Below are 72,089 nucleotides of genomic sequence, written 5' to 3' on the forward strand. Positions count from 1 at the left end.
TTGTTGAGCCGACCCTCACAAGACGTAACAAGCGCCTTTATATCCAGCATGTCCTGCCGGAACTTCTGGATCTCGTCCCTGGTTTCACGCATCTCCTGCCGAAACTGTCGCAACTCCCGAGCCAAGTCCAGGTCTTGGTCCTCGACTATGGTGACGTCTAGCAGGGTAGCATTCTGGGTTCCCTCTGCCAGTGGCGTCTTAGGTGGCGTTCGCTGGATTCTTGCCGGCGTGTTTTGGTTGCTTTTAGGCATGCGGGCAATACAGTCCGGACATAACCACGAGTCATCAATCTCCGTGGCGGGAGTAAGTCCAACACAGTTTTTGTGAAATATGCCCCTACACTTTACGCACGTCGCGCCACCTTGCGCCGACAAGTAGGACCGACACGCACTGCATTTCACCACCATCTTGACTGTACGATCTTCTAATGTACGTTCGATTGTAAGTTAAATAGTTCCTATTTACGCCGGTAGATGACGCTAATTTTAAAATTTATTTTTTATCTTAAAATATATTTTTTTGAATGTAATTTTATTTATAGTGAGATTTGTATTGTATGATGTATTTATTATAATAAAAATGTTCAGAAATAATGTTCTTATTAAATTCAGTACCCAAAAAAGTCAAGAGTGCAGAGACTCGAACGCACTACCTCAGCGACCGCACCAAAAATAAAGCCACCAAGCCAAATGACACTTTACGAACTTTTTGAAATATGTGTTGTATACAATGAATTGGAGGGACTTATGGAGGTATCCGCTGATGTGAGGTCTTTGTTTTAAATAAAGACACAATTACACCCACAAATCACTTTTAAAGAAAAAAGATGAAATTTAAAAAGCCACTTTGCACTTAGTATAACAAACGTCAAGTTTTTATGAATGGATCACTAGATGGAGATACACTTCCGGTTTGTATAGATTATACTTTCAAGCTTCAATTCTAGACGTATGATACTTTTTGTGAATAAAGACTGCGGACAAACTTCCGATACGTCATTACAGTTTGGCGTCCGTGACTCACCCATTCCATATTATTACCATAATTACCATTTACTTTATTTTAACCTTTATTTTCTTCATCCAATGGCATTAATATGTAAAAACCGCCAATTTTCGACTTGAGCGGTGTTGTAAGCTAAGGGACGATATGTAATTTGCTGAAGGTATGGAGATATTTATATGATATAAATAGTAATGAAAATTTTACTTCACGCGTAAAAAGTACAAAATTGATTACGTCTAACATTAGAAATAAGGTACTGGTAAGTAACTGGTAGTTGTAGAACCAAAGAAAGACAAAACGTGGGTAGTTACTTTCCAGGGATTGAATTTGTGCGCAATATTACTTAAGTTCTAAAGCTAGTACTACATAAATGCTTACACAGACTCATTTACAGGGACGTAGCAAGTGGCAACTGCCTCATTTTATATAGAACCGTTGGTTTACTCGACATCGTGCAGTTCATCTTCCATGATGAGCCACAGAATGTCAAAGTGACGGCTGTAGGTAAGGCAGTTAAAGACTGTGACAACGTGGCAATAACCGTTATAATGAAGTACCCTGGAGGTCGCAGCGCCGTGCTCCACATGCATGATCGATATAATCTGAGTCAAGAAACCACCATCTACGGCACTAAAAAATACGTTACGGTATGTTATTTTTTCGGTTTACTATTGTTTAACAAAAAACGTATGACAAAACAACATTTTACAAACAACGTTTGGTAAACTAATCATTTTACAAACTTTCATTTCGCAGACATATTACTTTAAAAACAATCATTTGACATAATACAGGTTTCTCAAATGTTTTACTTTTACCTTCTTCTGTTTGTAAAAATGATCTTTTGTCATACTTTTTTGTTAAACTATAGCAAACCAAGAAATATTGTTGTTGATTAACATAGATTTTGGTGAATAAAATATTTACCAAGCAATGCATTTTGTCAAATGTTATTTTTGATTTAAGTACGTTGTTTTGCCAGCTAACATGTTTAACAAAATAAAGAATTTGGAAATTAATGTTTTAGCATAATATTTTTCTTTTCGTAAATATATGGTCTAATGAGTAGTTTATTAAACAATAGTTTGTAATAAAAACATTTATCAAATATAATTGTGTCAAATGTTATTTTTCAAATGAAAATTTACTGTTCGTCTTTTGTCAAATGATCGGACACCTTTCTAACATTTTCGCAGTTGAATTCGACTGGTTACGTCCCCACAAAGCTAATTACTAATGATGCTGACGGTGATGAACATGAAAATTCGTTCCCGCTGCCGCCGGGCGGAAAAACCGACTTAATATATGCTATAAAGGAAGTGGGCAGATGCATCGCAAATGGTGATTATATTGTGCACATTATAATAACATTAATTTTACAAATTACGAAGCGAATGACTTTGAGCGATTGCGCTGCTGCGCGTGCGCCATCTATCGCACGCACATCATGTGCAATTACTCTCGCACTGGCGATTGGCGAAGTTTTGTCAAGTGGACAGTCATGAGCAATATAATGTACCCACTTTAGGACTCTGTCGCACTATAATATTTTACATTTAGTGAGACTTACAGTTCAATTTGTCAAAAAAGTTAATGTGACATGGTACCAAAGTGTATACATTTTAATGCTCGTGACCGTACAGAGTGATGAAATGACGAATGAATATTAGTTTTTTTTTTTATGTCAGATGGTAATTTATTATAATATAATCTTATACACATACACAAACAATTACGGTTATATTTTTCTGTCAATGGTACATAAAAAGCAGTCTATCGTGATTTCGTAGGCTTCTTGTGCTTACATCAGCAGCTGTAATAAATAAATGCAAGTTTTTTGACAAAAATTCAGGCATCATAAATATATAGACATGGTAAGGGTAGTAGACCAAGATCCTTAAATATAGGCTTACACGAGTCCAGAATTGACTTGCCAGTCATCGCGCGTATATATTTTTGTGCAAGGAAGACTTTCGGTACGTTAGTACCACTCCCCCAGATAAGTAGTCCATATCGCATGACAGATACAACGTGAGCGTGGTATGCAATGCGTTTGCCTGTTACAGCGATTACAAGGCATTTCTTCTTCCACAGAGATCTACGAGTCACCTCTAATGACATACAAAGAGATGGAAAACCGCGCACAGTTAATAGACGAGATGCGGAGACAACTTGGTGTCAAGTTTGATGTAGATGACGATTAGCATAAAAATGAAATATAATAACATAATTATGAAGAACTTATTTTTGATTTCATTTTCACTCATAATAAATAAAATTATATCTAAAAAGCATTATGATTTTTAATACCAACTGAGAGTGTTCCTAATCCTATGCCATTGGGAAGCATAGACACATGTTTTCCTTGCCGATGCATCCTAATAGTTGTGATGTCAGGAACGAACATGTTTGTAGTCTCACATAATTCAGAAAAACTGATAGGTACAGCTGTATCTACTCAATACACCCACACGAAGATAAAATGTATTTTTTTTTATTATTGAACATACATCGTCGCTGACATCGCTAACTGAATTATCTGAATTTATTGGTGAATCTGGTTTGTACGTTTTGCTATTGTCAATTTAGCGAAAAAATGCATATTCGTCAGTTTTCAAAAACAGCTGCAATATATACATACAAGGTGTCAGTGACACCGCTCCAAATACAGAGGGGGATGATTCAATTAATGATAGTGAAAATTGATACCTTTTATCAAGTGGATTTTTTACATCGATGGATTTAATCCTAATAAGACACGACGTATTTATTAAAAACATCATAGAAGGAAAGCTAGAATAATAATAATAATAATAAACTTTATTTACTTAAAACAGGGTTCAGACATAATTTCTTAGTATAAGTAACGCATTATAAACTTAGTCTAGTGTTCACTAGTATCTGAACTAGGCCGAGCCTGTATCTCAGATACTAGTACCTTCCTTGTGTACAATATAAATACAATGCGTAACAAACAGAGTGAGTATAAAGCGCAGTATATGGACCAGGAAAACAATAAGTAAGCATCACAAACATAGAGCATAGAGCAACAGGGACCTCCTTGGATCATCACAAACAATCATCAGACCATTCTTATTTTACTGTCACAAACAAATTTTCAACCTTGTCATAGTTCTGTTGTTTTAACCAAACTGTCAGTATTTGCTTACACGTGTAATAATTTTGCGGGTAAAATAATAATATTCTATTTAAGTAATTTATTGTAGAGCATGGGGGCAAGAAAGCAATTGAATGTATTAATATAGAATGTTTTGAATGTTATCGTGGGACATACTTTATCCTTTCGACGTAACTGGTTCCGCTCGACATTAAATGGAAGATTTTTGTGTTGTCGCAGCACAGTATCTCTGATGTACAACTGTCTCACGGATAGAACATCGCATTCCTTATAAAGTTCTTCAGTGGGGTACCTGTAAGACTTGAAATGCATAACCTTTAGTAAGGCTCGCTGTGCTCTTTCAACTTTAAGCATGTGCGTCTTACATGCACCACCCCAAGAAGTTATGCAGTATGACAGCAGAGACTGTGCCATGGCGAAATAAACAGTTTTAATGAGAGCAGGGTCAGCCACATGCCGGAGAGTTTTAAATACATAAATTAGCCTTCTGACTCTCTCTGACAGGGCATTGATATGTGGCTCCCATTTGAGATGTTGGTCTAAAAGAACGCCCAGGTATTTTACAGTCTCAGTTCTTTGTAAGTAGGGACAGAAACAGGACTTATCTTGAAGATGGAAGTTGCTACATGTGTGTGCTCGGATTCCAAATAGATGTTCCGAAGGGATTTGTTTTTAGAAGGAAATAGAGGAAGGGGAAGACCAAGAAGAGCTTACGTGGAACAGATTAAAGAAAAGGTTAACGTCGTGCCTTATAGGGAAGTCAAGGAATTGGCCTTTGATAGACTGGAATGATGATGAGTTTTAATCATTTGCCTTTTTTTTATTTTCAAGTTTGGTTGTAAGATGAATTACCAACCTCATCAAACCTGGTGTCAGGCTCATGTAACGACTTCTTACATCAGTAAGTAAAGTAGTAACCGGGACCAAAGGCTTAACGTGCCTTCCGAAGCACGGATCATCTTACTTTTCGACAATCAGGTGATCAGCCTGTAATGTCCTAACCAAACTAGGGATCACAAATTAATTATTGTGATATTTATTGGATAATTATCGTTAAATGATAAACTACCATATTATGTGTGTGTGTGTGTTGTCCTTCTCTTAGACATCACATAGCCTTATATTATAGTTTTCTCGATCGAGAAAATAGGTTATTGTCCATCGTTTTATTGCCGCTGAGGGCAGTAAATGCCTACAAGGGCGATACGGAGTGGTATCAATTACTAGAAGCACAAGACGGCACGCAAAAGAGAAAAAATCTACCAAGTCTCAGTTAGAAAAAAGTACGTACACCAGGGCATTGTGATCGGCACATACTAGGGAATGCAATCCCGACTCGAGATCGCAAATTCGAAATTTTCGGGATACGTGTAATATCTTTAGAGCATATAAACTGAGGTCGAAAACAAAATTCTTTGGTATTTTGTTGGGTATCAAATAAAAGGGCATAATTTGCTCATTTGAACCATGTACAAATTACTAGCTATTACTTGCGAGTTTGCTTGTCAGTATTACAGTTATCACAGAATAACACACGTAATCTTATCCCAAGGCATACTCATTTATTGCTTGAACGATATAAATGCCACAATCCAACGAATGCAGGATAAAGAGCGAATTAAAGGGAAATTCGCGTCAGAGAGGGAAATTGCGTTCTCTCGAGGTGATTTGTCACGTGACAGTTCTGCGCGACAATAACATAATATACAAGATGTTAGTGACATCGTAACGAATACTGAGGGGGATGATTCAGACCATGATTCTGAGGTAATATCAAGTGGAATTTTCCTTCGCAAAATTCATGATTTTTTTGAATTATTTTCAATTCTAATACTTTTGCGATGGAAAATTCCACTTGATATTAACTGAGAATAATCAGCTGTATAATAGTGTTAGAATTGCACAGAATTCACATAATTTTATTATTATCAGTCTATGTGGGCTTCTAAGCCGCACATGTACCAAATGTCACAGGTACATGTACGTATAAATATACGTGTAATATAATGTACTTACTCGCATTTTTTAGAAACTACAAATTGTATTGCAATAAATCCAGAATTTCAATTGTAACATTTATTCAAGCAAAATATTATTTTTTACTTTTTATTAGACAGACTTTGAAATCGGTTCATTTCGTTTTTAATTACATTTTTTATATTACTCTGCATTTATAATATTGACTACAATTTTTTTCTTATTTAATATACAAATATAACTGATTATACGTACTTTTCAATATACCTGGCGTAACTGACACCTTGGTGGAAAGTCACAGGGATGATTCAGACCGTAATTGCCGATAACTATTTTTTTATATGTTTTCAAAAAATATGTTGTGATGTCAAAGTTAAATTACTAATTTATTTAAGTTTATTTCTAAGTGACGTCTTGGGTCCCAATTTGTGAATCAATTGGCTTGCAAAACAAAAGTGCTGTTGACGTCTGCAGCATGACCCTACAGTAAGATACCGTATGACATCAGGCTGTGGAAGTAGGCAAAATATACTATTCGTGCGGTTTCAACATCGGTTAATAAAATACTTTTTATGACCGCAAGTGCTGCTGAGCTGAGCCTTTTGGACAACTCATCAATATGATGATGAGGACTACATTGTACCTTAACGTTCAAAGTTATTAAAACAAAAAACATCAGTATCCCAGAGATCTAGTTTCTTTTTTTATTAATAGAGTCCAGTGGCCTACTAACATAAGACAGTGTAAAATAAACATATTTTGTTTTAATTTTATTCAGAATCAGATTTTTTACCGTAAAAGAATCTTGTCGTCTCTCTACTTATAAAAGTAAGTTGGAATTATCTGCAAATAGCACCACTTCATGTTTTACAAGACTAGATAGGTCATTTATGTAAAGCAGAAATAGGAATGGACCTAGAATTGAGCCCTGCGGGATGCTTTTACTGACGTCAGATCTTGACGATCTACAGCCGTGCACATCAACCCTCTGAACGCGGCCACTAAGGTACGAATCCAAGAGAGCCATGGCATTACCGAGCATTCCATAGTGACGAAGTTTCGCGAACAAGATATTATGAGGAATGCAATCGAAGGCTTTGGAAAGGTCGCAAAAGACACCAATAGCAATTTTAGTTTAATCATTTTTCATACTTATGTTCAGAATATAGCCGAGGTCGTATGCCAATCTGCTTGTTCTTAAAGATCGCATACTACGGCATACGACCACTGCACACTCTGCGCACCCCGCAACTGCCATCATCTGAAACCATTTTATTTAAGGTCATGACCTCCATAATGCTCCACTATTGTCATGGCCATGTAGTTTTATAAACTTAATCAAATCTCAGTGGTTTGAGATTGACATTTGACATAGGCATTTCGTCATTAAATATATTTGTAAAGCTATTTATCATTCAGTAAAAGGTGAGAAAAACGCTAAAAATTAGAAAAAATAGCTCCGTGCATTAACATAATTTATATTACTAGCTTATTACAAAACTAGTGTCGCAGCTTCTGCGTATAATTATTATGTGCGTGTTACACATTCTTTCAGATGATTCGTTGGGGTCTCGTGGTTTCATACAGAGATAACTACGATTATATTAAGAACCCCCTCGACGCGCTCCCTCGTGTAAGAGACCATATTATAACCGCTTCTTTTACATTCATAACGCTATAATATTTTTCTTAGTCATTTTATTTCTATACATACATATACATAAACAGCCTATATACGTCCCACTGCAAGATACAGGCCTCCCTTCAATCAGCCCGCTTATTGTATGTTTGTCGCTGGTGGCATAATTTTTTTACTTCCTAACATTAACATAAAAGTTTTATTGTGCCTACTAACGCCTATGAATCCCTACCGACATCCGTATCTGCTTACGGCGAAAAACGCAGCCACCCGTGCATATGATTCCAATCGCACCGAGGAATTTAGCCGTCACTTGCGTCTCTTGCAGCATACTGTAAGAAAACATATTAATAACATGCGACAGAATCAGTGGGATAATTTTTTGAGCGGCATTGAACCCCAACACCAGGCCGCTATCTAGGTCTCTTCAAAGGGACATGATTGTCCCTAGTCCTTCTCTCAAAAAGCTTAACCAACCCCCCCGCTTTTGACGATGACGAAAAAGTTGAATGCCTTGCCAAGAATCTCGAAGCCCAGTGCTCGCCCAGCCCTCTCCCTATCAATCGTAGGCACCTGTCGACGGTGAACTCTGAAGTTCAATTCGCGAATGATACAGCCATCTATTCTGCGTGCCGTGGTCGAGTTATGATGGACGTGATTCTCCAACACGCGGCCAAGAAAAGTGCAGCGGTGTATTTTTCAAAGAAATATTATAACACGCCACGATCACGCCTCCAACTTAAAGCCATCAAGATGTTAGGCAAGCCGATCCGTTGGAAGGAGCAAGTCAAATATCTCGGCGTAGTCTTCGATAGACGCTTAACTTTCAAGGCCCATATCAAACATATGCGTGATCACGCTGCGTTTGTAATGGGCCGTTTTCATTGTCTCCTTAACAAGCATAGTAAATTTTACCTTAGGAATAAGATGAAAATCACTACTTGCATCCGTCCGATCAAGACCTATGCAGGGGTAGTTTTCGCTCACGCGAGTCCCTCTCAAATCCATCGTCTACAGGTAATACAAAATCGTTTCATGCAGAAAGCCACGGGAGCTCCGTGGTCCCTTCGCAATGAAAATCTGCACATTGGCATAGGTCTGCCAACCATTGCCTAATGGCTCAAATTAGCTTCAAAACGATTTTTCGATCCTGTTCCGCAACACCCAAGAATACATCCCGCTCAGGGACGGTACTGAAAAGTATCAACGTCTGAATGACGTAACATACGATCCCGACGACCCGATTACTCTAGCCATAGAGGCGGCCAATCAGCTCGCGATACCAAACACTTCAGAACCTCGATGCCGACCCCACCGACGTGGTCGACGATTTCCCTCAGTCAGCGCTTATCGCTATCGACCCCCTAGGGTCGATTAATTCTTTCAAATATTCTTCGTCTCAGACAAAGTGCTGAGCCGAGATTCGCGTCCAACTGGTCACCCTCCTGGTCAACGGGTCGGTCTGGCCTGTTGTCTTAAATTTTGTACCGGTTGAGTGCCCTCAGCGCTCCTCATTTGTCCGGCCAAGTAGTTAATGCCATCTGCGGCAAATGTACAATAAGTCACAAAAAAAACGCCTATCGATCCAAATCCAAAATAAACATTTATGCATTCATTCATAACCGCTCTGAGGGCTCTCTAGGAAATAAGTGGAATTCCGTGGTGAATGCCTATCCCAACGGGAAATAGGTGTGATCTGAAGTATGTGGATTACGAAATTAAGTATGTAGATTGTTTTATTGTCATGAAGAACTTTTAGTATATATTTCACTTACCTGTGGATCTTCATTCAGCCGTATTATTCAGCTAATGCTCATAAATTATCTAAATGTTACTCTACAGTCGGTTTTTATTTCCTACTTATCTAATACAGAAGAACATTAATCATTTATGTTCATTTTATGTTGTCATTAACAACTGCTTCCTATCTTCTTCAGAAAGGTCTAAAGCACAAAATCACCGCCGTGTCCGACATGTATGCCTCCCGTAAAATCGAAAAAGTCGCAAAAAAATACGATTTAGACATTACTCAAGTCACCACGAGTTACAAAGTGTTGGCTGAGAGAGACGACGTTGGTAAAATATTTGTTTTATTTGTTTAAATTAACTAACAGGATCGGTCGATTTAATGAAAGGCCCGGTCAAAAGTAATCTAAACCAGCGAGCGTGCGTGAAGACTTTAACCCATTAAAGTCACTAGTAGAAGAATCGAAAGTGGTGTGTCAGGATCGTCTTCTTCTTCTATCGTGTGGGTTGTGAGGTGGGGTACAAACCTCATCAACCCTGGTGTCAGGGTTACTATTCAGCCGCCAAAGGCCCCTGACATGGCTCATATAACGGCTCAACGTGCCTTCCGAAGCACGGATCATCTTACTTTCGGACAATCAGGTGATTAGCCTGTAGTGTTGGTTAGGACCAAACTAGGGACCACAAAGTAATTTTTGTGATATGTATCCACCGGGAATCGAACCGAGGACTTCAGGATCTATCAGGATCGTAATAAGTGGAATTCCGTGGTGTATGCCTATCCCAACGGGAAAGAGGCGTGATCTGGAGTATGTGGATTACTCAATTAAGTTTGTAGATTGTTTTATTGTCATGAATTTTTTTTCATTCAGCCGTATTATCCAACTAATTGCAAATTGCAAACTTCCCGTATTGTAATACAGTGGATTGTACAATCCAGCTGCGATACATAGTACTGACGACCCGATTTGATTCTAATCTAGCGATAGTGGCGGCCAATCAGGCGACGACGTCCTGACTAAAGTTTCGTTGCTTTAGCTTTTAATTTGCGTAGTAATTATTCATTTATAGAGGTGGTGTATTGCGGTGGAGATAATAGTCCAAAGTATGATATTATCAAATACTGCCTGGAGAAAGGAAAGCACGTGATGGTTCACCCGCCTTTGACCATGAACCTCAAGCAGGCACAGAGCCTAATTTCATTGGCAAGGACGAAGGAAGTCCTCCTGATAGAGGGACATTTCGGGCGGTTTAGTCCTGCGTATGATAGTCTGAGACAACAGATCGAATCAGGTAAACTGGGAGAAGTGCTACACATCGAAGCCAGCTGGGGGTTCAAACACGCTAAAAGGTGAGGTAACCTATTTACAAAACTCGCAACATTCATAATTATCTCATATACAGGCTGATTATACAGGGTGTTAGTGACATCGTAACGAAAACTTTGAGAGATGATTCAGATCATGATTCTGAGTTGATATCAAGTGGATTTTTCCGTCACAAAAGTGTGAAACAGAAAAAATATTAAAAATCACAATAAGTTCAAGAATTTTCCGACAGAAAATTCCACTTGATATCAACTCAGCATCATGGTCTGAACCATCTCAGCTCAGTATTCGTTACGGTGTCACTAACACCCATATCTATTTGTATGGCTACCTGTATATACTTGTTAGAGGTGTAAGTGACATCGTAACAAACACTGAGAGGGATGATTCAGCTCATTATTTTGAGTTAATATCAAGTGGAATTCTCTATCTTGAAAGTATAGAATTTAAAATAATTTAAAAAAAAAATCAAAATCAAATTAATCATGAATTTTGCGACGGAAAATTCTACTTGACATAAACTCAGAATCATGCATCATCCCCCTCAGTATTCCTTACGATGTCACTAACACCCTGTATAGATGTTAACCAGCTCTTTACAACTTCGATTTTTTTTCACTTGCGCTACCATATTATAAAAATTGCATCTGAAAGCAGTTAACTGTCAATGAGTATTCGGGATCTGCACCAACGTCTAATATCATTTCTATATCTTTACGTATCTCTGTCTGTCTGTTACCTTTTTTCTATCAGTTTACCTATGTAATTTGCTGAAGGTATGGAGATATTTATATGATATAAATAGTAATGAAAATTTTACTTCACGCGTAAAAAGTACAAAATTGATTACATCTAACATTAGAAATAAGGTACTGGTAAGTAACTGGTAGTTGTAGAACCAAAGAAAGACAAAACGTGGGTAGGTTTTTTCCAGGGATGGACTTTGTGCGCTACTTAAATGCTCACACAGACTCATTTACAGAGACACAGCAAGTGGCAACTGCCTCATTTTATATAGAACCGTTGGTTTACTCGACATCGTGCAGTTCATCTTCCATGATGAGCCACAGAATGTCAAAGTGACGGCTATAGGTAAGGCAGTTAAAGACTGTGACAACGTGGCAATAACCGTTATAATGAAGTACCCTGGAGGTCGCAGCGCCGTGCTCCACATGCATGATCGATATAATCTGAGTCAAGAAACCACCATCTACGGCACTGAAAGTTACGTTACGGTATGTTATTTTTCCACATATCACGTTAGTCTAACATAAAGTTGGGCGAGGTGTGGGTACTTAGTTCTCTCTTAGTTCATCGTGTCTTGCAATAGACCACTGACTACCCCAATTGGGATATAGTCGTGAGCTAATATTAGTGTTTTTATGCCGTGTTTTTTCTTTGCAATTTGAATACCTAGTGCAAGTTTCAGTAAAATCAGTATAGTCATTTTCAAGTTTTTTTCCAGGTATTAAGTTGAATTTTTCACAATTTTATTATATAATAATACAATTTGTCACATAATCAGAAACATACGTAACTTCGTCACGTCCAACTAGGCGTTTAAGTGTTCTGAATCTGACCTGGTCCAAACGAACCTATTACACTAGCGGCATTGCCCCGTTGCACAGCCACTGACAGGCGTTGGACCAGGTAAGACGCAGACCCTAGGGTCACCCCCTTTGACTTTGAGTCTCCGGCCGATCTCCCTGATCAATTCCCTCGCCTCTCTACCCCAAGGACCTGCAGTCTCAAAAGCCACGGGCACAAACATGTATGCAGTTTTCAATTCCGCGTACTTGGCATGCTTGAGCTTAGCCGCTAACTCAGCCGCCGAACCCGCCACTCGCGAGGTCCCGCGCAGGTGAGACACCGCAAACGTGCTTACGCAGGTGGCATCCCAAATAAGGCACCGCCCCTTGCACCACGGGATCATAGTAAGCCCATCCGGTCTCTTACCATCCGACATGCTGAGGCCGGGAGGCTCCAAGACGCTGGGGACATTGGCGGCACCGAGTGCCCTGCGAATTACGTCGTTGAGAGCGTGGTGCCATGGAAATCTCCCAGAACAGCGCAGACAGCTTAATGCGTGATGGCCGCTAGCTTCGACGGTTGAGCCACAAATGCATACGTGAGGTTCACAGACATTGCAACCCAACAGAAGAGCCACGGCAATACGCAAGGAGTCGTCATCCAAAAGCGTGCCCAGGTTAGGAGACGGTAGCGCCTGCAACCACGCCCCAGACTCCGGGATAGAGGCCGCTTTCAATCTGGCCGCATCAGACCCCGTCGGCGCCTTCTCTATCAGATATTTCAGGCTTGCCTTACACGAAATATCATCCCAGAAACGCTGTCGTGTTGGGTCACTCGGAAAGCACTCACCAGGGTTAGCGCTGGACCAGGCAGTTCGCGCCTTTTCCTCATCACAGGAAAGTATATTAGCAACGAGACCCGCCACTCCACACGCAGAAGCAAGAAAAGCCGGTAGACCTATATCACGCATGCGACGGATCCCCAACCCTCCGTGCCGGATAGGCAACCCCGCCTGCACCCAGTTATCTCCGTTAAGACTCACATTTAAAATGCCTTCCAATGGCTCCCTAATGACGTCGTCGACCGAATCTGACTGCTCTGGGAATAACCATGTGGGACAAGTGCGAACCAGGTACGTCAGCTTAGGCACTGAAAAGCATAGGCGCATAAGAGTGAGCGCAACGTGCGCCGGCCTTAGCCTTAGCCGCTCAAATGAGGATTTAAGGGATTGCCTCTTGGCCTCCAACTCTTGGGGAACCGCGTCTATAAAGATGGGAGAACCCAAAATATTAAAACTCTCCCTAGCGATCTCCTTAATACCGTGCAACAAAACCTGGAAGCGAGCCAAAGAAGCGCGCGCCTCATCGCTTCAGGGAAAAATCTCACATTTCTGAGCGTTCACCTCCAGCCCCATCTCGTGCAGCCGAGGAAGCAAAACAGCCAAGTCCCTCTCGACAGTATCAGCCACCCCTCCAATAGTTCCGTCGTCTAAAAACCAAAGGTTAAGGGGGGATTGCAGTTGCTCAATGGCAGTTTGGATTGCTAAACTAAAGACAAGTGGACCCAAAGGGTAAAAACAATTAAAGAATATTACAATTATTAGTAAACATTACATTATAACTGTAATTAACGATAACGTTTATTATAAACATCCTTCTTTGTAAAATAAAATAAGGCGTGCGTCTCAGAATGCCACTAGTTGATAGTTATGATTTACTATGGACATCTAAAGAAACCATCTAAAGAAAAGAAATACGATTGTCGCCGCCCCTCCTCCCGTGGGTCTCGTAAGAGTCGACTAAGGGTAACTCCAAACATAACACCTCTTTCAGCTGGTGGTAGGCCCCGCATGAGGCCGCTTGGTTAGTTACCTTCCCGTCGGAGCCAGGCACCAAGCAGCTTGCTGCGTTCCGCCTGAGCGCGGGAGTACAAGTGCCTTTGGGAGATGAAAGGGTATCATTTGTGTTGTTTAGTTCCGGTTTTGGTTCCTTAAGCGACGTCAGGTCGAGAAGCTCACGCTGAAAGGTAGCCTGATCCAAGGCACGGTCTTGCCAGCTGGCGAGTGGATGAGAGGACCGGTGGCTATTTACAGGGGGGCTCGGGCGTCCTCGCAGTCTCCAAGTGAGCTCCACATTGTCTGGATTAGCTCAAGGAAACCTATTGGTAAAAGCAACACTTCGACATCGACACCAAATCATCACCCATCCCACTCAAAATAATACTTAACTCAAAATATGGGAAAAGCTAAAATGACAAGGATAAGTACGAGAACACCTCATCGCCTTGAAAGTGCACCTCACCAACATCAGCCTCTGTGGTTATCGGCCTGTCCTCAACGGCCTCTGTGGTCCAGTGGTTGAGCGTTGAACTCACGATCCGAAGATCTCGGGTTCGAATCCCGGTGGGGATATATCACAAATATCATCTTTGTGATCCTCAGTTTGGTTGGGACATAACAGGCTGATCAGCTGATTGTCTGAAAGTAAAATGATCCATGCTTCGGTAGGCACGCTAAGTCGGTGGTCCCGGTTACTAATTACTGATGTAAGTGAGTAATCGTTACATGAGCCATGTCAGGGGCCTTTGGCGGCTCAATAATAACCCTGACACCAGGGTTGATGAGGTTGGGAATTCACCTCACAACTCACACGATAGAAGAAGAACACCAAAATCAGGGGGGGTGCACTCAAATCTCGACCCGGTCCACCACCACCTTGAGACCGAGAAGCAGCACCTGTTCTTTTTGACGAAGACGAAAATTAACACCACAGCGGACGCGGCGTACCTCAACTACCTAGGCTATTCACTGGAACATCAGTTTAAAGAGCAGGTAGGGGTCTTTTTGTACGTCTGCGACGTCATTTACTGCAAGCGGCTTTGAGGTTCCCAGATTCTCTACTTTGTGGATTATCGTAAACACAGGCTCAGAGAAAACTCTGTATGACTTTGTGTTTATAGATTGCACAACGGAGATCAGGAGAGAACCAAACTCTTTGACCACCTTACAGAGATGGCAGATAAAGCTCAGCAAAGGTAACTTGCGGCGGAACTCGTATTTCTCGGATATTTCAACGCTCACCACGAAGAGTGGCTGTTTCCGCACGAGAAAAATTGCCATGCTGGGAGGGAAGCACGTAAATTTGCACTGACGCTAAACCGTACGCAGCTGGTAGAAGTTGCGACGCGGGTACCGAATGTTGCTGATCATACAACCAATTGTTTAGACCTTCTGCTGACAACTGATCCAGACCGATACTCGGTTTCGGTCTCAGCTCCGCTGGGCTCATCCGACGACTGTCTAGTGAAATCCGTTTCGATATACTCTCCTCCTGATCTTTGCCCTAGGGGCGCGAGAAGAGTATGAACATATGAGTCAGCAGACTGGGATGAGACACGGCACCAAAGGTACGTAGCAGTTTTGATCCCTGTCGTAAGCGGTTGAATCCAACTTCTGCCATCCCACACTGCCACCCCTGCAGAAACCTGATGGTACGCTGGCCCACTCCGCAATGGAGAAAGCAAATCTATTTTTCTCTCTGTTTACGAGTAACTCGCGTCTCGACGCAGGCTCTAAATTACCACCTTCTGTACCTCAATACAATTCCTACATGGAGGAAATTGCTACCTCAAAAAGGGGTACGCCGCGCTCTGCAGAATCTTGATGTGAATAAGGCCAGCGATTCGGATGCTCCGGTGCCTGAGTTGTCTCCTGTACTGACACACCTGTATCGACTCTTTCTCCAAATCAGAAAACAGTGCTAAATTCATTCACAGCTAAATTCTGGAAGCTTGCGAACGTGTAGCTAGTACCCAAGAAGGGTAGTCGAGCCGATCCCTGCAGTTACCGTCCAATCGCAATCGCAATCATGCTTTGAAAAGTCATAGAAAGATACTTAACAGCAAGTTGTAACATACCTAGAAAAAAACTATCTGCTTAGTGACCGTCAAGATCGGCTTTCGCCGCGGTCGTTCTACTGGGGATCTACTAGCATAAATGTCACGCACTTTTTCTATCGTGTGGGTTGTTAGGTGAATTACTAACCTCATCAACCCGGGTGTCAGGGTTATTATTGACCGTCCAAAGGCTCCTGAAATGGTTCATGTAACGACTACTTTCGCACTGCTGTGGCGAAGCCATTGAAAAAAACGGTGAAGCGCTCGCTGTTTCACTTGATATCTCAAAGTCTTTTGACAGGGTTTGGCACGCAAATATCCTCAGCAAGCTTCCAGCTTATGGCATCCCCGCGGACTTTTTTTAGCTAGGTGTCAGATATCCTGCGCTGGTGTTCCACAGGGGTCTCTATGCAACATTTTTCCTGCTCTACATCAACGACATGCTACAACCTAGCGTTGTCGGTTATGCAGATGGCAGTACAGTCGTAGAGATATATTTGGCTAGCTCAAAAGCCAGCAGAATCTTTATTTCGGCACCTCGGTTGAGTCGAAAGCACAAAGTGCGGCCAAAAAGCTGGGCGTCCTCAACAAGGTTAAGCGTTACTTCACACCTGGACAGCTTCTAACACTGTATAAATCTTAAGTTCGATCATGTTTAGAGTATTGCAGCCATTTATGGGACGGCTCAGCTGACTTGCTGCTTTGGACTCAGTGGAGCGCAGAGCCAAGAGGATGATTGGCTACACTGCTTAGCACATCGGTAAAAAGTCGACAGAATGTCGGTATTCTATAGACTGCACTAAGGGGAGTATGCCCGCGATCTATACGAGCTCATTCCACCATCCCCTTCTATCTTGGGACATCCAGACGTACGGCCCATTTCGAAGATTTCGAAATCGGGATGGAACCCAACTATTCGCACAAAGCGCTTCGCATCGTTCTTCTTTATGCGCACTGCTAGAGAATGGAATTCTCTACCGTCTTCTGTATTTTCAAATGCATATAACCCGGATGCTTTTAAGGCCAGAGTGAACAGGCACCTTCTGGGCGAGCGAGCTCCATCTTAGGCCTTGTCAATGCCTTTGGGCAAGTCTGGGGCCAAGAGCAAACCCAACAAAAGTTAATAAAAACTCTAAAGGTCACCCAAAGGGCGATATAAAATATAACTGACTAAGTATAACTATGATGTATATTTAATAGGTAAATAATAATAATAAAAAAGTTTATTCAGGTAAAATCTACGACACACATATACATTTACAACATGAAGATATACACACATTACATTAATATTAAATCTGTAGACAATGGGATGTTTCCTGATTTATTGAAGCACAGTAAAGTAATTTCATTGTTTAAAGCTGGTAGTACATTAGATCCTATTAATTATAGACCAATATCTCTACTGCAACTCAAAAAATAATCGAATCCGTTATTGTAGGTTTACTATTGTTTAACAAAAAACGTATGACAAAAAAACATTTTACAAACAACGTTTGGTAAACTAATCATTGTACAAACTTTCATTTCGCAGACATATTACTTTAAAAACAATCATTCGACATAATACAGGTTTCTCAAATGTTTTACTTTTACCTTCTTCTGTTTGTAAAATGATCTTTTGTCGTACTTTTTTGTTAAACTATAGTAAAACAAGAAATATTCTTGTTGATTAACATAGATTTTGGTGAATAAAATATTTACCAAGCAATGCCTTTTGTCAAATGTTATTTTTGCTTTACGTTGTTTTGCCAACTAACATGTTGAACAAAATAAATAATTTGGAAATTAATGTTTTAGCATAATATTTTTTTCGTAAATATATTGTCTAATGAGTAGTTTTTTAAAACTATAGTTTGTAAAAGAACAAAAATTACCAAATATAATTTTGTTAAATGTTATTTTTAATATGAAAATTTATTATTTGTTTTTTGTCAAAGGATCGGACACATTTATAATATTTTCGCAGTTGAATTCGACTGGTAAGGTCCCCACAAAGCTAATTACTAATGATGCTGACAATGATGAATGTGAAAAGTCGTACCCGCTGCCGCTGGGCAAAAACACCGGCTTATTATACGCTATAAAGGAAGTGGGCAAATGCATCGCAAATGGTGATTATATTGTGCACATTATAATAATTATTTATTTTACCAATTACGAAGCGAATGACTTTGAGCGCTTGCGCTGTTGGGCGTGCGCCATCTATCGCACATCATGTGCAATTACTCTCGCACTGGCGATTGGTGAAGTTTTGACGAGTGTGCAGAGTGATGAAATGACGAATATTAGAACCATCAAATTATCTAAAGTGTAAACATAAAATTAAATGGAAAGAGTGACACGGACGGGACTTGAGAAGAGTCCCAGACACATTTGCTTATTTTTTTTCGTTTTGAATGTGCCTTAGCACGAGTGAGTGCTATAAAAATAAAAAAATGTAATCACCTTATTCTTAGTGATATTCAATGAAATAAGAATTTATGACAATTCAATACAGCTACCTACCTATAAGATTTAGAATGCGGGACTTTCACTCGACGTTCCCCAATTACACGATAGATGGCGTTGTTCACTTTTAACATGATAATTACCTATTTTCTTATTGCTGGGGTACTTACATAATTATTCAAAAATGTAATGTAATGACAGAAGCTGAAGAGTTGCTTGATATTTGGATCACATTATTTATAGAATGATATTGCTTCTCTTTATTTTGATCAGAATAATAATGGGTGGAAATTGTAATTGTACGCTAGTGTAATAAAAAGGGTCATCGTTTATACCCAAAAACAAAGATAAAAGTGGCATATGTTATCCATGAAATTAGAAGTTTAAACGAAGATAAAACTTAACAACGCCATGTATCGTGTTTTTGGGGAACGCCGATTGGAAAGTCCTTCATTGGATCACGAAGTCCTAAGAGAACATACCGCGATCAGATCCAGGATGTTATAAAGAAAGGCCAGGTCACGAGTATTCTGAACCGGCGAGCATGCATGAAGACTTAGTTGAGAGAAGCGAAAGTGGAGTGACAGGATCGTAGGAAGTAAAATTCCGTGGTCTCTGCTTACCTCAACGAGAAATACATCTATCTTTATTATCCATGTCTTCGTTGCCTGTTATAAAGCAATTACAAGGCATTTCTTCTTCCACAGAGATCTACGAGTCACCTCTAATGACATACAAAGAGATGGAAAATCGCGCACAGTTAATAGACGAGATGCGGAGACAACTTGGTGTCAAGTTTGATGTAGATGAAGATTAGCATAAAAATGAAAGCATTAAAATTAAATATAATAACATAAGATTCACGCTTATTGTTATTATACTTTATTTTAATTATGAAGAACTCATTTGATATCATTGTCACTCATAATAAATAAAATTATAACTAAAAGGTATTATGATTTTTAATACCCACTGAGTGTTCCTAATCCTATGCCATTGGGAAGCATACACACATTTTTTCCCTGCAGATACGTTCTAATAGCTGTGAAGGACAGGAGCGAAAATGTTTGTAGTCTCACATAATTCAGAAAAACTGTTAGGTACAGCTGTACCTACTCAATAGTACCTACACGAAGATAAAATGTATTTATTTTTACCCACGACGGAACGGAGCAGGTATTGCGTTTAGGGTAAGAGATGTTTGTTTGTGTGTGCGTTTGTGCAAAAGTAATGTTCCCACCTATCTTCTAAACTAATGATCCGATTTTGATGCGGTTTTCAATAACGGGTTTGTGTTTGATGAGTTTATGTTACGAGATGGCTGTAACTCACTAGGGGGCGCCACAATATTAGTGCAAAACAATGTTGCAATATAATCAAAACGAAATGTCCGATTACAATTCTGTTTTCAGCAATGTGTACGTGGTGGCTTAATGCATGTTCACAAACAATAAAAATGACGTCTTTAACTCACTAGAGGGCGCTACAATATTAGTAAACAATAGTATTGCAATAATACTAAAACGAATTGTCCGATTTCAATGCGGTTTTCAGCAATGGGTTCGTAGTTGATTGGTGCATGGTCTAAGATAAGTCTTATGACATTAAATTACTAGGGGGCGCTGCTATATTAGTGTGAAACGTTTTATTATTATTATTATTAAAATTAATATTATGTGGTAGCATGAATCACACTTATTATTTGCGAGATCTTACCTACACATTATATAGATTATAATTCGTATATGCTGTCTAAAAGTCTGAAATAAAATAATGCTAAATTAAAAATTTTGAAAAAACCCACGACGGCAAATGTCCTATCGAAAAAGAATAAAATAACTCAAAACCCCCGACTTAACCCAATTACTATGTAACGAAATATTATAATAGACTTAAAAATACTTATAAGACTATATATCAACTCTTTTTTAGAAAGTATTTTATCTTACTTTTTCCACAATCAGGTGATCAGCCTGTAATGTCCTAACCAAACTAGGGATCACAAAGTGATTTTGGTGATCTGTCCCCACCGGGATTCCCACCCGGGACCTCCGGACCGTGAGCCCAACGCTCAACCACTGGACCACGGAGGTCGTAACTATTAAATAAATAAATAAATAATTATAGTTGTTCGTTATTTAAAAATTTCCCACGCATTTGAAATTCCTGCCCTTTTCCTTTGCCATTTGACAAGGACAGACGGAACGACCGCTATATTTAAACAGAAACCACTTCTTCCGATTGCCGCGCGGACGACGCAAGTACCTCGCATCAAATATTAAAGAAAACCTCAAAAACCTAAATAAAACCTACATGGAATGCATTCCCGACGATTATGAGTGTTTGTGAAGTGAAAACAATATTGGATTTAACATTGGCGAGACAAACTGTAAGTTTTTTCATAATACTTCCATTGTCGCAACCCCCCTCCATTATATTTCATACAATAGTTAAATGATAAAATTAATAAATAATTCATAATCATTTATTTACATTTATTTTAGTTATAAACCACCATATCGTGTGTGCGTTGATTTCTGATGTGATGTCATTATAATGTATTATATGTAATCCGTGTCTGTGGTGTCCTAAATAATAAATGTTTCTTTCTTTCTTTCTTTCTTTTCTTTATATCCGACATATTTTATTGTTTCAACTGTCAAGTAGCCAATTCCGTAATCTCAGCTTGCTCCGGTGGGAAATATGTGTGAGTTTGTGTGTGTGTGTGTTGTCCTTCTCTTAGACACCACATAGTCTTATATAGTTTTCTCGATCGAGAAAATAGGTTATTGTCTGTCGTTTTATTGCCGCTGAGGGCAGTAAGTGCCTACGAGGGCGATACGGAGTGGTATCAATTACTAGAAACACAAGACGTCACGCAAAAGAGAAAATATCTACCAAGTCTCAGTAAGAAAAAAGTGCGTACACCAGGGCATTGTGATCGGCACATACTAAGGAATGCAACTCCCGACTCGAGATCGCAAATTCGAAGTTTTCGGGATCCGTGTAATATCTTTAGAGGATATAAACTAAGGTCGAAAACAAAATCCTTTGGTATTTTGTTGGGTATCAAATAAAAGGGCATAATTTGCTCATTTGAACCATGTACAAATTACTAGCTATTACTTGCGAGTTTGCTTGTCAGTATTACAGTTATCACAGAATAACACACGTAATCTTATCCCAAGGCATACTCATTTATTGCTTGAACGATATAAATGCCACAATCCAACGAATGAAGGATAAAGAGCGAATTAAAGGGAAATTCGCGTCAGAGAGGGAAATTGCGTTCTCTCGAGGTGATTTGTCACGTGACAGTTCTGCGCGACAATAACATAATATACAAGATGTTAGTGACATCGTAACGAATACTGAGGGGGATGATTAAGACCATGATTCTGAGGTAATATCAAGTGGAATTTTCCTTCGCAAAATTCATGATTTTTTTGAATTATTTTCAATTCTAATACTTTTGCGATGGAAAATTCCACTTGATATTAACTGAGAATAATCAGCTGTATAATAGTGTTAGAATTGCACAGAATTCACATAATTTTATTATTATCAGTCTATGTGGGCTTCTAAGCCGCACATGTACCAAATGTCACAGGTACATGTACGTATAAATATACGTGTAATATAATGTACTTACTCGCATTTTTTAGAAACTACAAATTGTATTGCAATAAATCCAGAATTTCAATTGTAACATTTATTCAAGCAAAATATTATTTTTTACTTTTTATTAGACAGACTTTGAAATCGGTTCATTTCGTTTTTAATTACATTTTTTATATTACTCTGCATTTATAATATTGACTACAATTTTTTTCTTATTTAATATACAAATATAACTGATTATACGTACTTTTCAATATACCTGGCGTAACTGACACCTTGGTGGAAAGTCACAGGGATGATTCAGACCGTAATTGCCGATAACTATTTTTTTATATGTTTTCAAAAAATATGTTGTGATGTCAAAGTTAAATTACTAATTTATTTAAGTTTATTTCTAAGTGACGTCTTGGGTCCCAATTTGTGAATCAATTGGCTTGCAAAACAAAAGTGCTGTTGACGTCTGCAGCATGACCCTACAGTAAGATACCGTATGACATCAGGCTGTGGAAGTAGGCAAAATATACTATTCGTGCGGTTTCAACATCGGTTAATAAAATACTTTTTATGACCGCAAGTGCTGCTGAGCTGAGCCTTTTGGACAACTCATCAATATGATGATGAGGACTACATTGTACCTTAACGTTCAAAGTTATTAAAACAAAAAACATCAGTATCCCAGAGATCTAGTTTCTTTTTTTATTAATAGAGTCCAGTGGCCTACTAACATAAGACAGTGTAAAATAAACATATTTTGTTTTAATTTTATTCAGAATCAGATTTTTTACCGTAAAAGAATCTTGTCGTCTCTCTACTTATAAAAGTAAGTTGGAATTATCTGCAAATAGCACCACTTCATGTTTTACAAGACTAGATAGGTCATTTATGTAAAGCAGAAATAGGAATGGACCTAGAATTGAGCCCTGCGGGATGCTTTTACTGACGTCAGATCTTGACGATCTACAGCCGTGCACATCAACCCTCTGAACGCGGCCACTAAGGTACGAATCCAAGAGAGCCATGGCATTACCGAGCATTCCATAGTGACGAAGTTTCGCGAACAAGATATTATGAGGAATGCAATCGAAGGCTTTGGAAAGGTCGCAAAAGACACCAATAGCAATTTTAGTTTAATCATTTTTCATACTTATGTTCAGAATATAGCCGAGGTCGTATGCCAATCTGCTTGTTCTTAAAGATCGCATACTACGGCATACGACCACTGCACACTCTGCGCACCCCGCAACTGCCATCATCTGAAACCATTTTATTTAAGGTCATGACCTCCATAATGCTCCACTATTGTCATGGCCATGTAGTTTTATAAACTTAATCAAATCTCAGTGGTTTGAGATTGACATTTGACATAGGCATTTCGTCATTAAATATATTTGTAAAGCTATTTATCATTCAGTAAAAGGTGAGAAAAACGCTAAAAATTAGAAAAAATAGCTCCGTGCATTAACATAATTTATATTACTAGCTTATTACAAAACTAGTGTCGCAGCTTCTGCGTATAATTATTATGTGCGTGTTACACATTCTTTCAGATGATTCGTTGGGGTCTCGTGGTTGTACACAGAGATAACTACGATTATGTTAAGAACCCCGTCGACGCGCTCCCTCGTGTAAGAGACCATGTTATAACCGCTTCATTTACATTCATAACGCTATAATATTTTCCTTAGTCATTTTGTTTCTATACATACATAATTATACATAAACAGCCTATATACGTCCCACTGCTAGACACAGGTCTCCCTCCAATCAGCCGGCTTATTGTATGTTTGTCGCTGGTGGCATAATTTTTTTACTTCCTAACATTAACATAAAGTTATTTTGTGCCTACTAACGCCTATTAATCCCTACCGACATCGGTATCTGCTTACGGCGAAAAACGCAGCCACCCGTGCATATGATTCCAATCGCACCGAGGAATTTAGCCGTCACTTGCGTCTCTTGCAGCATACTGTAAGAAAACATATATTCTTAATAACATGCGACAGAATCAGTGGGATAATCTTTTGGGCGGCATTGAACCCCAACACCAGGCCATCTGGCAGCTATCTAGGTCTCTTCAAAGGGACATGATTGTCCCTAGTCCTTCTCTCAAAAGGCTTAACCAACCCCCCCGCTTTTGACGATGACGAAAAAGTTGAATGCCTTGCCAAGAATCTCGAAGCCCAGTGCTCGCCCAGTCCTCTCCCTATCAATCATAGGCACCTGTCGACGGTGAACTCTGAAGTTCAATTCGCGAATGATACAGCCATCTATTCTTCGTGCCGTGGTCGAGTTATGATGGACGCGATTCTCCAACACGCGGCCAAGAAAAGTGCAGCGGTGTATTTTGCAAAGAAATATTATAACACGCCACGATCACGCCTCCAACTTAAAGCCATCAAGATGTTAGGCAAGCCGATCCTTTGGAAGGAGCAAGTCAAATATCTCGTCGGAGTCTTAGATAGACTCCTAACTTTTAAGGCCCACGCAAAGACGCAACGTGTGCGTGATCACGCTGCGTTTTTAATGGGCCGTCTTCATTGTCTCCTTAACAAGCGTAGTACCTTAGGAATAAGATGAAAATCTACACTACTTGCATCCGTCCGATCATGACCTATGCAGGGGTAGTTTTCGCTCACGCGAGTCCCTCTCAAATCCATCGTCTACAGGTAATACAAAATCGTTTCATGCAGAAAGCCGCGGAAACTCCGTGGTCCCTTCGCAATGAAAATCTGCACATTGGCCTAGGTCTGCCAACATTGCCCAATGGCTCAAATTAGCTTCAATACGATTTTTTGATCCTGTTCCGCAACACCCAAATCCCCTGGTAGTTGCGGCTTCCGAATATATCCCGCTCAGGGACGATACTGAAAAGTATCAACTTCCGAAGGACTTAACGACCCCAACGACCCGATTACTCTAGCCATAGAGGCGGCCAATCAGATCGCGATACCAAACACTTCAGAACCTCGATACCGACTCCACCGGCGTGGTCGACGATTTCCCTCAATCAGCGGTTATCGCTATCGACCCCCTAGGGTCGATTAATTCTTTCAAATATTCTTCGTCTCAGACAACGTACTGAGCCGAGGTTCGCGTCCAACTGGTCACCCTCCTGGTCAACGGGTCGGTCTGGCCTGTTGTCTTAAATTTTGTACCGGTTGAGTGCCCTCAGCGCTCCCCATTTGTCCGGCCAAGTAGTTAATGCCATCTGCGGCAAATCTACAATAAGTCACAAAAAAAACGCCTATCGATCAAATGCATTCATTCATAACCACTCTGAGGGCACTCTAGGGAATAAGTGGAATTCCGTGGTGAATACCTATCCCAACGGGAAATAGGCGTGATCTGAAGTATGTGGATTACGAAATTAAGTATGTAGATTGTTTTATTATCATGAAGAACTTTTAGTATACATTTCACTTACCTGTGGATCTTCATTCAGCCGTATTATCCAGCTAATGCTCATAAATGATCTAAATGTTACTCTACAGTCGGTTTTTATTTCCTACTTATCTAATACAGAAGAAGATTAATCATTTATGTTCATTTTATGTTGTCATCAACAACTGCTTCCTATCTTCTTCAGAAAGGTCTGAAGCACATGATCACCGCCGTGTCCGACATAAAGGCCTCTCTTAAAATCGAAGAAGTCGCAAAAAAATACGATGTAGACATTTCTAAAGTCACCACGAGTTACAAAGAGTTGGCTGAGAGAGACGACGTTGGTAAAATATTTGTTTTATTTGTTTTAATTCACTACCAGGATCAGTCGATTTAATAAAAGGCCAGGTCAAGAGTACTATAAACCGGCGAGCATGCGTGAAGACTTTACCCATTAAAGTCACTAGTAGAAGAAGCGAAAGTGGTGTGTCAGGATCGTCTTCTTCTTCTAACGTGTGGGTTGTGAGGTGGGATACAAACCTCATCAACCCTGGTGTCAGGGTTACTATCCAGCCGCCAAAGGCTCCTGACATGGCTCATATAACGGCTCAACGTGCCTTCGGAAGCACGGATCATCTTACTATCGGAAAATCAGCCTGTGTTGATGTGCTGACCAAACTAGGGACCACAAAGTAATTTTTGTGATATGTCCCCACCGGGAATCGAACCGAGGACCTCAGGATCCATCAGGATTAGGATCTTAATAAGCGGAATTCCGTACGGGAAATAGGCATGATCTGGAGTATGTGGATTACGAAATTAAGGACTTCAAAAAATGTGGATTGTACAATCCAGCTGCGATATACAATACTGACGACCCGCTTTGATTTTACTCTAGCGATAGTGGCGGCTAATCAGGCGACGTCCTGACTTGAGTTCCGTTGCTGTAACTTTTAATTTGCGTACTAATTATACATTTTATAGAGGTGGTGTATTGCCATGCAAACATTTTTCAAACGTACGATATTATCAAATACTGTTTGGAGAAAGATAAGCACGTGATGGTTACCCCGCCTTTGACCATGAACCTCAAGCTGGCACAAAGCCTCATTTCATTGGCAAGGACGAAGGAAGTTCTCCTGATAGAGCGACATTTCGGGCGGTTTAGTCCCGCGTATGACAGTCTGAGACAACAAATCGAATCAGGTAGACTGGGAGAAGTGCTACACATCGAAACCAGCTGGGGGTTCAAACCCATGTCAAGGTGAGGCAACCTATTAACAAAACTCGCAACATTCATAATTATCTCATATACAGGGTAATTATACAGGATGTTTGTGACATCGTAACGAAAACTGAGAGATGATTCAGACCATGATTCTGAGTTGATATCAAGTGGAATTTTCCGTCACAAAAGTATAAAACAGAAAAAAATAAACTTTACAAAAATTTTCATGAATTTTCAGACAAAAAAATTCACTTGATTTCAACTCAGAATCGTGGTCTGAACCATCCCGCTCAGTATTCGTTACGGTGTCACTAACACCCATATCTATTTGTATGGCTAACTGTATGTACTTGTGCGGTGTGTAAGTGACATCGTAACAAATACTGAGAGGGATGATTCAGCTCATTATTCTGAGTTAATATTTGTCTGGTATTTTCTATCTCAAAAGTATAGAATTTAAAATAATAAAAAAAAAACTAAAATAAATCATGAATTTTGCGACGGAAAATTAATGATTTATTTTAGTTAACTAACTCTCCTACTCTAACTCAGAATCATGGTCTGCATCATCCCCCTCAGTATTTTTTACGATGTCACTAACACCCTGTATGGATTTTAACCAGTTCTATGCAACCTCGATTTTTCTTTCACTCGAACTACCATATTATAAAAATGGGATCTGAAAGCAGTTAACTGTCAATGAGTATTCGGGATCTGATAGATAGATAGATAGATAAAATACTTTATTGAGCACAATGGACACAAAATACAGAGATAAGGACAGCATATACAGAAAAGCACAACAGACGCCTTATTGCTCATGCAGCAATTTCTTCCAGGCAACCTTTGGGTACAGGAAAATTTTGTACAAGTATTATAATAGCGGGTTAGTCCATTCTAACAAAATAAATAATTAAAAGAACAACCTACGTAAAATAAGTACATTTAACTACATTATTATTATTATACATAAATATATAAAATTATTATATATCTCTCCAACGTCTGCACCGATCTGCACCAACGTCTAATATCATTTCTATATCTTTACGTATCTCTGTCTGTCTTTTACCTTTTTTCTATCAGTTTACCTATGTAAACTGCTGAAGGTATGAAGATATTTATAATATAATATGATATTAATAGTAATGAAAATTTTACTTATTGTGTCATCATCATCAATTTAAGAGCCACGCTCTTGTCGGTGTAGCATTTTCCATTCCAGTCTATCAAAGGCCAATTCCTTGACTTCCCTATAAGACACGACGTTAACCTTTTCTTTAATCTGTTCCATGTAAGCTCTTCTTGGTCTTCCCCTTCCTCTCTTTCCTTCTAGCTTTCCTTCTATGATGTTTTTAATGAATTCGTCGTGTCTTATTAGGTGTCCAATCATCTTGCCTCTTCTGTCCTCAATAATTCTCAGTATTTGTCTCTTTTCCCTTACTCTTACTAGCACTTATTGTGTAAAAGTACAAAATTGATTTAATTTAACATTAGAAATAAGGTACTGGTTGGTAACTGGTAGTTGTAGAACCAAAGAAAGACAAAAGGTGGGTAGGCTTTTTCCAGGGATGGACTTTGTGCGCTACATAAATGCTCACACAGACTCATTTACAGGGACATAGCAAGTGGCAACTGCCTCATTTTATATGCAGGCGTTGGTTTACTCGACATCGTGCAGTTCATCTTCCATGATGAGCCACAGAATGTCAAAGTGACGGCTGTAGGTAAGGCAGTTAAAGGCTGTGACAACGTGGCAATAACCGTTATAATGAAGTACCCTGGAGGTCGCAGCGCCGTGCTCCACATGCATGATCGATATAATCTGAGTCAAGAAACCACCATCTACGGCACTAAAAGTTACGTTACGGTATGTTATTTTTCCACATATCACGTTAGTCTAACATAAAGTTGGGCGAGGTGTGGGTACTTAGTTCTCTCTTAGTTCATCGTGTCTTGCAATAAACCACTGACTACCCCAATTGGGATATAGTCGTGAGCTTATGTTAGTGTTTTCATGCCGTGTTTTTTCTTTGAAATTTGAATACCTAGTGCAAGTTTCAGTAAAATCAGTATAGTCATTTTCAAGTTATTATCAGAAACAGTTTAAAATTAAGACGTAGTGATGAAATAATTGGGAATATTGCGTTTTGGCTGCACTTAGAGGTCATTTTAATAGAAGTTATCATTAAAAATAGATTGAGCGTAAAGGACATTACTTACTTAACTTCGGTCCAAATGCTGCTCAGTAATAGGAGCACTTGCATTGGGTTCCTGGCTTACATCAAATATTCTTAAAATCGTTTCTCGAGTTCCATAAAAACCTACTTAGTAATATCTTACCTTATCTAGCCTACTCGATCCCACTGCTTGGCAAAGGCCTGCCCTTGATTTTTTTACTCTTCTCGACTTTGCGCGATCTCCGGCGAATCTCTCCGATAAACATTGTGGTCGTCACACCGACTCGACTTCTATGCCCGCCTTCAGGTGTCTGTCTTGTGGGTAACGACTCGTGTCCATCGCTCCGGATGCATCCGACAAACGTATTCGGCTTCTCATTTCAATCATACTTCCCTCCTTTTTCCCTACATCAGTGATACTTGTTTTGGAGCGCAGTGTCGTGTTTCGTACACGGCCGATTCTGTTGACACCTAGGAAGCTGCGATCCATTGGTCTTTGGCAGACCTTGATTTGTACTTCTGAGATTCTGTCAGTAACCTGTTTGGCACTTTAGATAAGGATGGGCAGGATACACATGTCGATGAGCTTACGTTTTAATGAAAAGACGAGATCTCTCTTTATTAGGTGCTTTAATGACCAGTACCAGCATTGACGATACGACTGTCGATCTCGTTTGCTTGCCCAGTGTGGAACGAGACTACTTGGCCCATGTAAATGTATTCATCGACATAATGTATTGCCTGCCCATCTACCTCGACCCTACTTTTCCTGCCATTGGTATTTAATTGGCTTTTCTTTTTGTTCATCATTAGTCTAACCTCAAGCCTCGCTGTGCTCTGATCTTGGAGCATTTATTAGAAATCATCTGGCGTGGGTACGAAAAGTACTATGATATCGGCGAAACGAAGATTTGTTAGACTTTTCTCGCCGACGACAATTCTTTGTTCCATCTATGGGACTATTAACCGCCTGAAAACTTGAAGGGAAAACGCCACAAGTATAGAAAAAACGTATGGTGGTGCTGTTATTGAAAAAGGGTGATAAATCTTGGCTGAAGAATTTCAGATCTATCTCACTTCTGAGCCATGTCTACAAGTTGTTTTCGAAGGCTCATTACGCACCGTCTCGCACGCAAGCTTGACAATTTCCAGCCTCTCGAACAAGCCGATTGCTAAAAATGCTTAAGTTACAAATGCCATATATTTACACAGGGGCAGGTTATACAGAAAACCAAGGAATACAACATGCCTCTCTGCCTAGCGTTTATGGATTTACGACAAATCTTTCGATTCGATCGAAACTTGAGTGATGCTACTCCTAGCATCTGGCGAATAAACTATAGATTTGTCGAAAGGTTGAAGTATTTGTACAGAAATGTAACCATTCTACCAAACTTGCCTTCTACCAGCTAAACTGCTTGCTACCTCCTGGTAGTAAGCAGTTTTGATCCCTGTCGAAAGCAGTTGAATCCAACTTCTGCCATCCCACACTGCCACCCCTGCAGAAACCTGATGGTACGCTGGCCCACTCCGCAATGGAGAAAGCAAATCTATTTGTCTCTCTGTTTGCGAGCAACTCGCGTCTCGACGCAGGCTCTAAATTACCACCTTCTGTACCTCAATACAATTCCTCCATGCAGGAAATTGCTACCTCAAAAAGGAATAAGCCGCGCTCTGCAGAATCTTGATGTGAATAAGGCCAGCGATTCGGATGCTCCGGTGCGCCTGAGTTGTCTCCTCTACTGACACGCCTGTATCGACTCTCTCTCCAAATCATAAAACAGTGCTAAATTCAATCACAGCTAAATTCTGGAAGCTTGCGAACGTGCAGCCAGTGCTCAAGAAGGGTAGTCGAGCCGATCCCTGCAGTTACCGTCCAATCGCAATCACCTACATGTTTTGAAAAGTCATAGAAAGGATACCTAACAGCAAGTTGTAACATACCTAGAAGAAAACTATCTGCTAAGTGACCGTCAAGATCGGCTTTCGCCGCGGTCGTTCTACTGAGGATCTACTAGTATATGTCACGCACTTTTTCTATCGTGTGGGTTGTTAGGTGAATTACTAACCTCATCAACCCGGGTGTCAGGGTTATTGTTGACCGTCCAAAGGCTCCTGACATGGTTCATGTAACGACTACTTTCGCACTGCTGTGGCGAAGCCATTGAAAAAAACGGTGAAGCGCTCGCTGTTTCACTTGATATCTCAAAGTCTTTTGACAGGGGTTGGCACGCAAATATCCTCAGCAAGCTTCCAGCTTATGGCATCCCCGCGGACTTTTTTTAGCTAGGTGTCAGATATCCTGCGCTGGTATTCCACAGGGGTCTCTATGCAACATTTTTCCTGCTCTACATCAACGACATGCTACAACCTAGCGTTGTCGGTTATGCAGATGGCAGTACAGTCGTAGAGATATATTTGGCTAGCTCAAAAGCCAGCAGAATCTTTATTTCGGCACCTCGGTTGAGTCGAAAGCACAAAGTGCGGCCAAACAGCTGGACGTCCTCAACAAGGTTAAGCGTTACTTCACACCTGGACAGCTTCTAACACTGTATCAAGTTCGATCATGTTTAGAGTATTGCAGCCATTTATGGGACGGCTCAGCTGAATACCAACTTGCTGCTTTAGACTCAGTGGAGCGCAGAGCCAAGAGGATGATTGGCTACACTGCTTAGCAAATCGGTAAAAAGTCGCCAGAATGTCGGTATTCTACAGACTGCACTAAGGGGAGTATGCCCGCGATCTATACGAGCTTATTCCACCATCCCCTTCTATCTTCAAACCCAAAGGGCGATATATAGTATAACTGACTAAGTATAACTATCATGTATATTTAATAGGTAAATCTGTAGACAATGGGACGTTTCCTGATTTATTGAAGCACAGTAAAGTAATTTCATTATTTAAAGCTGGTAGTACTTTAGATCCTATTGATTATAGACCAATATCTACACTGCAACTCAAAAAATAATCGAATCCGTTTTTGTAGGTTTGCTATTGTTTTACAAAAAACGTCATGACAAAAAAACATTTTACAAACAACGTTTGGTAAACTAATCATTTTACAAACTTTCATTTCGCAGACATATTACTTTAAAAACAATCATTTGACATAATACAGGTTTCTCAAATGTTTTACTTTTACCTTCTTCTGTTTGTAAAATGATCTTTTGTCATACTTTTTTGTTAAACTATAGTAAACCAAGAAATATTGTTGTTGATTAACATAGATTTTGGTGAATAAAATATTTACCAAGCAATGCATTTTGTCAAATGTTATTTTAGCTTTACGTTGTTTTGCCAACTAACATGTTGAACAAAATAAATAATTTGGAAATTAATGTTTTAGCATAATATTTTTTTCGTAAATATATTGTCTAATGAGTAGTTTATTAAACAATAGTTTGTAAAAGAATATATTTACCAAATATAATTTTGTTAAATGTTATTTTTAATATGAAAATTTATTTATACACACTTATTAAAAATGTATTATTAATACACCTTTATAATATTTTCGCAGTTGAATTTGCCTGGTTACGTCCCCACAAAGCTAATTACTAATGATGCTGACAATAATGAATGTGAAAAGTCGTTCCCGCTGCCGCCGGGCGGAAAAACCGACTTAATATATGCTATAAAGGAAGTGGGCAGATGCATCGTAAATGGTGATTATATTGTGCACATTATAATAACATTAATTTTATTGGTTTTTATTGTACCAATATTTTCTGTATTTTTTATGAAAAAATAAACATTTTTTTACTTACTTACTTACCAATTACGAAGCGAATGACTTTGAGCGCTTGCGCTGTTGGGCGTGCGCCATCTATCGCACATCATGTGCGATAACTCTCGCACTAGCATTTGGTGAAGACAAGTTTTGCCGAGTGTGCAGAGTGATGAAATGACGAATATTAGAACCATCAAATTATCTAAAGTGTAAACATAAAATTAAATGGAAAGAGTGACACGGACGGGACTTGAGAAGAGTCGCAGACACATTTGCTTATTTTTTTTCGTTTTGAATGTGCCTTAGCACGAGTGAGTGCTATAAAAATAAAAAAATCTAATCACCTTATTCTTAGTGATATTCAATGAAATAAGAATTTATGACAATTCAATACAGCTACCTACCTATAAGATTTATGATGCGGGTTTAAGTAGAAGAATGAGCGACTTTTCACTCGACGTTCCCCAATTACACGATAGATGGCGTTGTTCACTTTTAACATGATAATTACCTATTTTCTTATTGCTGGTGTACTTACATAATTATTCAAAAATGTAATGTAATGACAGAAGCAGAAAAGTTGCTTGATATTTGGATCACATTATTTATAGAATGATGTTGCTACCTATATTGCTTCTCTTTATTTTGATCATAATAATAATGGGTGGAAGTTGTAATTGTACGCTAGTGTAATAAAAAGGGTCATCGTTTATACCCAAAAACAAAGATAAAAGTGGCATATGTTATCCATGAAATTAGAAGTTTAAACGAAGATAAAACTTAACAACGCCATGTATCGTGTTTTTGGGGAACGCCGTTTGGAAAGTCCTTCATTGGATCACGAAGTCCTAAGAGAACATACCGCGATCAGATCCAGGATGTTATAAAGATAGGCCAGGTCACGAGTATTCTGAACCGGCGAGCATGCATGAAGACTTAGTTGAGAGAAGCGAAAGGGGAGTTTTTTTTTTTTTTTTGACGTGACTTTTTGTAGATTTGCCGCAGATGGCATTAACTACTTGGCCGGACAAATGGGGAGCGCTGAAGGCTCTCACCCGGTACTACGTTTAAGACAACAGGCCTGAGGGTGCCCAGTTGGGCGCGAACCTCGGCTCTGGCCGTCGTCTGAGAGGAAAAATATTTGAAAGAATTAATCGACCCTAGTGGGTCGATAGCGATTAGCGCTGAATGAGGGAAGTCGTCGAACACGCCGGCGGGGTCGGTATCGGGGTCCTGAAGTGTTTGGTGTCGCGAGCTGATTGGCTGCCTCTATGGCGAAAGTAGAGTGTCATGATCGTAGGAAGTAGAATTCCGTGGTCTCTGCTTACCTCAACGAGAAATACATCTATCTTTATTATCCATGTCTTCGTTGCCTGTTATATAGCAATTACAAGGCATTTCTTCTTCCACAGAGATCTACGAGTCACCTCTAATGACATACAAAGAGATGGAAAACCGCGCACAGTTAATAGACGAGATGCGGAGACAACTTGGTATCAAGTTTGATGTAGATGACGATTAAAATGAAAAATAATAAAATAAAATTCACGCTTATGTTATTATACTTTATTTTAATAATGAAGAACTTATTTGATTTCATTGTCACTCATAATAAATAAAATTATATCTAAAAAGTATTATGATTTTTAATACCAACTGAGAGTGTTCCTAATCCTATGCCATTGGGAAGCATAGACACATTTTTTCCTTGCCGATGCATCCTAATAGCTGTGACGTCAGGAGCGAACATGTTTGTATTCTCACATAATTAAGAAAAACTGTTAGGTACAGCTGTACCTACTACATACACTATCTCACACACACACACACAAACTAAGCCTGCTGTTTGAAATAGTTAATAATGCGTGCAAATTTTTGTTTACATTTCACTTTTTGTTCTTCTTTTCACTTTATTTTATTTTTAAGTTCAGTATTTATATTTTGTAACCCTCGGAAGCAGCGTGGTCTCGCCCAATATAAAAAAAAAAACCTACTCAATAGTACCTACACGAAGATAAAATGTGTTTATTTTTTATTATTGAATATACATAATCGTCGCTGACGTCGCTAACTGAAGTAAGTATCTGAATTTTTTGGTGAATCTGATTTGTACCTTTTGCTATTGTCAACAAGACACAAATTAATTTAGCGAAAAAATGCATATACGTCAGTTTGTAAAAACAGCCACTTCCACCAACCAGCTTTAAATTTATTTTCTGACAAAGTCAAAATATTATCATCTAGTATTTTATTGTAAAACGTATACATAACCCCAAAAAAGATGAATTTAATTTACTTAATATAGAATTTTGAATAGCAATTTTATTTTTATTCCTTGTATTATAAGTATGCCTTTCACAGTTTCTCGGAACGAGAGATACATTTTTACGTACATACATAATGAGTCTTCTTCTTCTGTCGTGTGGGTTGTGAGGTGGAGTACCAACCTCATCACCCATGGTGTCAGGGTTACTATTGAGCCGCCAAAGGCCCCAAAAAAAAACACAAAAAAGCCGCAAAAGGTCGCAAAAGATAATAATGTTAGTAAATGTAGTTAATGCAGTTTCAGGATAATCTACAATAGGTCACGTCAAATAAAAAAAAAATGTTTTGGAAAGATCACGTTCTTTAGATAGATATAAAATACATTTTGGTATAGAAAACGTGTGGAATACGGAAACTAGCAATAACAATGAAGCGGTAGCAAGATTACATTACAACGCGTAAATCCCTTCAAAAGGATCCTATGACGTAACGCAATTTGTTAACCCTTACCCTGACGGATGATACAATCAGACGGCAAGTGGTACTACCTATACTGGGTGTTAGTGACATCGTAACGAATACTGAGGGGGTTGATTCAGACCATGATTCTGAGTTAAAATCAAGTGGAATTTTCCGTCGCAAAATTCATGTTTTTTTTTAATTATTTTCAATTCTATACTTTTGCGATGTGAAATTCCACTTGATATTAACTCAGAATAATCAGATGAATCATCCCTCTCAGTATTCGTTACGATGACACTTACACCCCGTACAAGTACATACGGTAGCCATATAAGTAGGTATGGGTGTTAGTGGCACCGTAACGAATACTGAGGGGGATGGTTCAGACCATGTTTCTGAGTTGATATCAAGTGGAATTTCGTGTCAAAAAATTCATGAAAATTTTTCTTTTCTTTTTAATTATTTTCCAATCCATACTTTTGCGACGGAAATTTCTACTTGATATCAACTCAGAATCATGGCCTGAACCACCCCTCAAAGTTTTCGTTACGATGTCACTAACACCGTGTATTACGCTACTACGCCACATTTTACTAGATCTGCACCCGCGACTCGGTATGCATAGACTGTTGGGATTAAAAAGGCAATTATCTACGAAAGCAAAATGCTATTTGACATTTAATTTTACCATCATTGCGACTATATGCGCAAATATCAAATTGCAATAATATGGCTATTTAGGTGAATAATTGTTTTAATGTGGCCTTTTTAACCCCCTGGGTACACATCGGACACTTAATACAAACTACCTTGATTTACACAGACACTATACACACCTACGTTATTGTACACGCGCATCTGTGTGTGTGACGTCTGACGCCATACGATTGAAGACTAAAATAAACGACTAAAAGAACGGCCCTGTGCCGAGGTTTTTCTTGCAGCTTCTTTTCCCCGGCTATACAGGTTGTGAGAAGCTGCAGTAGTTTTAGGCGGATGAGACGTTCGTTATGTAAAAATTGACGATTCAAAGTGTAACTATATTACATACTGAATAAAGATATTTTTGAATTTGAATTGAATGTAAAACCGACGGGGGTGAGGTAAACCTAGCTCAGCCGCTGGTGGGGAGCGAAGAGTTGCTGTTTTATACATGTTTGTAGCAACATATTGTTGCAAATAATAATATAATAATATTATAGTACTTACCATATCAAAAAGTAGACGCTTCTTCTCTTTCGTGGGTTGTGAGATGGATTACCAACCTCATCAACCCTGGTGTCAGGGTAACTACTGAGCCGCCAAAGGCCCCTGTCATTGCTCATGTAACGATATTTTAGTAGTAACCAGGACCAACGAATCAGCCTGTAATGTCCTAACCAAACTAAGGATCACAAAGTGTTTTTTGTGATATGTACCCGCCGCTCATCGCGGGCCCAACGCTCAACCATCGAACCACAGAGGCCGTTAAGCGCTAATTTACACTATCCGAATCCTGACGCAAACCGCACTATTTGCATTCTTGCAGAATCCAACATTTTGAAGTTACGTGGTTTCATTTAAATTACGTTTAATGCGGAGTGGGGAAAATGAACATCGGAAAGCTAGGAAAAGTCTCAAGAGAGCTTAAAGTGTGGAAGTAAGTACGTAGTCTAAGTAAAGTTTAAATTTACCCGTGCAGGAATTCTGATGCAAATCGAATGAATTCTGATGCAAAACGAGTGGTTTGCATCCACGCCAATTTTTTTTCAGTGTTTTTCAATCATTACGATTCGACTGGTTAACAACAGGTTGATTACGTATAATGTTTAAAGTCACACTTAGAGGAGTTCAGATCAAATCAAAATAATATGTATTTACATAAAGTATCATTACGTTTGTATTCCCGAAAAGGTAATCAAGGGTGTTATTATAGTATATTATTATAATCTACACCCATAACCACAACTTAGGTTTATTATTTTTCTGTTTTAACGGGTCTCGTGGAAAGAGCAAATAGGAAATAAAAGAAAATAATATTTTAACGTCAGTTATTCTACCTGTCTTGTTGACAATTACTTCCGCACAATGTCTCAGGAAGAGGAAATGACTGAAAACCAGCGCTGGATGGCGCCATAGCATGGCTCCATCACAGCACAAGCTGAGCCATTTCCTTTTGCCCGTATTCGTAATATTCATAATTACCTAGTTCTTATAGCAAATGTAATTGTTACTGGCAATAAATTTATTTTATTCTTTATTATTATTCTTCTTATTCTCATAAGGCATCCGATAGGGAACGGTTGGTCGAAGGTATTTAACCTAGTAGCATAGAATGAGGAATAATACTACGTATAGAACGGCAACTCTCCGCTCCCCACCAGTGGTTGAGCTACATTTACCTCACCCCCTCCTGATCTTACTTTTGTCTTCGATCGTATGGCGTCAGACATCACACACACAGATACGCGTGTACGATAGCGTCAATTTGTAGTGTCTGTCTAAAATTGGTGTTTTGAAACAAGTGTCCAAGGTGTTCTAGTAGCCAAAAACGAACCCATCCGCCAGGGTTTCAAGGCCGGCCCCAGAATCGATGACGTTACTGCCCTTCACACTCGGAAGCCCAAAATGGCAGCCACTGAATGGTCAAGCTAGTCACACGTTTCTAGACCATAATACGCTGTGACCTTTTTCGTACTACCCTATTACCTATTAAAATCTATGTGACGTTATTAATACCTACTCTATTAAAGTCCACATCGTTATGATGTCAACAAAATGTCAGTATCAGAGATACACCGCATATAGAAAAGTATATTATGCCAACACTATAATATCATAGGTAGTTGTTAGGAGGTAAACTTACCTATCTGATTGCTCTACCTTATTGTAAGGCACTAAGGTAGGAAACCGTTCACACGTAATGGCAGGTATCGTAGACTGCCTGAGTTTACCTACTTATTATCGTTTGTATATACATAAACAGTGGATTAGCTACATTAACGTTGGCCTTACAAAAAGCTCTGTGAAGCGGTACTTAGTTCATCTTGCGATGGTTTTACCTCTGCCTGGCCAGTGAATGATATACACTGTATTACTTACTTATATTAATTATGATTATAATAATTAATATATTATTTATTTTTTTAATAAACACACGTAACAGGTTACAGACATAAATCTTATGGAATAATACCCTTTTCGAGGTTCAGACTGTAACCCCACTAAACGTATGCAAGTTATACAGCACTATGGTGAGAAAAGACGACGCAATTTAAAAGATATTACGATAAAATATACTTAGCTCGGCAACAACATGGTAACAATTACTATTCATGGATCTACGGCCAAATCTTGAGGTGAGCATATGTTTCTAACAAGAAAACGAATGAAGGCAGGAAAATTATTATTAAAAATATCATCCTTGTCATTGACGACAAGGTCATTAATGTCTTTAAATGCTCTGCGTATCTAATATAATAATCATTATCATGTTGTCACCCCAGATACTTCATACAAACAAAAAACGTTCTACACAGACACTACATATTGACGTTATCGTACACGCGCACCTGTGTGTGTGACGTCTGACGCCATACGATTGAAGACTAGGGGTGGTATTAATAAACTAATCTCAGCTGAGACTGCCTTCAAGATCGTGCTCAAGTCCCTGTTTTTATATGAGAACTGTCACATTGACATGATCTTGAGGGCAGTCTCGAAGCTGAGATTAGTTTATTAATACCACCCCTTCTGCTTCTACTATCGTGTGGGTTGTGAGGTGAATTACCAACCTCATCAACGCTGGTGTCAGGGTTACTATACCACCCCTAGAATCAATGTAATAAACCAATTTCGAAGCTGACATTGGTTTGTTAATACCATCCTAAAGTAAGACCGAGGGGGGATAAGGTAAACCTAGCTCAGCCGCTGGTGGGGAGCGGAGACTTGTCGTTCTATACGTATATTATTCCTTATTCTATGTCCAGTTCCAGTTCCAGTCCATAACTGTTAAATAAATCAGTGACCACACTGCTCAAATGTATACGTGTGCAGTGCCGTTCGTTTACCAACTTCCCGCGCCTTATGTAAGGTGGTTCGCGGATCGATACAACTTAATACGATCGCCACTACTCGATGTCCGTGGTTTTGTCTACCGTTTCTACAGTTTATATCAACTTAGTAGTGTTTCCTTATTTTGCACGTTGTTAATACCCGGAATAAAATTTAACTTGCTTTACAAGTCAGTCGATTACATAAGATCACTAAATCTTTTAAGTTGCAATGTAGACGTTTTTACAATAAGATTCCCATTGACATTCAGAATTTGCCTTTCAACTGTTTTAAGACAGTAGTTAAATAGAAACTTTACAAAAAAGGTTATTATAAAGTTAGTGATTATTTAGAAGATATGAATGCATGGGATTAACTGTCTGAGAACTGATATAAGGCGGCTAAATTACTCAATTGTATAACAATATTTTATGTTTTTTTTTAAAAGAATGCCTAGGGCCTTGTGCCGAGGTTTTTCTTGCAGCTTCTTTTCCCCGGCTTTACAGGTTGTGAAAAGCTGCAGTAGTTTTAGGCGGATGAGACGTTCGTTATGTAAAAATTGACGATTCAAAGTGTAACTATGTTACCTACTGAATAAAGAAATTTATGAATTTGAATTTTGAATTTTTGAGTTTGTTGCATTTTCGGAGGTATGTGACCTTACCTGCCTGGGCTAGTTTTCCCTTCGCGGGTTGGTAGGTTAGACGGGCAGTCGCTTCTGTAAAAAACCGTACCTGTCAAATCTTCAGGTTACGTGAATGGACCCAGAGAAAAACGGGATATTGCTAGGGAGATGATGAGTAGTGTTTCTCTGTTGCTTTTTCTATACAGAGTGTTTCCGTCACAAAAGTATGGAACTGAAAATAATTTTATAGTTGCGGAATAGAGTGAGAGAAAACGACAATGTAAGTACAGGGGAATAATCTTCTTCTATCGTGTCGATTGTGAGGTGGATCAACCTTGGTGTCAGGGTTATTACTGAGCCGCCATAGGCCCCTGACATGGCTCACTTACGTCAGCAAGTAATAACCGGGACCAACGGCTTAACGTGCCTTCCGAAGCACGGATCATCTTACTTTTGGACAATCAGGTGACCAGCATGTAATGTCTTAACCAAACTTGGGATGACAAAGTGATTTTTGTGATTTGTCCCCACCGGGATTCGAACCCGGGGCCTCCGGATCGTGAGCACAACGCTCAATCACTGGACCACGGAAGCCGTTAGGGGAATAATAAAAACAGTAGGAAATAAAACCCACTATTTAGTTGTTCACAGTTTACAAGCAAACTGCAGTTTGCAGCAATAATCTTAAATTTTCTTTTCACCTGCAATTTATTTCTCGTTTCCGAACACATTGCCCGTTGGGTTCTAAAATATTACTTCTGTCGAGTAGCTTTTGGAAACATTTGGATCAACAATTCCTGGCTTGCTTCACAAACGGGGAGCGCAGGTTCAAACCCGGACTTGCACCAATGAGTTATTGTCTTTTAGTGCAATTCTAAATACAGTCGGCTCGATTATTATAGCGACACGGCTTACCACCTATCACGTTGGTCTAATAAAAAGCTCGGTGAGGTGTTGGTACTTAGTTCATCTTTCTATGGATGTACCTTTGACAACTCCAATCATCTTATTTGAAGAAACAATCTGGAACATTGTATATCGGTAAATATTGAAGCCAGATGCCTTTTAAAATCTTAATGTCACTGATTGTGCCCAGTTGGGCGCGAACCTCGGCTCAGGGCGTCGTCTGAGAGGAAGAATATAATGAGAGAATTAATCGACCCTAGCGGGTCGATAGTGATAGGCGCTGAATGAGGTAAACGCGGATTACCAAGCGCTTCTTTACGAAAAGACAAACAACGAACCGTCCATACTTGGATAAGTGCATTAGTGAGAAAGTAGAGTGGGGAAGCCGGCGTGATCGATAGCGTTGTTTTGAAGCCGGCAAACAAAACATAGCAGCGACCTTGATACATAATTGCTGTTCTATTTGGATACCTACCCCCGTGTTCTTCGTGTGAAACACATAACAACAAAGCATCATGTATACCCAAAGGGGTTAGCACATGCATACAGGGTGTGAGTGTCATCGTAACGAAAACTTTGAGGGCTGATTCAGACGATATCAAGTAGAATTTTCCGTCGTTAAAGTATGGAACAGAAAAAAATTAAAAAGCACTAGAATTTTCATGAATTTTCCGACAGGGAATTCCACTTGACATCAACTCAGAATCTTGATCTGAACCATCCCCCTTAGTATTCGTTACAGTGTCACTAACACCCAAACCTACTTGTATGGCTACACGTATGTACTTGTACGGGGTGTAAGTGACTTCGTAACGAATATTGAGAGGGATAATTCAGCTCATTATTCTGAGTTAATATCAAGTGGAATTTGACATCGCAAAACTATAGAATTGAAAATAATGAAAAAAAAAACTGAAAAATTATAATGAATTTTGCGACGGAAAATTACACTTGATACTAACTCAGAATCATGGTCTGAATCATCCCCCTGAGTATTCGTTACGGTGTCACTAACACCCTGTATAGTGCATACACACACTCCTCGTCAGCTATGTCTAAGTCCCATGTAATATAAAGCAAGGCTATTGCCATTAACCAGGCACAAATCCTGGAAACCACGAATCAGAATCAGAATCATTTATTCAACGTAATTATCATGGATAAACTTGTTGAAGGTCAATGTAACAATTTGAATTTACGTCATTTCGCAAGGTGTTATGGCTGAGGAGAAGAAATGACAAGAAACTGCAACAGCAACACATCTTTTAAATCAATGAGGGTACATTACAAGTATATCAATTACCTATGACGTACCCCGAACAATAACGGCCTCCGTGGTCCAGTGGTTGAGCGTTAAGCTCACGATCCGCAGGTCCCGGGTTCAAATCCTGGTAGGGATATATCACAAAAATCATTTTGTGATCCTTAGTTTGACTAGAACATTAAATGCTGATCGCCTGATTGTCCGAAAGTAAGTTAGTAACGATGACACCAAGGTTGATGAGGTTGGTACTCCGCCTCACAACCCACACGATAGAAGAAGAAGTATTTGAAAAATAATTATCTTGAAAAAACAGTCTAAATCTACAACAGACTTGTGCCTTTCGTCATGTTGTCATATTGTGTTTCTATATTATCCAGTGTGCGGTCACGAGTACTAATATGTATACACTTTGAAACCATGTCACATTAAGTTTTTTGACAAATTGACCCGTAAGACTCATTAAATGTCAAATATGATAGTGCGACAGGGTTCTAAAGCGGGTACATGATATTGCTCATGACTGTACAATAAATTATTAAATAAATATAAATAAATAGAGTAACATAATATTATTATACAATGTACAAAAGACTGTAACACCCCTTCCCTGTCTCCCTGCCTGTCCTCTTCCCTTTCCCTGTCCTTTATGTTTTCCAAATAAATATAAATGTGTGTATATTTTAATGTTGTAAATGTAAATGTGAGTCGTAGGTTTTACCTGAATAAACTTTTTATTATTATTTTTGTTTAATTATTTATTATTATTATTTATTTATTTATTTATTCACAATTTACATAGTCATTATAGGCAATCCCAATTCAACTATGTAATGAAATTTTACTTAAATATAAATAATAAAAAATATTTATAAATTATTTATTATTAAATATTTTTTTATTTAAATAATAGTTTAAGCGTCTTTTTTAATGAATTGACACGAAGAAGTACCTAGTATGTTTACCTACTTCAGTATGTATATGAACATAATAATTATGGTTTCAGTTTGTTGTAATATGTCTGTGGCTTGACAAAGGCCTCTTAATGACGTCCATCATTAAAAACGTTTATCCTTAAACACAACGCTTTGTGAAAATACGTAAAGCCTACAGTACTTTGTTAGTGAAACTGGAGGTCGTATATCATAGCAATAATAATAATACTTTTATTTTTATTATTTTATAAAAAAAAAATACATGTAGGAAAGTGAGAATACTATGGAAGGATAGTGAATGGGAATTTGATTGCTTATGGTATGAAAGGATGAAAGGAGGATGGTTTATGAATGGGACGTAAGACAGTTTTAAAAAGTAAGACAGGATAGTCGATGCTATGTCAGTCGGGTTAGAGGATTTTGTTAAAATATAAGGAGTAAAGATATTTGAAATAACCCGTGGTATTTCTATATCACACACACATATATATATACATATATATAGTATTAATAATTGAACGCTGTCACTTACTACGTCATCATCATATCCCTAGCGTCCGCTTACCTAACCTGGGGGGCTAAAATGGCTTCCAAGCAATTCATCTAAGAAAGCAATATTGCGATTTGACAGTTGTTTGCATTGCGCACTTATTTTTATATGCGCAACGAAAATAAATAATGAATGGAAAAAGAAAAATAAGACTGTAAATACAATGAAAATCACACAAAAAAATACAATCATAAAATTAAAAAGTAAACTACCACACAAAAATAAAAATAATAATAGAAAAAAAAAAACAGTAAATCATTAGTAAATCTTCTCGCAAAAAGCCAAACACTCTCCATACAGTCCACCACCTATCAGCGAACACATCACATCATGACATGTTTATAATGGGACCACCTGGAAACCATGTTCTTTTGAATAAAAAAAGAATTTTCCAAATCGGTCCCGGCGTCTGCTTACTAGCAGTGCCACCCGCCATTTTTTTACCGCGATAGAATTTGACCAAGACTTAAATAGGTCTCGTGAAATCAAAAAAGTTCTAGGTGCTATAGTTTTGCCAGGCCGTAGGGTGTCTTCCTGATGCGGAGCAGTTTTCCAAGATGACGTTCCGATCACACCCCTATACATCATTTTTACACCCGAGACATTTTCTGGAAAAACAAAAATTGGGTGGGTGTGTTTACAAAAACAGATCCCGATGTATTGAAAACTCCTTTTTTAAAGTAGCTTAAAAATTAAGTATAACTCTTTCAAACCCTGCATTGCAGACATTGTAAGGTGCAAATGGATTTTTTATTCATAAAACATAGAGTTTAAAACATGAAGCCATAAAAAACTTGTGTAGATATGAAATCTACATTTAACTGCACTCGAAGGTAATTAAAACTGCTTGTCCAATTATGCACATGCATATTCACACACTATTAATAATGCAGTTTTAATGTTCAGTACCTATAAAATTTTACAACACCATGAAGAACTTTCCTGGCTATGTTCCCCAAATAAATATAGAGGGCGCTGTCCAGATTTTACATGATAATTACCTTTTTTTTTCATTACTCGGACATTCAAAAGTAAAGTGTAATAGCAGAATCATTATATAAAAATAATTATTGCTTGATATACTTACGAATCAACAGCCTCCGTGGTTTAGTGGTTAGAGCGTTAGGCTCACGATCTGGAGGTCCGGGTTCGATTCCAGATGGGGACATTGTCGAAGTGACTTTGTGAGACTGTCCTTTGTTTGGTAAGGGTTTCAGGCTTCAATAACCTGATTGTCCGAAAAAGTAAGATGATTTTGTGCTTCTCAGGGCACGTTAGGCCGTTGGTCCCGGCTATTAGCCGTAAAAACACCTCCGCCAACCCGCATTGGAGCAGCGTGGTGAAGTAATGCTCCATACCCCCTCCCGTTGATTGAGGGGAGGCCTGTGCCCAGCAGTGGGACGTATATAGGCTGTTTATGTATTATGTATACTTACGTAATCAAATTATCAATAGAATCGTGTTATTTTGATCAGAATAATAATGGGTGGAAGATGTATTGTGCCTGAGTGTAATAAAAAGGGTCATCATTTATACCCAACAACAAAGGTAACAGATGCATTATGTGTAGTAAACGAAGGCAATAATGTACAGCGCCATCTCTATTTTTTTTTTTGGGGAACGTAGCCTAAACCGTCACAGGGACTATAACCTGGAACCTGACAGAGGGCAGCAGTAACTGTCAGTACTATTCAGAGGCGGAGGACAGGACTCCTAGTATGGCTTTGTAATAGACTACACTAGGCGCCATCCCACTTGCGTCAGACTGAGTACTGCGGGGCGAGGCAAACCACTGCCCTATTTTTCCCTAAAAAAGTAGCATGGAAAATGCTGCACCGACAAGAGCGGGGCTCTTAAATTGATGATGATGAGCCTAGAAAGTGCTACATTAGGAAAAAAACACTTTATAATAAGTATTTATATTTTAATAAATTATTATTAATAATTATTGTTATTATTTATTAATATTTTAATAATATTTATTATTTTTTATTATTATTTCTATTAATAATAAATAAATAAATATTTACGTCGACTTGAGAATTTAGATCTCTCTTCTATCCTGTGGGTTGAAAGGTTGATTACCAACCCAATCAACCCTAGTGTCAAGGTTACTATTGAGTCGCGAAAGGCCCTGAGATGGCTCATGTAATGACTACTAACTTACATCAGTAAGTACTATACTGATTCCAACAACGTATTCAATAAAACAGTATTACTTCTTATTAGCGATTTTTATGAAGTTGTTTTTTTTTTAATGTATAACAATTTTTTTTTATTTAAACTTACGACTATATCCCAATTGAGTTGGTCAGAGGTACATCATCACAAGATGAACTAAGTACCTTCTTCTATCGTGTGGATCGTAAGGTGAATTACCAACCTCATCAACCCTGGTGTCAGGGTTATTACTGAGCCGCCAAAGGCCCCTGACATGACTCATGTAACGACTACTTACTTACATCAGTAAGTAGTAACCGGGACCAACGACGTAACGTGCCTTCCGAAGCACGGATCACTAAGTACCTGTGGTACTAACTTCACCGAACTTTCTGTTAGACCACTGTGATAAGTGGTGAGCCGTTTCGCCATTGTCGAGCCAACTGTGTAAGTGAAAACTGCATTTAAGATAAATAAATAACTTGTTCGTGTAAGTCCGATAACGGGGATCGAACCAGAGCTCTCCGTTTTAGAAGAATCCAAGAACACAGTGCCTTCGTTACATAGGCACGGTACATGCCACACAGCCACACCGCACGTGTTGTAGGCACCTCGATCGAAGCAGCCATGGAAAATACTCCACAACGCCACTATAATTTACGATACCGTGCCCAATGTTGACAAATGGTGGTCTCTCACGTTAACTTAATTGGGCCCAAGTAGAAACTAAATAGAAAACATTAGCGGCACTAACACTAACTACCCCAACTTGGGAAAGAAAGTTTTTTCGCCAAGTTTTTACTTCTTTTATTGAGTGACTAGTGAGTTTGCTGAATTAATGACGTTACGGCGACGTTAACTTCTGCTTTTAAGGTGATTATCTGGCAAACACTCATTAGTTAGGTTAGGTTAGGTTAGTTGTTGTCTGGAAGAAATTGCTGCTTAGCAATAAGGCCGCCAGATTGTATTGTATATTTCGTCCATGTGTGTAAAACTTGTTTTGTATATTGTGAGCAATCAAGTATACAGGGTGTTAGTGACGTCGTAACGAAAACTTTGAGGGATGATTGAGACCATGATTCTGAGATGATATGAAGTAGAATTTTCCGTCGCAAAAGTATGGAACAGAAAATAATAAAAAGAAAAACAAAAATTTTCATGAATTTTCCGACGGAAAATTCCACTTGATATCAACTCAGAATCATGGTCTGAATCATCCCCCTCAGTATTTGTTGCGGTGTCACTAACACCCATACCTACTTGTATGGGTACAGTATGTACTTGTGCGGGGTGTAAGTGACATCGTAACGAATACTGAGTGGGATGAAACAGCTAATTATTCTGAGTTAATATCAAGTGGAATTTTTCATCGCAAAAGTATAGAATTGAAAATAATTAAAAAAAACTAAATAAAAATCATGAATTTTGCGACGGAAAATTCCACTTGATATCAACTCAGAATCATGGTCTGAATCATCCCCCTCAGTATTCGTTACGATGTCACTTACACCCCGTATTTGTATTGTGTTGTATTGTAGTTATATACAATAGAGTAAGTTGTAATGGAGATACAAAAATAAGATTCTCTGACCACCAAACTCAAGAAGAACCTATATTTTAGGGATCATTGAGTCTGGCAAAGTCTTAGCACTATTAAGGTTCTTTCTTTATACGAGCAGATTATGTACTAGCCGAGGTTCGCGAGGTTATCTTGAATTTTGTATCGGGTGAAAACCCTCAGCGCTCCCAATTTACGCGGCTAAGTAGTTTTTATTTTTTAATTTATTTGAACCATAAATTATAAATTTTTGCACATAACATTCTCTCGCCAAACTGACACCAGTTTGTTGGCGAGTACGCTCTAGCAATGTTTGATTAAATACCATTTTATCTCTAAAGCCATATGCGGCAAATCTACGATAAGTCATGACAAAAAAGAGAAGTGCTAAAATCAACTCCTTCAAACGGTTGTCATTTAAGCGATCCCTACACGACACCGCGCACTCACGCGGTTGGATTTTTCACATAACATAACATAACATAACAAATACTTTATTGCACAAACAGGAAAAAACAAAATACAAAACAAAAGAGAAATAGAATTAGTACAATAGGCGGCCTTATTGCTAAGTAGCAATCTCTTCCAGGCGGGATAGTGCAGCATGGGAATACTTGTGCATATAAAAATAAATACACTTACACGTGACTTATTGTAGATTTTTTTTAACATAACTAAGATGGAGTCTCGTATCTGTGTTCAAAGCGACCTATTATTTGACAGAATAAAAAAGGCTAGATCAAACTTTAAAAAATCTCCAAAAGGTCGACTAATTTCACTGTCGTATCTTATGACGAGATAAGAGACTTTGAACGAACTATGGACCCAATTTACTTTAACACACACACAACTTGTACAAGATTCGGATAAAGAGGAATTAAAGGCTTCTGAGTATATGACGTCTGATGCTTACCATCTGTAAGAAATACACACTACAAGTAAATTGCGGTTGTATTATTTTTGGGAGAGCTCGATGGGAGCTCGATGGCGCAGCGGTTAACGCGCTCGGTGTGCGATTGTTGAAGTTAAGCATCTTTCGCAAAGGCCGGTCATAGGATGGATGACCACCAAAAAAAAGTTTTCATCTCGAGCTCCTCCGTGCTTCGGAAGGCACGTTAAGCCGTTGGTCCCGGCTGCATTAACAGTCGTTAATAACCATCAATCCCGCACTGGGCCCGCGTGATGGTTTAAGGCCCGATCTCCCTATCCATCCATAGGGAAGGCCCGTGCCCCAGCAGTGGGGACGTTAATGGGCTAATGATGATGATGATTATTTTTGGGATCAGTGCATTTCTTCGAGGCAATGACGTCATAAATCGTCTGAAACAGACGTATAAGGCCAATGAATGAATTGTAGATTTGCCGCAAATGGCATTAACACTCTTTCCACCATCTCTTTAGTGGCCAAAACAAAAACCGACATTCGACGGAACCCACACCGCAGGTTTCCTATCGTAAAGTATTAAAATATATGAGCCAATTTATTATTCAATTCTTGCCTCGCTCCGTAATGTCTGACCTAGCGGGCGGAAAATTATCTTTGCACTTTTTTTTTCTATTGTAACATAAAGTGCTTATTTTATTTCGCCAACGTACATGCTACGTTGAACACACCGATTCTCTCCTTCTATTTTGTCTCCTTCTAATTTAGAGATAATTTAATTATCATAAAACACGCGACGTAATATTTTAAAATTCAAGTACTTACTTAAATAAATGCTATGTGGGTAAGCCTGAGTAATGCTTGCTCGCTCCGCTCCCCAATAGTCCGGCCAAGTAGTTAATAGCATTAGCGGCAAATCCATAATCAGTCACGTCGAAAAAAAAAAGCTCAATCCGAAAAAGTAAAATGATTCTGTGCTTTTGAAAAATTACCTCCACTAACCCGCAGTGCAGTACCGAAGTAACGACCTGCGTGGTCCAGTGGTTGAGCGTTGGGCTCACGATCCGGAGGCCCCAGGTTCAAATCCCGGTAGGGACATATCACAAAAATCACTTTGTGATCCCTAGTTTGGTTAGAACATTACAGGCTGATCACCTGATTGTCCGAAAGTAAGATGGTCCGTGCTGCGGCACGTTAAGCCGTTAGTCCCGGTTACTACTTACTGATGTAAATATGTAGTCGTTACATGAGTCATGTCAGGGGCCTTTGGCGGCTTAATAATAACCCTGACACCAGGGTTGATGAGGCTGGTATTCCACCTTACAATCCACACGATAAGAAGGAGTACCGGTGTAGTATATGCTCCAAACCCCTTCCGGTTGATTGAGGGGAGGCCTGTGCCTAGCAGTGAGACGTGTAAAGGCTGTTTATGTAAATAATAATTATACATACATAAACACCCTATATGCGTCCCACTGCTGGGCACAGGCCTCCCCTCAATCAACCGGAGGGGGTATGGAGCATACTCCACCACGCTGCTCCAATGCGGGTTGGTGGAGGTTTTTTACGGCTAATAGTCGGGACCAACGGCTTAACGTGCCCTCCGAAGCACGGAATCATCTTACTTTTTTGGACAATCAGGTGATTCAAGCCTGAAAATGTCCCCATCGGGAATCGAACCCGGACCTCCAGATCGTGAGCCTAACGCTCTAACCACTAGAACATGGAGGCTGTTGATAATAATTATATTGTGATAAAAAAAAACACATTCCTACCTAGACTGATGCGTTGTGGGATATATTGCAATGCCTGAACGGTGTCATGTGCCATTACGTTTGAAGTCATAGCGTTGCGATGACGCACAACGGAAGAACCACGCGTGTGGTCTCGCTTTTACCGCAATTCACATCTTTCTCTTTATTATGCGGTCTCCGAAGCACAGTCTGGAGAAGCAGATCATCGTTGGGCAAATGGATGGCAAACGTGAGCGAGGAAGGGCGCCTACGAGGTGGTCTGACATCCTGAAGAAGACGGTGGGCGGCAGCATGCAGAGGGCGGTGCACGCGGCATATAGCCTTACCAAGTGGAAAACCATAACCTGTGGTCGCGATCCTCAGCAGTGAGGGAACGACGAAGAAGAAGACATCTTTGTCAAATGTAAATCTGGGTGGTTAAAATGGCCACATCGAAGCAATTCATCTAAGAAAGCAATATTGCAATTTGACATTTGCGCTTATAAAAGGAAGTGCGCAATGCAAACAAATGTCAAATAGCAATATTGCTTTTTTAGATGAATTGCTTCGATGTGGCCATTTTAACCCCCTGTTCTTTTATTCGAAACAGAACGGGTTTGTTCGACAACAAGACATTATTCAGCTCAAACGGAACATCTTCCGCACGAGAAAGTTACAAATGAGTTATTCTGTCGTTCAAATGGAACGGATTGGAAAAATTGCAACACGAGTCTGGCGGAATATTATGAGGTCCATACATCTTTCCTTCAGATAGGTATAAGCTCGTCTAAATCTTCCGAACGATAGAAGAAGAAGGCGGTCTTAAGAAAACACATAAAATACAAAAGTGTCCATAGCAAGTATTGTAAACTTAATACTTACTATTTAAACATGGAACTTTTCAGATGTGCGGACGTTACCAGAAATCACCGGTGGTACCTGAAAACAAATAAATTAATTAAACATAAAATAATTATTATTTATTATTGTACATGTATTTATTGTATACACATATGGACGAAGTATACAGTACAATCTGTCGGCCTTATTGTTTAGCAGCAATTTCTTCCAGGTCAGCCAGTAAGACATCCCACTTTCATCATCATCATCACTTCACTTTTGGGATCATCTTACTTTCAGATAATCAGCCTGTAATGTCCTGATCAAACTAGGGATCAAAAAGTGATTTTTGTGATTATGTCCCCATCGGGATTTGAACCCGGGGCCTCCGGATCGTGAGTCCGACGCTCAAACCACTGGGCCACGCAAGCCGTTATTTATAATCTCACATATCCCAATTTATATAATAGAACGATACAATTGAGGCTGTCTTTCACGAACAGACGTCTAGCCGTCTTGCCGAACAATAAAATAACAAGGGAGGGGAAAGCCTATTACCTATTGGCCTTTTCATGTTCGTCTATCAGTACGCTTTTACAAGGCAATAAGAAAATTTCGTGGGGCCGATTGGAAATTGACAACAAAAATAAGCTATCACTGCCGATTCCAGCCGATATTTTCTAATTTTATCACACCGCCGATTGTTGACTTTGAATTCATATTCAAATTCAAAAATATCTTTATTCAATATTTAACATAGTTACACTTTGAATCGTCAATTTTTTACATAACGAACGTCTCATCCGCCTAAAACTACTGCAGCTTCTCACAACCTGTATAGCCGGGGAAAAGAAGCTGCAAGAAAAACCTCAGCACAGGGCCGTAGACGTATTTTAATGCAGTTTTTTTATTTTATTTTTCTTTCTCCGTTTTACGTTTGATGGCGGAAGCAAATTTAAGGTGGAAAATATAAATTTCATTAAACTTGGTATTATATAAATAACAAACACGTCTACCGAAACGATTTTTAGCATAATTCGTAGGGCAAAAATTTGTCTTTAGAAACGGTTTAATACGATCTATTCTAAACAGGCGTGCGTGCGTGTATGAAACGACTGATGAATATGGAAGCAAGATAAGTGTATCAGGATCGAAACAAATGGAATTCAATAGTTTCTACTTACCCCAGTGGGATATAGGCGTGAGTTTATGCATGTATGTTATATACCGTTTAGTTGATGGAAATGTTTGAACTCGTAGCTGACCCAGTTATAAGAGATTTTAAGCCGTACGATGACCCGAAAGGCTTACAGCAAACATGCATACCCGGTCGATAGACTAACAAGCAAACGTAAAGGCATAGAATGCGCAATAAAATAGTATGTATTGAAGGGACACTCTCTGTCCCGCATCACGAGCTTGATTACCTCACCCCTCGCCATTTTAGTAATAATAATAATAAAAAAATATTTAGGTAAAACCTACGACACACATATACATTTACAACATTAAAATATACACACATTAATATTTAGTTGGAAAACATATGGGTGCAGCAGCTCACCAAAAAAAGCCAGTTAGTCTGTTTCAGACGTATCGAGTAAAGAGCGCGTGGATTGTCTGTCTCACTCTCATTTTGTCATTGCCCGTAGTGGGGCAGCGTGGTGAAGTATGCTCCATAACCCTTCTGGTTCTCTTCTTCTGTCGTGTGGGTTGTGTGGGTTGTCGTGTGGGCTTACTGATGGAAGTACGTACTTACATCAGTAAGCCCATACTCATATAAAGACTACGTAGTCGTTATATGAGTCATGTCAGGGGCCTTTGGCCGCTCAATAGTAACCCTGACACCAGGGTTGATGAGGTTGGTAATTCACCCTTCTGGTTGATAGGGGTACACCTGGCCTAGAAGCGGTACGGTCAGGAGTAGTAATATGTATACACTTTGAAACCATGTCACATTGTTTTTTTTTTGACAAAATAACCGTAAGGTCTCATTAAATGTCAAATATGATGGTGCGACAGGGTTTCTAAAGTGGGTAGGTACATGATATTGCTCATGAATGTACCTATACAGGCTGTTTATGATTATCTTATGTTATTATGGCGACGCCAGCGCCCTCTATCCGAAACATTGAGTATTAGTATTTCTTGAACCGGTAAGTCAGACTTCAATTTATTTTTCTCTTTGTGAATTTCCTTAAGCACAGGGTGAGTGCTACATAATCATCTATACAACGACCATATATCGGTGCCCTATTTTCTCTCCGGTTGAATGACCGGACGCCTATGTCCGGTAGAGCGTGTTAATAATTCATATATTTCGACAGATAAAACTCATGCGCCTTAGTATTTGTGTTTCTTGCAGTGACAGAAGGAAGCAAAGCAAAGGAAGTATGGCAGGAAGAAAGAAAATGGAATTCCATAGTCTCCGTGAGTGGGTGAGTTTCAATCAATCAATCAATCAATAATACTTTATTGCACAACAACATATACAAAGGACAAAACATACGAATAAAACATAAGCACAATAGGCGGCATTATTGCTAAACAGCAATGTCTGCTAGGCAACCTTAGGGTGAAAGAAGATTATGCATTGCAGCACGGGCTGGTGCAATAAACATAATAATGATACCAACATAACTAAATAATAATAATAATATATAACATACGTACAAATAGCCTATACAATATAATACATATAAGGAAAATAAGAAAAACACTCAGAGTTTATTTATGTAGCTTATTATAAATTTATAATAGAACCCTCGTAGCCCATTTGAAAGAATGCTCGACACTTGCCGTGCGGTCGCAAGTTCTAATCCAATGCGGAGCTATAGGTAGACCGTCTAAATCAGACTTCGCCTGCGAGGTGCAAGGGCGCGGGGGTATGGCGACAGCGGGGACCAAGAGAGGTGCGGGCGCAAGGCGGAAGTGAAATTCCGGGGTCTCTGCCTACCCCAACGGGAAATAGACGTGACTATATGTATAAATGTACTGTAATAAGGGGCAACCTTATTTTCATGAAACTGGTACAAATCCTGGAACCTTATGTAAGTAGGTAGGTACCTACTAAGCCGTGGTAGCCCAGTTGATAGAATGCTTGCCTCTCACTTTGAGGTCTCAGGTTCGAATCCAGCACAGGCCTAAACCAATGATTGTCGAATTTGTTCTCGAATTATTGTTTGAATCATAAATGATTATCGCGTGCACAGCGGTGAAGGAAAACATCGTGAGGAAACCCACATTCCCAAGAAATGCATTTGCGGAGGTGTGTGACCTAACATAGGTCGACAGGCAGTCGCTTCTGTAAAAAAACCGGATCTGTCAAATATTCAGGTTAGGTAAGCGGACCTTGTGAAAAACGGGATATAGTTAGGGAGATTTTATGTACGGTTACGAGTACTAATATGTACACACTTTGATACCATGTCACATTAACTTTTTTGTCAAATTAAACCGTAAGTCACATTCAATGTCAAACATGGTAGTGTGACAGGGTTCTAAAGTGGATACATGGGTAGGTAGGTAGGTAGATTTTTTTTTTCTAACTTTCGCACTTATTATTACATTTTTCTTTATTAAAATTCATAAATATTTATTATAGCTACACTTTAGTACCATGTCACATTAACTTTTTTGACAAATTGAACTGTAAGTCTCACTAAATGTCAAATATGTTAGTGCGACAGAGTCCTAAAGTACCCAACATTATATTGCTCATGACTGTAGATTGATTGGTTGATTGTTTATATATTTTTGAGCTTATGTAATTGGTATATCATGAAATGTACTAAGTGTTTCAATGTAACATAAAATAAGGTTGCTTCATATAAGCACAATGAAGATGAAGATCTAGTATCGTTGCTTTAACAGAAACATTCCAACAAAGTACCAGCGCATCTGCAGTTTACAATCTCGTAATAGAATAGTCGTAACATCAATGCCTCGTTCACACGTACCGAATGAAGCTGAAAGTAGGTAGTTACACCTGGGGCCTTAGCCGCAAGTTGCAAACAATTACGAAAAAAAGGCTGATGAAGCAGTTTAAAGATTATTTTGTAAAATGTGTACATAAACAGTAAACAGCCAGTACACGTCCCACCTGTGAGCACAGCCCTTCCCTCATTCAACCGGAGGGGGTATGGAGCATACTCCACCACGCTGTTCCACCGCGGGTTGGTGGACGTGTTTGGGCTAATAGTCAGGACCAACGGCTTAGCGTGCCTTCCGAAACTCGGAATCTTTTTACTTTTTCGTACAAAAAAACTCTTCCTTTTTAAAAACTCTTTCTATTCTTTTTTTTGATAAATAAGCATTTAAAACGAAAAAATAATTTGTACTGCTTGTTATTAATACCTTTAATTCAAAATTGATGGCGTGGCATGCCTTATGCGATTATTAATTTTCTTTTCCACTTTGTATGGAAATAGGTGCCATCTAGTGACGGTTTACACGTATTACTATTACTAATGTTAGCATGTAACAATTGTTTGACACTGTCTACTATTCTAGCATGACGTGGGATTTTATTGTGTTCCGTGGTATATTACTTTTATCTACATGATGCGTATTGTTCCGTAGTCTATTCTTTTTACATGAGCCATGTCAGGGGCCGTTGGCGGCTCAATAATAACCCTGACACCAGGGTTGATGAGGTTGGTATTACCTCACAACCCACACGATAAGAAGAAGAGACTTTTATCTATAAAACGTATCCAGTAGTCGACCGAGTACACAGCCTCGCCGGTTTACTCGGCACATGTGAACGAGGCATCAACTGTTGGAATGACATACCAAACGGATCATCAACTAAGGTTAACGCTCACTTTACATCCTGCGATTATACTAAACCCAATTGTTCTTACTAAGTATTTAGTACTCGCCTTACTTAGTAAAATTGCTATGAACAGGAAGAGGGAGTTATGAAAGAAGTTATAAACCTGGTTCTGGTTGGTTGGTGTTAGTTAGTTGGCGGACCGGTCGGACTCGCCTTTTCTTAAAATCACAAACAATAGATATTTTATTATTATTTTTTTAGTTATTTTTTTGAGCCATATCAGGATCTTCGTCAGCTCAGTAATAACCCTGTGAGGTTGGTATTCCACCTCACAACCCACACTATGAGGAGATAGATATTTTAAATACATATTAACACATAAATACAACTTAGCGCCGTACGATTCATCATAATAATATTATTATACTTAATCGATCATAGGGATTCTTTTTTTTAATTAAAATGGATTTGCTCTTGACTTCGTAAATTCCAAATGTGGCTGCATTTTTTTTTAGATTTGCGACTCAGTCCACCCGATTTGCATGTCAATGTATGTTATTTCTAACTACAGCTATCAATAGCAAAATTATTTATCAACACGTAAATAATTGAATGAATACCTAAATTATTCATAACGAATGCTAATTAATTCAAACAACTAAAATTGTTGAAATAGTTCAAAGTTTGTACACAGCTGTTGAAACGTTGAATATATATTTACATTTGAAGTAGTAAATGCTTTCAATAGCTCAGTTGTTGGGTTCATACAAAGTTTATAAATAATCATATTCAAATTATTCGAATCCTGGTTGGGACATATCACATTTTATTTTTTTTGATACCCAGTTTGGTCAGGACATTACAGGCTGAACACTAGATGATCCCTGCTTCGGAAGGTATGTAAAATCGTTGGTCACTGTTACTACTTACTGATGTATGCACGTAGTCGTTGCATGAGTTATGGCAGGAGCCTGTGGCGACCCTGACACCAAGGTTGATGAGGTTGCACCTCACAACCTTCAGGAGAAGAAGAAAGGAGAAGAAAAAGATTGGTTTATCTAGGTGTACTTATATTTTTTGTAACTTTTTATTTTCCACTGTCTATCTCGCTTTTTATCAAATTCATTTCCTACACGTAAAGGTTGCGAAGAGATTGCTACCTTAACAATAAGGCCGCCTGTTATTACCTAACTGTTTACAATTATGTATTTTTAATGGTTGTTTGAAGTGCAATGAAAAAAAAGTTTTTATATTGTAAGAATGATCACAGTCTTACAGAATTAAAAAAAAAGTTTTTTTTTTTCATAGAAGCGGAGAACTGACTTTCCGATCCGACGAAACCCAACGCTGTACCTTTCACCCATTATTTTATGTTCGTATAAAAAACTTCCTTTTCATAATAGAGGCAATAATAGAAACTGCTACGTGCGTAGTAATCAGCTACGCTTGCTACGAGTGCTCATTAACCGTTACGGACCGAACCTACAGTTTATAAGGTCCATCTCCCACAGTGACGTCACCACAGTCGTACCACTAACAAAAATGCAGTAGTATTAGGCGTACCTCACCTGGTTGCGCAACCGAATCGCGAATAATTGCGTAGGTCAGGTCAAAAATAAAAATAATTATGAAATTATGATTACTAAATATGAACAGATTTAAAAATGACGAAAAATATTTTCTTTTTTCAAATTTAACTTTTATGAATTTCAATAAAGAATAATGTAATAATAATAAATGTTCTATTATGTACAAATAAATAATCCCGACATTTTGTCACGATTTTCAATGACGTCACTGGTTGCTTTTTCATACAAATTCCATAGTAATTTTGTGTTTTGGCGTTTATTAAAAAGTAACTGATTTGAGTAGTTGGAAACTACCCTATTCCGCGCTCATAGCGCATCCATGCGTTGTTCTAGTGAGGGGTCATAAATTACAGAATGATATCATTACTTTCTAGCTTTCTTACATACATACATAAACTCACGCCTATTTCCCACCGGGGTAAGCAGATACTATAGAATTCCATTTGCTTCGATCCTGACACACTTATCTGGCTTCCTCCACATTCATCAATCGCTTCATACACGCACGCCGAATCAGAGTAGATCGTATTAAACCTTTTCTAAGGACATCTCCAATTTGGTCATCGTAAGCTTTCTTATCGATCGAAAAACGTAAATATACTATACCTCAACCAATGATGTAAGTATATTATGTTACTATAGCCTCCAACAGCCCTATCATGAAAAAGTTCTCATATTACTTCGGCCGATCCCTTGCGGCATTATTAGCTGGTCCAATTAGCTATATGGAGTTCGGTACAAAATTAATTCCGATCAAGATTAAATTCTTAACAAGTTGTCAATAGCAGAGAAGCCGGTCAGGCGACGCCATTTGCTTAAAAATAATTCCAGCGATTCATTTTGACTGGCGGAGCGAAAATTTCCTCCTTATTGTCGCTCGAGATAGGCCTCGATACAAAATATAAATTGACGCCTATTCAAAAACGGTGGTGAGTGACAACGTTGATAATAAAAGGACGGAATAAAATCTTTTTCGATAACGAAGCGTTGGCAACAACGGTGTTTTTGTTAACGGTAAATTCGGCCTTTATTCGATTTTAGAATGAATCGCTATTTTAAATTTAGAACAGGTATGAACAATGAGATACCGTTACGCAATAGGCTAGTTTCCAACTAATCAAATCAGTTACTTTTTACTAAACTTCAAAACAAGAAATTACTTTGGAATTTGTATGTAAAAGCACAGATCATATAATACGTAAAAGCACACTATCATCATAGAAAAAGATAAAATGTCGGACTTATTATTACGTTTTTCTTGATAAAAAATCGTAAATAAGTTAAATAGATATATATATATTTTTTTTCGTTAGTTTTAGATTAGTCATTATTTAGTAATCAGAATTTCATAATTTATCTTTAACAGTACACGACCCAATTGACCTTTTTTTCTTTAACCTATGGTATATACGTAGTGGTGTTCGTAAACAAACATACTTAAGTTGCCAAGCATGTATCTAAAGGCGAATACATTGCGAGGCATAATGTTCTGCACACCACGCGTCAAGTGACGTGTTATATGTGCGTAGCACATTCTTTGCGCGGATGTGAAGGCATGCACACATAGTGAGGCGTGCGGCGCATGGCGAGCGGGACACATGCCTCGCTATATTTGTACCCCTAGAGGATTTTCTATCCTTATTCTTCTTCTATTGTGTAGGTTGTCAGGTGGATTACCAACCTCATCAACCTTGGTGTCAGGGTTACTATTGAGCCGCCAAAAGCCCTGACATAACTCAAATTCAAATTCAAATTCAAAAATATATCTTTATTCAGTAGGTAACATAATTACACTTTTAATCGTCAATTTTTACATAACTAACGTCTCAGCCGCCTAAAACTACTGCAGCTACTCACAAACTGTATAGCCGGGGAAAAAAAGCTGCAAGAAAAACCTCGGCAAAGGGCCGAGACGTTCTTTTAAAAAATAAATAAACATAAAATATTGTTTTACAATTGAGTAATTTAGCTGCCTAATATCAGTTCTCAGACAGTTAATCCCATTCATTCATATCTTCTTAATAAACACTAATCTTATAATAACCTTTTTCGCAAAGCTTCTGTTTAGCTACTGTCTAAAAACAGTTGAAAGGTAAATTCTGCTCATGTAACGACTGCGCACTTACATCAGTAAGTAGTAACCGGGACAAACGGCTTAATATGCCTTTCGAAGCACGGATCGTGTTGCTTTGATAAGCTTGTAATATTCTAACTAAACTAGGGATCACAAAGCTGCAGTAGTTTTAGGCGCATGAGACGTTCGTTATGTAAAAATTGACGATTCAAAGTGTAACTATGTTACCTACGGAATAAATATATTTTTGAATTTTTAAATTTGAATTTTGAATTTGAAAGTGATTTTTGTGATATTGGGGACGAACTAAGGAACTCTGGATCGTGAGCCCAACGCTCAACCACTGCACCACGGAGGTCGTTATAAAATGTATTTCCAAAGAATCTGTTTGCGCCGCGTCCAAGATTCAGGTTGAAGATATTTATTTCCCATAAGAATTTTACAATTCACTTATATGAGAGCTTATGTTACACATACAAAAATATTGCGACGAGAATGCAAGCGGACGAAGATTGTTGTCGATCAGAACATAACTTAGGAATACCTAATTATAATAGATTAAAAATAGATTAATTAGAATATCCTCATCAGCCGGCGTTCTACACGCACTCATTATTACGCTCGCTTGTTACACGCAATGAAATTATGAAGCTAAAAGCAATTAAGTCCAAATTGAATTAGCGTCAAGAGCCATAAACATCTTCGTTTTGAATTAAATCGTTCCGCCGCTCGCGTATTCAAATTAATGTGTGGAGCTCTGAATTTATGGATACCTACTGATTAACTACACTAGACGTGTCCAAGTGTTAGAAGACAGCGTGTTATGTATTTCAGGAGCGACGAACTAACAGTCTACATGGCCTAGTGGTTGAGTGTTGGGCTCATGATCCGGAGTCCTTGGTTCGAATACCTGTGGGAATTAATCACAAAATTCACTTTGTTATCCCTAGTTCCGACACATTGGAAGCTGACATTACAGGCTGATCACCCAATTGTCCGAAAGTAAAATGATTCGTTCTTCGGAAGGCACGTTAAGCCGTTGGGTCCAGTTACTAATTACTAATGTAACTATATTATAATCACAGATGAGCTATTGACGGCTCAATTGTTATTGACATCAGGGTTGTGAGCCAAAATGGCATGTTACTTTATTGCATGAAAATAAAACGAAATAATTACAAAAGACTTTAAAAAAAGAAACAGTATAAAAAAAAGAAATACCTACATGAAAAATTAAAAAAAAAAACTAGTAAAAAAGGTAAGGTAAAGGTTTAAAAAACAAAAGAAATTCATGAAAATCTTTGTGTTTTTTCTTATTTTTTATCAGTTCCATACTTTTGCAACGGAATGTGATGACAACTCAGAATCATGGTCTGAATCATCCCTTAATGTTTTCATTTCGACGTCACTAACACCCTGTATAAGCTAAGTAAAACAGGGTTGGTTAGGTAAAAGATACCTTTTCGGGCTAAAGGTGGGCCATCAATCTCCCGAATCTAATAAATTTAATATACACACTCTACCTAACCCAGTAAGGTTTATTTTCGGAGTGATGTATGGGTAACAGTATCTTTAAAATTGAGATTTTGAGCGGATGAAGGATAATACGATTACGAAAGTAGTATATAAAGCGAAGGTTGGTGGTAGGGCCGAGGAAGACCTAGAAGAACTAAAAAAAATTGGAGATGGTCTTAAAAAGGTTCAGTACGATCTACTCTGAACCGGCGTGCGTGTATGAAACGAAGAATGAATGTGGAGGAAGCACAGGTGTGTATTGAAGCAAATAGAATTCCATAGTCTCTGCTTACCCCGGTGGGAAATACACGTGAGTTGACGTACGGTCACGAGCATTAATATGTATACACTTTGGTACTATGTCACATTAACTTTTTTGACAAATTGAACTGTAAGTCTCACTGAATGTCAAATATGTTAGTGCGGCAGAGTCCTAAAGTGGGTACATTATATTGCTCATGACTGTATATAATATGTATAAGATTTCGAAACTATAATCCGGCGGAGAGTGGCAGAAACAAAAGTAGTGTGTCAGGATCTTAGTAAGTGAAATTCCGTGGTCTCTGCTTACCCCAGCGGGAAATAGGCGTGATCTTATATAAACACTACACTACATGTAGAAGGGACGGTCTATTTTTTCTTTTTTTGCCGCAGATAGTTTTAACTACTAGGAAAAATGGAAAACGTTGAGGGCTCTTACCTGATAAAAAATTTAAGACAATAGACGTGAAGGTGCCCAGGGGAGTAAGTAAAATCAGAAGACAATACAAAAATCCGCCTGAATTGTTAACAATATTATCATTCCGATCCGTATGACAAACAAATCGACAGCCAGACATTATACAAACAGTGACACTTTCAACAAATGTTTATTATTAATCTAAGTGACATAAAATCAATATTATATGTTGCTACCCACGCCGGTTGATAATTCATTTCAAAGATATTTATTATTCAGTAACCTGAACAACCAAAATATAACCAATCCATTATGGGCGATGAGTTAATCAACCCACCTGTCACCCTTCTTCACTCACTAGCATAGAATAAGGAATAATACTCCGAATGGCAACTCTCCACTCCCCACCAGCGGTTGGGTTAGGTTTATCTCACCCCCCCTCGGTCTTACTTTAGTCTTCAATCGTATAGGCGTTAGACGTCACACACACAGATGCGCGTGTGATAACGTCAATGTGTATTATCTGCATAAAACGAGGTGTTTTGTATAAAATGTGTCACAAAGATGAATTGAAAGCCCGACCGCCTACGACGATACACATATTTAAATGGTGTGCTTACATGCCCGCTATGTGCGAGGATCTTTTCCAATAAGATTGGCTATATAAGCCACATGCGAGCACATGAACGTCGGAGTTGGAGCAGTCGCCGTAGCCGAAATCGACTGGATAACATCATCGTCACTAAGTTCTAGTCTGAAACGAGAATTGGGTAGGTTCCTATCCGGCCAAGTAGTTAATGCCATCTGCGGCAAATCTACAATAAGTCACGTCAAAAAAAAAAGGTAGGTTCCTAGGTCAAAGATAAATTATGAAATTATGATTACTTACTAAAAGACAGATTTAAAGGTGACAAAAAGTAAGCTTTTTTCTATTTAACTTATTTATGATTTTTAGTAAATTAATCTCTCAGATAAAACCACTTTCAAGATTATGCGAGACAGGACTAAGACTTTAGAAGATAAATGCTATTATGAATATATATCTAACGTCGAAAATTCTATTAAAACTAACCCTAAGTATTTTTGGTCATACCATCGAGCTAAATTGAGTAACAACGGTATGCCTAGTAGTTTAACCTATGAAAACACCACTGCCAACACTGGAAAAGACATCTGTGAAGCATTCTCCTCATACTTTGCCTCCACCTTCTTAAAAACTACAATATCTACAACATCCACCACTAATTTAAATTTTAATCAGACTTCTCCGCCAGTTTCTGATGTTTCTACTATAAATATATCGCCTAATTTAATCACTAAGTTGCTACTTGGCTTGGATATTTCTAAATCAGCGGGCCCAGATCATTTGCCAACAATTTTCCTAAAAAACTGCGCCGAAGCAATATCCATCCCAATAACTATTCTCTTTAAAAGATCTCTTGTAGAGGGAGTGGTGCCAAGTATTTGGAAGCAAGCATATATATCAACAGTACATAAAAAAGGACCCAAAACTGTTGTGACTAATTATAGGCCTATCTCCAAATTATGTATAGTTTCGAAAGTACTGGAGAGGGTTGTATATGATCAGGTTTGTCCTGCACTCAAGCATTCTTTCAGTATCGCGCAGCACGGATTTCTGAGGGGTCGATCTACTGCATCAAATCTTTTGCTTCTCGGTGACCATCTAACTGACGCAATGGATCATGCCCGGCAAGTCGATGTAGTGTACACCGACTACAGCAAAGCGTTTGATAAAAATTCCGCATTTTATGCTGCTACAAAAGCTTTATAAAATTGGTATAAGCGGCGATCTCCTTAGATGGTTCTCCTCTTATATAGACAACCGCTCTCAAGCAGTAGTAACAAATAATTACATATCTAGTTGGGTTCCTGTCCCTAGTGGAGTCCCGCAGGGCTCATTGCTTGGACCATTGCTATTTCTTATTTTCGTTAATGACATCGAGTCTTGCTTTTTGACTTCCCGTCTGTTGTGCTTCGCTGATGACATGAAAATCTTTGCCACCATCTCGTCCATAGATGACGCCAGAGCACTGCAGTGTGACCTCCGAAGGCTTGAGGAGTATTGCATGGCAAATTGCTTGGACCTTAACCCTGCAAAATGTAATGTCATCACTTTCAGCCGTAAACGTAATTCAATTATGTTTAATTATAAATTGGGTAACCAATCTATTCCTAGGGAATCCGCTGTGCGAGACCTTGGTGTCGTTCACGACTCTAAGTTAGTCTTTGATGCTCACATAGATCATATAGTAAACAAAGCATCTAAGGCGCTCGGGTTTATTATGAGAAATTGTAAGGGCTTTAAAAACGCCAAAACTTTTAAAATATTATATTGTACCTATGTGCGCAGTAATTTAGAATATGCGTCTCAAGTTTGGAACCCCCGTTACGATTGTTATATCAACCGAATTGAACGTATTCAAAAAAGGTTTCTTAAATACTTGTGTTTTAAAATGCGTGATCACTATGACTCTGTTAATTATCTTTCCCTATGTAAAAAATACCATCTGTTGCCGCTAAGCACTCGGCGGGAAATTGCAGACTTAGTTTTTCTCCTCAAAATTGCCTCATCGTCTATAGACTGCTCTGAACTTCTATTGGCTATTAATATTATGGTACCTGCTAGGTCACTGCGGTTTCCAACGCCTATTTCTCTTCCATCTGCTTCTAGTAATTATCGTCAAAATTCTTTCTTGTGGCGAGCGGGTAGCAGATTCAACAAGTTATCAAAAGAGTTGGATGTTGATTTATTCAACACTACTCCACTGTCACTAAGACGTCAGCTGAGTAACAACTTTTTTATTTAAAATCTGTATTTGTCTACCGTCATAATTATTTTATGTTCTTGTCATTTTGTGTCTACTATGTTTGGAAGCGTAATGCGTGACGATTTGAGCGAGCGTAATGATGACAAATCTTTTGTCAGCCACCAGCGGCTGACTTTACTTATTATGTTTTTTTTGGTGAAAACCTGTAATTGGCTATTTGTTTGTATTTTTGAATCTAAATTGTATTGTCTTGTAAGCTGTTAGTTTTCCAAGAAATAAATAAATAAAAAAAAGTAATAATAAATGCGACATTTTATCTATGACGTCACAAGTTGCCGATTTCCATAGTAATTTCATTTGTTTTTAGTAAAAAGTTTTGACGTTTAGTAAAAAGTAACTGATTTGACTAGTTGGAAATTAGCCTATTATTATGACATATATGTTGTTCTACTGATCTGTGTGTACTAATTAACATTGTTTCGTATGTGCATAACTGGCATTAATAATTCGCCTGAAATTAATAATTCTGATCAAAATTCTTCCACATGATATGCGCCGCCAGAATTTTCGATTGTTTATAGAACTGTAAACACTATCACAAAACAGAAAAGGTAGATTTCGTCTTTTTAATTTGACACGCCGAATTTTTCTGACGACGTCATCCGATTAAATTATTAAAACATATAAAAAAAATACAACCCTGAGCGGTGGGCACGGATCGTCACGCATTGAGTGCCTCATGACGGATACAGGCGTCGTGGTAGACCTCGAAAGAGATGGCGTGACGACTTAGACGCTTGCCGGAGGGACTGACCGGAGTACGCACAGGACCGCGAAAGATGGAAAGAGGAAGGAGAGGCCTTTGCCCAGCAGTGGGATCTTGTAGGCTAGATTAGATTAGATAAGATAAAAACAATCTTGTTTTAGGCAGTAGAAGTAGGGCTAGGACGGGCGACAATCGTGACAAAAAGTCAATGACGAAACATTACGTAAGCTAATGACTATACTTATCCTAATTGGAGTAGTCAGAGATACATCCATCATTGTCAAACTGATGCCTAAAATACATTATACACTAAGCTCGCACACATTATGATGGGCTGCACACATCACATGGTACTAGTACAAACGCTTTTGTGCGAACTAATAATCATCATCATCAATTTAAGAGCCACGCTCTTGTCGGTGCAGCATTTTCCATTCCAGTCTATCAAAGGCCAATTCCTTGACTTCCCTATAAGACACGACGTTAACCTTTTCTTTAATCTGTTCCATGTAAGCTCTTCTTGGTCTTCCCTTTCCTCTCTTTCCTTCTAGCTTTTCTTCTATGATGTTTTTAATAAATTCGTCGTGTCTTATTAGGTGTCTTGCCTCTTCTGTCCTCAATAATTCTCAGTATTTGTCTCTTTTCCCTTACTCTTACTAACACTCTCTCTTTTCTGTTATTTTTCTAATAATATCGTCCATAATTATCTATCCACTTAATACGTTTTTTATCTACAAAAAGTAACGATAGACGATGAGTTACGGTGTACAGAAAAACACCGTATTTTTATTGTGTAACGATATCTTGTTACTTTGAATATAATTAAAAAGAAAAACTAACTACAGTATCTGCTTACGCGCCGGCCTATTTTCGCCGGTATATTATTTAGTTTTAAAATACATATTTAATAATTAAGAACAGGCCGTCAGCAACTGTCATACTAAAGGAAAGACTCGCCACATTATATTTACCTTTTTGTATCTTTACATTAACTGCCTATGTACGTCCCACTGCTAGGCACAGGCCTCCCCTCAATCAACCGGAGGGGGTATGGAGCATACTTTATCACGCTGCTCCACTGCGTGTTGGTGGAGGTGTTTTTTACGGCTAATAGCCGTAAACCTGATTAACGTGCCCTCCGAAGAACGGAATCATCTTACTTTTTCGGATAATCAGGTGATTCAAGCCTGAAAAGTCCTTACCAAACAAAGGACAGTCTCAGAAAGTGATTTCGACAATGTCCCCATCGGGAATCGAACGCGGACCTCCAGATCGTGAGCCTAACGCTCTAACCACTAGACCACAGAGGTTGTTTTGTATCTTTATATTTGATAAACTCAGCTTCAACTTTCGGCTATCTTTTGCTTCGTGCTCCACCTCCACCTCGACTAAACTCAACTTTACAACTGTTGCGAGTGTAACAGGATAACACATACTTACAACACAAGGAATAAAAATAAAATTGCTATTTAAAATTCTACATTAAGTAAATTAAATTCATCTTTTTTGGGGTTATGTATACGTTTTTACAATAAAATACCAGATAATATTTTAAATTTGTCAGAAAATAAATTTAAAGCTCACGTGAAGCTTCTTTTATGTAAAAAAGCTTATTATAAGATTAATGATTACCCAAATGATAAAAATGTCTGGTATTGAATGTTTTCCTCTAGTTATTAAATAACTTGTAATGTACCCTCATTTATTTAAAAGATGTGTTGCTGTTGCAGTTTCTTGACATTTCTTCTCCTCAGCCATAACACCTTACGAAATGACGTAAATTCAAAATGTTACATTGACCTTCAACAAGTTTATCCATGATAATTACGTTGAATAAATGATTCTGATTCTGATTCTGTAAGGAGCTATCTGTCCCGTACAGTTGTGATTACATTAGTACTCTTCGCATCGTATAAGAATAATTTTATAAATCAAAAGATCAGGGAAATATGTGACTGGCAGTTACTACGTGATCTAGGGCCTAGAGCAGCCAAGACTATAAATCCACTATGACCTTTAGGGGAAGGAGATAACGTCCGACAAAGTCACAACAAACAGCCAATATCAAATTTAAACAACAAGGTAAAAAGCTAAGATTATACCTCTTCGCGACATTTACATAACTTAAAAACATCTTAAGAGAAAATAAATCAAAATTCAAAACATATTTTATGCTTATGAGCGACACAGTAAAAGTTTGTAATCGAATAAAACGCCGACGAAAATATTTTGGTCTACTAAAGGCCCCTTGCGCACTTATATAATCCGGACACTTCACCCGAATCTCGATTTACATAGACGCTACATATTGAAGTTATCGTTCACGCGCATCTGTGTGTGTGACGTCTGACGCCATACCATCATTAGCCCATTAACGTCCCCACTGCTGGGGCACGGGCCTTCCCTATGGATGGATAGGGAGATCGGGCCTTAAACCATCACGCGGGCCCAGTGCGGATTGATGATTATTAACGACTGCTAATGCAGCCGGGACCAAGGGCTTAGCGTGCCTTCCGAAGCACGGAGGAGTTCGAGATGAAAACTTATTTTTGTGGTCACCCATCCTATGACCGGCCTTTGCGAAAGTTGCTTAACTTCAACAATCGCAGACCGAGCGCGTTTACCGCTGCGCCACCGAGCTCTTCCCCGACGCCATACCATTGAAGACTAAAGTAAGACCGAGGGGGGGTGAGGTAAACCTAGCTCAGCTGCTGGTGGGGAGCGGACAGTTGCCGTTCTATACGTAGTATTATTCCTTATTCTGTGCTAATGCGTAGTATAACCATAATAAAAATACCTATTTAAACAAAATAAGTGCCAAGCGAGCAACCTACAATAATTCGCGTCAAAAAAAAAAAACAGTGTGTGTTGACATGATCTTAAAACATCGATAATACGTCACTATTCTGATCTTTGTACCTACTTTTATGAATCACTTATAGGTAGACAAACCCTGTAGTATACATTTGCTTTTCAAAGTCGATAATGGAAATTATTCTGTATTTTATTCGAGCATAGGTATTTGTATGTCTGAATTTACAGTATTAGCTATTAAAAGTATAATAATTAATTGTGATGGTAGCTTTACATCTTGTGATGCAAACAGTCTCAGTGCGTACGCGCCCTAAAGCCGACTTCAATCTAAAGTTGGCCACGCATCATTGGGCGAAGCCGCCGAGACGTCGGTGGGGAAAGTTGGAAGAAAAATGAAGAAAACCTCCCCAGTGAAAATAACTTGGGGAAAATTATTTCAATTATTTCACGCTCAGAGTTAGATCATCGTCCGCTTTGTGGTCTTCCTTTTTTAACTTTAACAGTTTCTAAAGGAAATTCATAACGATTTAGAAAAGAAGATGGAATTAAATATGAGTGGTATTTTTTTTGACGTGACTTATTGTAGATTTGCCGCAGATGCCATTAACTACATGGCCGGACAAATGGGGAGCGCTGAAGGCTGTCATCCGCTGCAACGTTTAAGACAACAGGCCTGAGGGTGCCTAGTTGGGCGCGGACCTCGGCTCAGGGCATCGTCTGAGAGGAAGAATATTTGAAAGGATTAATCGACCCTAGCGGGTCGATAGCGATAAGCGCTGAATGGCGGAAATCGTCGACCACGCCGGCGGGGTCGGTATCGGGGTTCTGAAGTATTTGGTGTCGCGAGCTGATTGGCCGCCTCTATGGCTAGAGACCCGATTGGGTTGATCGTATATTACGTCCTTCGGACGCCGATAGTTTTCAGTACCATCCCTAAGCGGGATGTATTTGGAAGCCGCAACTATCAGGGGATTTGGGTGGTGCGGAGCTGAATCGAAAAATCGTTTTGAAGCTAGGAGTGGTATTTCTCATAACAATAAACACTTAGAAAGGCAAAAGTGCAATCGAATTAAAAAACAAATTGGACAAATTGCCTAATAGTTTATTGACCACAAGCGATCAACTGGCAGTGGCCCATTAAGGTGTTCGTTAGTTTTGGTTTTGGGACAGAGTTACTTTCGCATTTGTAATACATAAACTGCCTATATACGTCCCACTACTGGGCACAGGCCTCCCCTCCATCAACCGGAGGGGGTATGGAGCATACTCCACCACGCTGCTCCACTGCGGGTTGGTGGAGGTGTTTTACGGCTAATAGCCGGGACCAACGGCTTAACGTGCCCTCCGAAGCACGGAATCATCTTACTTTTTCGGACAATCAGGTGATTCAAGCCTGAAAAGTCCTTACCAAACAAAGGACAGTCTCACAAAGTGATTTCGACAATGTCCCCATCGGGAATCGAACCCGGACCTCCAGATCGTGAACCTAACGCTCTAACCACTTGACCACGGAGGCTGTTATGCTGTGTGCATTTGTAATATTAAGTACTTATAGAACAATTGGTATTTAATTTTGGAATTAAGAGCAAACATTAAGTACTTAGTAAAAAAACCTATGGTGTGTAATATGGCCACATTAAAAAGCAATACTTTTTTTGATTGATACATTTGCTCGTATTACTTTTATACGAGCAAATGTCAAATGAGTAGTTTACTAGGTTCAAGAAAAAAAATATGAAATTCTGTTTACTAAATAAAGACAGATTTTTCTTGATTAAAATTCATAAATAAGTTAAATAGTTAGTTTTAGAACTATTTAACTTATTTATGAATTTTAATCAAGAAAAATGCAATGATAAGTCCGACATAACTATGACGTCACAGGGTGCTTTTTCATACAAATTCCATTATAATTTCGTGTTTTGACGTTTAGTAAAAAGTAACTGATGTGACTAGTTGGAAACTAGCCTATTACAATATTGCTTTTGTAGATGAATTGCTTTAAAGCGTTTACGGTGCAAGCTGTTCGGTTATGGAATTCTTTGCCTGAATCCATTCGAAGGGCACCGTCGTTGGATGCTTTCAAAGGGCAAGTCAAGCAGCACTTTCTCATCTCTCTCTCCTCTTCTTTATAACTTATAACTTTATTCTTCTTACATCTTCTTCTTTATAAACTAGGTATTGTAGTACTGTCATGGTTTCCTTTCTTCCATAGTAATGTATGTATATATTTACGTATTTATATATTATTATAATCATCATTTATTGTCTTCTATGTATTGTTTTTAATATAATTATTATAGTTTATCTAGTTATAAGTACTTATATTTTTCAACATTTTATTATTATTTATTTTTTTTTTTTGCACTGTCTATCCCGCTATATTTTTCATTAAATTCATATCCTATACCTAAAGGTTGCCTGGAAGAGATTGCTACCTTAGCAATAAGGCCGCCTGTTGTACTACCAATTTAATTATAATACTAATGTATTTTTAATGTGATTCAAGTGCAATAAAGAGTTTTTGTATTGTATTGTATTGTAAAGCGGCCTTTTTAAATATTACGCAATCACAAACTGCCATCTGCAAATGTCAGCTAGTAATACGAACTACTTGAAAACAATAATTGAATGAAACAATTCTCGAAGCGTTTGTGAAGCGACGTCCCTGATTGGATTTCCGCTAATTATCCCTAGATGTTCTTGATAGGTGTGATAGCCGAGTTGTTGAGAGCGTGTGGCTTATCGGGTTCGATTCTCCGTTCGGGCAATTCTAAAAAAATAAAATGACTATCACGCTTAGTACGTGACTTACTTAACGGTAAGAGGACATTTGAAACTGAACCTTCGCTGTTCGCAAATAATAAAAGAATAGAACAGAAATTTGTTAAATTGTGTTGTATTGTTTTTGTTGGTTGTACAATGATAGAATTTCTATTTTGAGACCCCCAGTGTTTGCGTTTTATAACCATAACTAGATCCTAAACAAACATTAAACAATATACATGTACATTAATTTACAGGGTCAATAATAGTTTACAATCTAAACTTTAAATCAGGGTCGGATTGTCCATTAGGCAGTGTAGAGGCCCTCGCCTTTTTTTTCTTTTCTTTCTTTTTTTTTATATAGATAAGTATTTTTGTAATATTTTTCAGTACTTTATGTAAGTAGTTATTATTGATTGTCACAACATGACTAAATGTGCTGAGCGCTATAAGCTTTACTTCCATATAAACTTTATTTCCAGACAATAAATTTTAATTTCATTTCATTTCGCACTAAGCTAGAGGTACAAAAGTCAACAGGCTAGATGATTGGATCAAAGATAAATTATAAAATGCAAATCTAGAATTGGTAGCCAATGTATCTCGCAAGATGCGAATATGGCTGTTCACAATGCAGTACTTGTCCCTACGCTGAAGTACGGTAGTATGTTGCATATGGCAGAAGAAGCATGAAAGTTGCATTAATGCCGTCGAAATTAGGTCTTTGCGTAACATCTGCGGTGTTAAATATAGTGATAAAGTGAGAAACACTGTGGTAAGAGAGATGTGGTGTTAAAGGCGATTAGTGACTAAGATTGAGAAGGAAATGTTAAGTTGGTTTGGATACGTAGAGCGGATGAAGAATAATAGGATTACGAAAGCAGTATAAAGCGAAGGAGGGTGGTACGGCTGGCAGAAGAAGACCTAGAAGGACGTACAATGACCAAATTGGAGATGTCCTTAGAAAAGGTTCAGTAAGATCTACTCTAAACCGGCGTGCGTGTATGAAACGACTGATGAATATGGAGGAAGCAAGAGAAGTATGTCAGGATCGAAGCAAATGGAATTCCATAGGCAAAAAATCAATCTCATTTTCTTTTAGACTGATTTAATAAGAATTACATCTGCGCTCTTGTCGGTGGAGTAATCGCCATTACTCCATAGAATTACATAAGAAAGTGAATTTTACCACGTTTATTGATGACGCCATACGTGCGTATTTCTAAACAAATTCCATAGAAATATTACACAATAACAT

The sequence above is a fragment of the Pectinophora gossypiella genome, chromosome 12, assembly GCF_024362695.1.
Source record: "Pectinophora gossypiella chromosome 12, ilPecGoss1.1, whole genome shotgun sequence".
In the NCBI taxonomy this organism is placed as follows: Eukaryota; Metazoa; Arthropoda; class Insecta; order Lepidoptera; family Gelechiidae; genus Pectinophora; species Pectinophora gossypiella.